The sequence below is a fragment of the Myotis daubentonii genome, chromosome 18 (genome assembly GCF_963259705.1).
Source record: "Myotis daubentonii chromosome 18, mMyoDau2.1, whole genome shotgun sequence".
NCBI classification, from domain to species: domain Eukaryota; kingdom Metazoa; phylum Chordata; class Mammalia; order Chiroptera; family Vespertilionidae; genus Myotis; species Myotis daubentonii.
The window spans coordinates 9,855,793-9,916,740 of record NC_081857.1 but is presented as its reverse complement, the minus strand read 5'-3'; the positions used below and the strand labels follow the sequence as shown (position 1 = coordinate 9,916,740).

The following is a 60,948-nucleotide window of genomic DNA, read 5'->3' as shown; positions in this document are numbered from 1 at the left end:
CAACAATTCAGGTCCTCCCCGTATGTTTCTGGTGCCGTTTAAGCTGCTGCCCGGCACTGGAGCTGAGGGAGTGAGTCCCAGTAAGTCCGTGTGTGGGCCCTTTAAGAGGCACTGACTGGGACTCTAGCAGCTTCAGTCTCCCTCAGCCTCAATCTCTGCTGCTTTTTACAGCCAGAAGTTAATGGAGACTTCTCTTCCTGGCACAGGAGCCCTGAGCTGGGGGCCTGGTGTGGGACTGCGACCCCTCACTCCTCAGGGGTGACTTCCACAGCTGAGATATCCCTGCTAATTTTTATTTGCCACATGGGTGTGGGACCAGCTTCCTCCTTGTCTCTGCCCCTCCTACCAATCTTGATGAGGCTCCTTTGATTTCATAGTTGTAGGACTTCCACTCAGCTCGATTTCAGGCAGCTCTGAAAGATGGCTGTTCTGAGCTTTAGCTGTGATGTTGATGTGTTTGTGGGAGGAGGTGAGTACCACATTCACCTGAACCATCATCTTGACCAGAGGTCAGTTGTTTGATCTCGATGGTCACGGTCGCCTGGCTATAGGTAGAGCCTCATCTGCCTTCTAAGAAGTGCCTGCCTAACGTTTAGAGCAGCGGTTCTCAACCTGTGGGTCGCGACCCCTTTGGCGGTCGAAAGACCCTTTCACAGGGGTCGCCTAAGACCATCCTGCATATCAGGTATTTACATGACAATTCATAACAGTAGCAACATGACAGTGATGAAGTAGCCACGAAAATAATGTTATGGTTGGGTCACAACATGGGGAACTGTATTTAAAGGGCCAGAAGGTGGAGAACCACTGGCTTAGAGCATGTCAGGCTACCCACGCCACTGGACAATCCTGGACACATATGGACAAATTCTCGCCTTCTGGCTCTGCTTCGTTTAAAGACCCCATCATACAATCACTCACCCATTCCACAAACCTATACTGAGCTCCTACTCAGCGCTAGGCACCGGGCTAAGTGGTAGGGATGCAACGTGAATGAAACATACATTGTCCCGCCCTCCTCGTGGAGTTCACAGTCTTTGGAGAAAGACTGGCAATTGAATGTATAATAACCATCCCTTGTGCACAGTGTATGGTTACCATGGTGAAGCATGGAGGGAGTGTCCATGCACACCTCCTTTCTTCAGCAGGTGGCCGGGCATGCTCGGGTGGCTTGCACCCCTGCTTTCTTCAGTCATGTTCGGCCCCTCGCTACACCCTGACAACTCTGAGTGACCTCGGGTGTTTCCCTCGTCCACACAGCAATGCGTCTATACACTCTCCCTGGGGCTGGGCCTGCAGACAATTCATTCTTTTATTCATTCAACAAATATTGATTGAGTCCCTATTATGTGCCAAAACTAGCTCATTTCACCTTCCCCGGGGGGGACTTTTTTCTTCCCAGGTGGGGCAGTGCCTTACTAAAGCCCCGTACTGACTTCAGCCCACCTTGGAGCCTCTGCTTTCTTCTGGGAATATGGGGGCACCATTCAGGACTCGGGCAGGAGTGCCCCAGATGCTGCAAAGGAAGGGGCTCCTGGCATCAGGGTGGGGCTCGCCCTCCCAGGAGATATGTCAGGAAGTATCCACTCACCTTGCTGAGGTTCTCCCACAAGGCTCAGGGGGTTAGGGATGTGCAGGCGGCTCTAACCCAGACCGCAGGCAGCAGCCTGAGCAGAGCTGTGACCCAGGAAGACATCAATTCCTGGAAGTGACAGAGGCCTGGGAATTAGAGGTTTGCTAGCCTCAAGGTCAACTTCCATATCTATCGTTGTTGTACGTTCCGTTTCTTGAGTTCCTTCACCCTATCCCAAACCCCCCTGTTCCATGTGCACCCTACCTGGGCGGGTCGGAGGGCCAGGAGTCCTTTCCTCAGAGCACTGGTGCATAGACCAAGGCACAGAGCTTACACGCAACTTAAAGTTGGGGACAGACTGGAAGCCAGGTCTCCACTGCAACCTCCAACCACCCATGGGCTCTGAGGGCCTCCCGGACAGGGCTTGTCCCCTTCCTCAGGGGTGTTCAGAGGTCCACTGTCCCCCCCACAACACCCCCCTCCAGATCTCCAACCTTCAAAGCAAGCAGCCCCCGGACCCCTGCCCTCTGGTGGCCTCAATGGGTCCCATTGTCCAAGAGGCTATTTGGCTTGACCCCAGCCCCAAGCGGCAGGACAGCGAGCTTGGAGAGGGGTCTGCCCTGTCCCCTCCTGGGCCTGGGCCGGCCGCCTGTGGGGCAGGGGCCCCGCTGAATGTGACCTATTGTCTTCGGGGTGGATTTAGGAAGTGCCAAGCTCCCATCAAACAGCCCTGCTCCTCGGGTAAAACAAAAAAAGGGCTGTTCATTTGGGACCTTTTTTCCTTATCTCCTTTTCCTATCTCCTCAGGCTTAGCTACGGTGTAGTGTTCAAAACCACTTCCCCTCGGAGCCAATCAGAAGCTGGGGCTCACCCCGCGGCCCTGAGGTAAAGCTATTTATAAACGCCTCCCTGGATTATTTGAGCAGAGCCCTTTCGCACACCTCTGGACACCTTTCAGCCGCCCGCTCCCAGGCACACCTGCAGCCCTGCCCTGCGGCTCTGCTCACCCACCGGTAAGCCCCACCCAGCCACCCCCCTGGGCACGGGACTGCTTGAGGAGGGATGACAGGACCGTACTGGTCAGGGGGTGGGCTGGGTGCCAACCTGAGCACAAGTGGGAGGCACGCTCGGCCCCTGGGTCTGAGAGCAGCCCCTGGCCCGGGACCTCAGAGGGGCCCAGTGGTCCTCACTTCCACGGGGGGACCTAGCTCCAAGGCAGGAGGCCACGGGGAGCTTGTGGGATGGAGGCTCAGTTGGAGGAGGTCTGCCAGCCCCAAGCAAAGTGAAGAGAAACAGCAGCTCCTTCGCAAGCGCTTCTCTCCTTGCAAAGAAAAGGACAAAAATGCTGGACCTTCTGGGGCGCCTGCCTTTGAAGCTGCTGGCTGCACCTCTCCCTTTCTTCTCAGTCTTGGAAGCAAAAAGCTCTTAATACTTGGCTCCCGGGCCTGCCTCCCCTCCCTCTGCCCCCCAGATGTCCTCTGTCGCTCCTTCACTTCTCCACCAGCTCGGGGCACCAGCCTGGGCGGCGTGGGTCCGTTTTTTGTCGCCGTTAATCCCGAGGGCTACTGGGGATCCAGCGCTTTCAGACACGTGGGGTCCAGGGGACCCGACACCCAGGTGAATCCTTCAACAAGAGGGTCTGGGCCAGCTCCACGGGCTCCCAGCCTCCTCACCGCAGCTCTGGGGGGATCCCTCGGGCGTTGCCCCTGTTCCTCAAAATGAGCCCCCAGCCGAGGGCAAGTGAATCTTTCCTCCTTCCAGCGTAAACACTCCATTTACACTCGGCCTCGCTGGTCTGAGTGCAGGGAGGGAAACTGGCCCTCCCAGCACGGCCAGAGCCTGGTGGCCGTTCTGATGCCCCTCTGTATGAAACCCTGGGACAAGGGCGGACTCTTAGCTCCTTATGTGGAGGGGCCTTCGGGGATTGGCATAGTTCGGTGGGTGTTGCTGCACTGCCCCAACCAGCCAGAGTCTGCTCCGTGAGCTCCCTGCGGGCGGGGGGCCAGCTCAGCACTGACCAGCTCGGACTGCTCCGCCGGCCCTTCACGGGCCTCTTTGTCCGCTCCCCCGCCTCCGAGTGAGCCTAGCCCTGACCTCGCAGACCTCTGGGCGGCTCGCCTTAAAGGCCCATTTCAGGGATCCCGTGACTCTGGGCAGGTGTCACTGCTGGAAAGTGCTTCTCAAAGTCCAGCCTCCATCTCTTTGCTGGAGCTTTGCTTCAGCCCCGCACCCGTCCCTGTCCTCCCCCTCCTCCCACCCCACCACCCCCCTTCTGCCAGGAACGCAGAGAGGGAGGGAAGAGAAGGCTTAGAGATGGGTGTGGGGACTTGAGGGGGGGCGGGGCAGTGACTCTAGGATGCCACTCCTTAGAAGAGGGGGAGTGTGGGAGGCCGATTCAGGGGCATCTCAGGCGCCCCCTCACAATACTAGTGAGGAAGTTAGGCTGGGGTGAGGGGGCGATAGGAAATCTGCCCAAGAAACATGGGGACAATAGAAATAAAAGGAGTCTTGATATATGACTTGGAGACCCACAGGCCTGCGCTCTACACCCTTACTCCTTCTGACGTGAACACGGTCCCCAGCCGACAGCCCAGCCCTCCCAGCCCCTCCCCAGCTCCCACCCCACCCACCCAGCCACTCAGAGGTGGCCCTCTCCCGCCCTGGGGCTCCCACCCTGGATGAGGCAGGGAGGACCCCGCCGCTGGAGCAAAGGGGAAACCTCAAAGTGACCTTTCCTCTCCCCAGAACACAGCGACAGCCCAGGCAGGAACCAGCGATAAGAGCACCAGGGGGTTGGCCCAGCCAAGACTGCTCCTGTGCCTGGCACATGTGCACGTCAAAGAAACCCCCACGTGTACAGCGGGCAGGACTAAGGAGTCAGCCCGGGTCGCAATGACAGAATCACCTCCAGACCTGCCGAACCCACACACGCAGGAAACTCGCCTCCCTGCTCCCCAGATGCCCTGCCCTCCTCTAAAAAGAGTTCCTGCTTTGCTTCTCACCAGTCCTGGGACATTTGGGAGGGACAGCGCATGGGAAGGGCAGGGGGATGGGGGAGACGTAAAGGCAGATGTGAAAAGGAAGGTCAAGAAAGGCAGGGACCTGCCTGAGGTTGCAGGGCAAGAAAGAGCATCCAACAATACTCACAGTAGCAACCATAACACAGCCCGAGTCGCCTGCGCGCTTACCAAGGCCGGGCACCGCTCCAGGCCGCTCTGTGCGTTAACAGGCACTGTGCCAAGCCCATCTCTGCCCACAGTGCTCTGCGGATGTAGCCAGGCCTAGTCACTGGGTGAAGATACCCCTGGGCTTTCTTTTGTATGAGTTCACTGCGGGGGGCGGGGCGGGGAGGGAACTAGGGTTCTAACGAGGGTCCTGGAGAAGCTCAGGAGGGAGTCTGTTCTGGCCCACGCCCTCCCCACAAAGTCCATTCCCCCTTTGCACCCCCCATCTAGCTCCTTAGCTCTGCAAACCCAGTGGCTCCCCTGGCCCCCAGGTGTGACTCCACGGCCCTGCCAAGCCTTGGGATTGTCCATATGCTCACCTCACCTGCCCTCTGCACTTCCCTCCTGCCCTCTGGGAAACAAAAGGGGTGTCCCTGCCCTCCACTTCCCTGAAGTCCCCCAGCCCCCCTCTAGGTCTCTCCCGTAATTCAGGACGGGCCCCTCCTTTCCTCAGAAGTGGGGAGGGGGCAGGGATACCCTTTTGTTCCCCGGTATTGTCACACGGCACCTGCTATTCATCCCTGACCCGTGGGGGGATGGAGGTGCTGTTTGAAGGGAGGCAGGGCTCGGCGAGACACACCTGCCAATTGAGCACTTAACTTTCCTCAGCGATGCTCACATCATTCGGCAGGGCTCTGTGTTTGTTTAACTAGGGATCAAGTCATCACATCTTCTATGCCTCTCTCCCGTCCCTGCTCCCTCCTTCGCCTTCCCACCCCTGACCGAGCATTGAAAGAGCCCCCTGGGGCTTCCCGAGAAGTCCTCACCTCTCTGAGAACCATCCAGGAGAGAGGGTGCCTCCGCCTGCTGGCTCACCCTGTCTGCTTCTCCCATCCCCCTTTCCTCCCAGGCCTGAAGGACTGGCTCCGTGAAGTAACCTCCCATCCTAAGCCCCACCCCACCCCAACCCCGACTCTTGGAATTAGGAAGTGTGACCAGGGCGCCTCCTCACCGGGAGCTGGGAGCTGGAGCGGAGCCACTCTGCCTGTCTGGTCCTGGGAACCCAGGGGCCAGGAGAGGACTCCGACCCCCCGGCAGAGCCCTCGAGAAGAGCAAGACCCTCTCCTGTCAGCTGAGGTGGAAGGTCACCAGGGTGGTCCAAAAAGGGCACTCTGGCTGCCACTCGGGGCCCAGCCCCAGGGAGCAGGAGCAGGGTCACCTCCGGGAGGGCTGGGCCTTTCGGCAGGGACTTGAGCTGGAGCCTGAGGCCTGGTCCAAAGCCTCATACCGCCCCCTCTTTCTAAGACTCAGTTTCTCCAGCCGCAGAATGAGAGGATGGGGCTAGTCTAGCCCTCAAGTTCTCCTCTAGACAGAACTTTCTAGGCCAGCCGGCTGCTGGGTCTCCTTTTGTGTGTGGTACAAACTGGGGATGGAGAAAGTACCGGAGCCTCTTTCTTCAACACCCTATTCCTGGAATGAGATGGGCAGAGAAACAGGGGAAGGAGACAGGCTTGCGTTCCAGTAAAGCAGGGGGCTTTTCCTCCTCTGCTGGCCTGCGCCAGTGGCGACTGCCCATCTGTAGGAAGGGTGCCCACAGGGGCAGAAAAAGCTCCGAGCCCCCCAACTGAGCTCCCAGAAGGACTTCCTCCCGCCCTTCCTGGAAGGGGCAGCCTGGAGCGGCCCGAGCCAACACGGCACAGGCTGGCGAGGCCCACACCAAGGAGATCCGGCACAGGCTGGCGAGGCCCACACCAAGGAGATCCGGGGAGAAAGGACCCAGGGCAGGGGCTCAGAAAGCTTCGTAGAAGAGGAAGCAGGAGGAGGGAGGAGGAGAGGCATGGGAGGGTAGGGAAGGAACCTAAGCAGGTCTTAAGGATGGGCAGGTCCGGAAAGGAAGGAGGAGTCAGGGTCCCTGCCCCAGGTAAAAATGAGCCATGCTTGCTGGGGGGACTGGACAGAGCTGCGGGACACGGCCAGCGAAAGTAGCCAGGTCACCAAAACACAGCCGCATAGTTAAAGGACAAACATGCTAACAATAGGAGTTTGGGCTTGATCCTCCTGGAAAGGAAGAAAGAAGCCGGGGGTTTCTGAGCTGGGGGCGTAGTCTGGAGACCAGCGATCAGTTATCAGGCGATTGCAATCACCAGGTGTGAGATAAGACCTGCGGGGGTGAGGCCTGGGAGAAACAGTAATGGGACTGATGAACAACTGTGTGGAGGCTGAGGCCAGGGTAAGGGAAGGGCAGGGACAAGTGTAGGGGAGAGGCCTGGGTGACAGGGAGAAAGGAACCACTGAGGAAATGGGGGAACAGGGCCAGTCAGGCGGAAGCGGGGGCTGGGTTCGTAGGGGTTCAGTAGGATCAGATGGTAACAATCCCCTCCCCACAATGCACTACTAGAACTTAGAGCCTTGGAAGCTGGCGGGAAAGGGGCTTCCAGATCACTGACTGCCCCTTGGCATGGAATCGAGATCTCCCATCACCCCCTCTTCCAAGGAGGTCCCCTCTTCCGGGTCAGCCCCCTTTGAAAATATTAGCTATTCTTTGGCAAGTGGTCTTCCGTGGCCTGGAATAGACCTCCCTCAACTAGGCTGGAGCCAGGCTGGAGCTGTGGACTCCTCCTGAGGGTCGTGTTCCCCACTCATTGCACCCAAAGGGCCCTCCAGGGAAACCACCTGGAAAGCTAGACCCTTCCCGCCTCCGGAGAGGGTAGGGAGCAAGGCCACCCTGCCTTCCTGGAGGGGCGGGTCTGGAAGTCTCTGAACTGTCTGTCCTAAGAGGAAGGAAGCCCCCTCCATCGTAATCCTGGTAACCATCCCTGTTACCTTTACGGGGTGCCCTGGCAGGCCAGCCACGTCGCACACGCGCTCTCCACCGCAACCACCTGGGACTGTTGGTATCCCCACTTAGGGATGCAGAAACCGAATCTTTGAACCCAGGTCATCGGGCTCTAAAACTTGTGCTGTTTTCCTTATGCCACTGGGGCTCTCATTTCTCCCACCGGGATGTCTCACGTGCCGTGGCTCTTGCTCAGTCCTGCCCATGTCTTCTCCAAAACACCATTTCTTGATTCACTCAACAAGCATCTGTTGCATACATACTAAGCACCAGGCAAGGGGCTGGGCACAGGCGCTGTGGGCAGGTTCAACCCACTTCCCTCCCAGCCAGGCACCATCCGTGGGGCGCTGCCGGATTTCCAGCCCAGGCCGATGGCTGCTGATGGGCCTCGGGTCCCACAACCAAATGGATGGAATGCACCAGCTCAACCTTTGTTGATTTGGGCACAATCTTATTATAATAACAACTCACATGTGCGGGCTTCTTTGCATATTACACACCCTTTCTTGTCCGTTACCTCATTTGCGCCTCACAACAATCCCGTGAGAGGCCCGTTACCCCCATTTCCCTGACAAGGAACCTGAGGTTCAGAGGTAATGCTGCTCCTTCCACCCACCAGTAAAGCCAGACTAGAACCCAGGCTTCTAGACCAGGGGTGGGCAAACTTTTTGACTCGAGGGCCACAATGGGTTCTTAAACTGGACTGGAGGGCCGGAACAAAAGCATGGATGGAGTGTTTGTGTGAACTAATATAAATTCAAAGTAAACATCATTACATAAAAGGGTACGGTCTTTTTTTTTTTTTTAGTTTTATTCATTTCAAACGGGCCAGATCCGGCCCGTGGGCCATAGTTTGCCCACGGCTGTTCTAGACCCTAGTTCATGCACTTCCCCTCTCTCCCCCCACCCCTTCTCTTCCACAAAAGATATCAACTGCTCCCCTCTGATAACCTCCCATACACCCAGGTTCTCCCCTAGGTTCTCCCCTAGGAAGTCTCCCCAACTCCTTCAACTCCATCTCAAATCTTTTGCCAAACTGGCCACAGCCGCCCCTCGCACCCCACCTCCCAGAATTCAACCTTCCCTCTAAGCCTACCCCTGGCTTTCCTCTCCCTCCTGCCTCCTCCAGGCGGCTTCTCCCAGCTCCGGAGGACAGGGGACAGGAGGGGAGACTAGTGGTTGGAGGAGGGAGGGGGAGGCTCCCACAGGAAGCTCCTCTGGACCTGCAGGGCCCGGCACTCAGCTCTGCAACACCAGCCAGGTTGCGCAAAACTCGAGGAGGAGAGAAGCAGCAGTACACAAGGGTGGGGGAAAGGTTAGGGACAGGAAGCATGTGTGGGAGAGCCAGCAGCACAGTCCATCCCAATTTCCCCAAACACGACATTGTCCTTCATCCCCAGGGAAACCTGTTGGTGAAGTCCTAGGTGTCTCCTTCCAGAACGGGCCTCCTTGAGGTCATTGTGCCCATCCCCCTGCCTCCAGGCAGGCTGTTCTGTCTATTCCTTCCAAGCTGTCTGGCTGAATGGTAGTAGCCGTTCTGCCCGGGGAAACTGAGGCTTGGGGCGGGGCTTGTGGAGGCCCCAGGGGCCTTGGGGGGGGAGGCAAGGGGTCGAATGAATATGCTGGATCACAGCTGGGACTCCTGCCCTCCCACTCCCACCTTTTTTCTGCGTGGTGTTCAGCGGGGGTGACGGTGATGTCACAGGTGCAGTGTGCCAGCCATGTGCTGGGCGCCAAGCAAAACAGCCAGGGCGAGTGTGTGCATCATCAGTGCCCGGGAAGGAAGGCCACCAGAAGAAGTGAGTCCCGTGGAAGGACTTGAAAGAAGGAAGGGAGGCACCTTCTGGAGGGGGCGGGGAAGCCCAGCATAAAACTGCTGCAGCAAGGACTAGAGAGAGAGGGCCCCAGCTGGCGCTGAGGAGGGATGTCCCTCATCCTCCCCTTGTCTGCCTCTCCCAAAGCCTGTAAATGCCCCAGACATGAGCCAGCCCAGGCCCCGCTACGTGGTGGACAGAGCTGCATACTCTCTCACCCTCTTCGATCGTGAGTTCGAGAAGAAGGACCGGAAGTACCCACTGGGAGAGAAACTTCGCTATGCTTTCAGGTAATGTGACCCAGAGCCCAGACTCCTCTCCTCTGCTCCCCGCCAAAGTCTCTCCCGCACCAGGCGAGGCTCTCGCACCAGCATCCCTCACACGGAGCTCGGGAAAGCCCTGGGAGGGCTGGTGTGGAACCCTGAATGGAAGATCCTATCATTTCAACTGTCCTGAGACTCCCAGGGAGGATGGGGAGTAGGAGCAAAGACCCCGCCCCCCGCACAGCTTCAGCAGGACTAACCCCAACCCCCTGCATGAGGTCTTGCCATCTTCTCAGCCCACTCAAGTGTTTCTTGAGTTCTTAAGGGAGCTAGAGATGGGCATGCTGCCGCATGGGGTGGGGGCATCAGAACCCTTGCCGCAATGTCCCATCCCCTCCTTGTTAATAAAAATCTGAAGCCACCATCACCCCATGCTCTTGTCCCCTTTCCCTCCTAGATGGTCCTTCCTTCTCCTGGCCCAGAGAATGCCCCAAGGTGGCCCCTAAAGGGTACCTACCAGGTTGTGGTACCTCCAGCCTCTGGGCCATTTCCGGTCTCAGGTCCCTGGAACTGGGGCGGTGGGTAGTGAAGCCTGGCCTCTAAGGGGGTGATCTACACCCACACTCCAGAAGCCTGAGGCCACAGCTTCGCCCTCCACTTCCCAGACTTCTGGCAGGCCGCGCTCAGGCCCCTCTCAGGCCTCGCTGTAGGCTGGCTTACTCTTCCCCACTCCCTAGGGGAAACAGCTGATTCAGTTACCTGGATTGAGGTCACTGGCAATGGCTGAAGTGGAGATGCAGGTGGAACTGGTTCAGACCAGGGGAATCACCCACTTCAGTTTTCACCAAAAGCCCAGGCCCAACCCTACCTCTCCTAAGAGGCTCCATCTCTGCCCAGTTACAGCCACGGCCTTGGGTGCCTCGGGTTCAGGCTCTGAACCCACAGCTGTGCTCCTCGGGCAGGTGGGCTCTGCCCTCCTTGGTGCCCAAAGAATTTAAGTTTGGATTGTTTCTGCACTGGAGGGATGAGGGTATCTGCTGTTGTCCTAAAAGTTTCGGATGATGGAAACTATGAAGGGATGTAGGGAACTAAGAATTCCCATGAGGCTGGCATGAGAGCCTTGAACAGTGCCTGGCACACAGAAGGTGCTCCGATAAATATTTGTTGAATGAATGAATGAATGAATGAATGAATGAATGAATGAATGTCAAGAAAGCTAATCCCTCTGCCCACTTCCTTCTTGCCTTCTGGAGCCTCTGTATAGGTGTTTGGCATCACTTTCTAGCTCTTCTCTCAAGTTTCAGATTGTTTTGCTCAACACATGGCAGGCTTGCAAGTAAGGCTGGGCAGGGAAGGCTGGGCAGGTAAGGCTGGGCAGGAATGAACCTTCAAGTGGGTTGTTTCTCTTTCGCTAGCCAGCTCTCTATTCACAAGTCCAGTTTTCCCAGCCACACACAAACCTGAGAGAGTTCCTGCAGGGCTGGTTCTCTCTTAGGACAAGGCTTTAGAGACGCATTAAGCTATTTACCACCAGTCTAGCTCCCATCCACCATCCCAGGGATGGGAGAAGCGCCCACCTGCCCCAGAGGGGACTAGGGAGTCAGATGTGGGTGGTGGTGCTTTTCCATCGAGTGTTGGTTCACATAGAAAATCTGCACGAACTATACAGGGTACAAAGCATTTTCTGTGTGTATTTCAGTCTTGGGTGAAATCCAGGGGACCCGGTGTCAGGGGAACTATTGTTAAACAGCCGCAAAGAGCTAGAAAGGAGGCCTAATCAGAGCGGGCCAGTGAGTCACCAGCTGGGCCCTGGATATCTGAGTTCCCTCAACTGGGAAAAGCAAAGCAAATGCCTCCCACCCTCTTCTAGTCATCAATCCCCCAGCTGTCACCCTCCAGTGTGCAGGCCCTTGTTCCTACCGCTCCTGAGCTTCTATGAAAGGGCCTGGAGGTGTTCAACAAACAGGGCAGGGATCAGCTCTCCCGCCCCGCGCTCACCAATCAATGAGCAGCTCCCATTCTTCCCTCCCAGAGGAGTTAACAGGGGGACAAACTTGGTGTTGGAGTCGTCGCACATGAAGGATGCTGGGTCCACGGGGCACACCCTGCAGGGACAATGGGGCCTTTCTCTTGGAGAAGTTCTAAGAAAGATGGCAGCAGCCCCTACTCAGACTGAGTTTCTCTCCCCCCGCCCCCGCCCCCTTTTCTGTGCTGTTTGAATTTTTACGGTAAGAACACAGTCACTTTTTATAGGAGAAAGGTTTAGCAACAAGCCTGTAACCTACCCCTTCTTTTTACCAAGAATCCTTGGGGGGAAGAAAAGGATCCTCACTCAGATCCCCTTGCAAACAATCTGGTAACTAGAGCTTTTGGCAAGCAAACGTATGGCATTCACTAGTAGAAAGATAATGGTGAGTCTAAATCTGTAAAATGTGTTTAACAATACAAGGTGGAGCAAAAGTAGGGTTACAGTTCTGAGTACACAAAACACGGAGTTTATCCTTGTATTATTACTTATTACTTATTGTATTATTTTTCCATGCAAACAACTGTAAATACTTAGTCTGCCTCGATAGTTTATTGTAAATACACTTGGGCATACTGAGTTTCTTTATTTTCTTGAATATATTTTTATTGATTTCAGAGAGGAAGGGAGAGAGAGAGTGATAGAAACATCAGTGAAAGAGACTCATTGATAGACTGCCTCCTGCATGCCCCCCACTGGGGATGGAGCCCACAACCCGGGCATGTGGTCTTGATTGGAATCAAACCTGGGACCCTCAGTCTGCAAGCCGACACTCTATCCCCTGAGCCAAACCAGCTAGGATATTTATTTATTTATTTATTTTTATTTCAGAGAGGAAGGGAGAGGGAGAGAGAGAAGCATCAATGATGAGAGAGAATCATTGATTGGCTGCCTCCTGAATGCCCCCTACTGGGGATCAAGCCCAAAACCTGGGCATGAACCCTGACCAGGAAGTGAACCCATGACCTCCTAGTTCATAGGTCGACACTCAACCACTGAGCCACGCCGGCTGAGCCAGACTGAGTTTCAATACCAGCTCACCCTTTCACTTATTCACTCACTCATTTATTCAACATATACTTACGAAGCGCCCCAAGGTAGTGCACAAGGTGTACAGAAATGACAAGAGAGCCAGACTTCTCACCATTGTGGGTTTGCTGTTTAGCGGGCGCAGGAGATGAAAAGCAAGTCATTAAACACGGGGCACTCATGGAGCTAAGAAGCCCAGATAAGGGGGCCCAGGCCTGTGTTCCATCGGCCAGGAGCTCAGAGAAGCCTTCCCTGGAGAAAGGCCAATTGAGATAGGCCTGGACTTGACACCTCAGAAGGTTAAGCCACCAAGAAATCCCTGCCTTCAAGCCAAGTCTTGTAGACTTCCAAGCAGGTGGCATTAGTCAGAAGACCTCCAGCCCATGCACAGGCCATGCTGATGGTTCTCAAGAGAAAGTCTCTGCTTTTCCTTCTCAGTGCCTGGCAGACTGTACAGTATGCGTGCTCATCGCATTTTGAATGAATGTTGAATGAATGATGAGCAGCAACAGGATATTGTAATCCCTCCCCAACTTGGAGCGCCCAAGCCGGAGCAGCGCTGACTGGAAATCTGCCCGTTTTCCCTCCAGATGTTCCCCGGCCAAGATCAAAACCGTGGTGTTTGGGCTGCTCCCTGTGCTCTCCTGGCTCCCCAAGTACAAAATCAAAGACTACATCATCCCTGACCTGCTTGGTGGCCTCAGCGGTGGATCCATCCAGGTGCCACAAGGTGAGGGGTCCTCTCAGCCAGGCCTGCCCTCCCCACCCCACCTCCTGTGGCCTCCATAACCCCCGTGCCCCTGAGCCTTCACCCTCTCATCCTCTGCAGGCATGGCGTTTGCTCTTCTAGCCAACCTTCCTGCCGTCAACGGCCTCTACTCCTCCTTCTTCCCCCTCCTGACCTACTTCTTCCTGGGGGGTATACACCAGATGGTGCCAGGTAAGACCTCTCCCCTCCCAGCAGGCAGGAGGACGGGCGGTGTGAAAAGGGGTAAGGGTGGTTTTCCACCTACATACTCCTCTAGCTGGTGCCGGTTGGTTCTCAAGGGACCATCACTGTGTCTGTCCCAGGTCCTCCGTGACCTTGGAGACACCACTTAGCTTCTGTGAGCTCAGTCAGCATTACCTGTTCCACCTTCCTCCCTGGAATGGGGGGAAGACTTGGTGCAACAAGATAAACCGTGTGCCATGAAGTGCTAAGCAGCTGTGAGAAATTACCTTCTAACCCCAGGCTGGCCCCAGCAGCCACTGAGGGGAACATTGGGAGTTCTCTGGTGCTAAGTGAGACAGAGAAAGGACAATCTCCAAGCTCAATTCCTCCGGTGGCCAGTAAAATAACATTAACAGCTGAGATGAAACAGTAGATCATGGTCAGATATGCGTGGTGCTATGCTGGAGAGCAGCCTGGGGGCCCTGGGGCTCCATCCCCTTGGGGGTCGGGGAGCAATCCTGGGCCCCTTGATGGTTTCCGTGGGTTTGATCCAAACCTCTGACTTTTGCTGGCTGGGTGGGGCACCACAGGTACCTTTGCTGTTATCAGTATCCTGGTGGGTAACATCTGTCTGCAGCTGGCCCCAGAGTCAAAATTCCGGGTCTTCAACAATGCTACCAACCAGACCTACGTGGACACGGCGGCCATGGAGGCCGAGAGGCTGCATGTGTCAGCAACGCTGGCCTGCCTGACTGCCATCATCCAGGTGAGGGGACAGCCAAATCCCTGCAGGGCCCTCGCCAGGAGGCCATCAGACCACCCTGCCCCTGACTCAGACCCAGCTTTGACGTTAAAGCTGGTTTAGGGCTCTACCTCCTCCGTCTTCCCCATTCTCAGGGCCCCCAAAGACCTTGAAAAGCCAGATATCGCCCCCCCCTCCCTCCAGCAGGTCCTTACGGCCAGCTTCCACACCTGATAAAACTCTCCTGCGTTTGGACTCTCTCACACTCGCAGCTTCTCTCCACTCCCTGTGCAGAGCCTGGCTCTCTGCCAGCTCCGTCCTCCTGTCTCCTGTCTTCTCTTATCCCCCACCAGCCTCCACTGCTCCAAGCCACAGCATCGCCTGCATACATTTCTTTTTCGACACACGCTAACGACTCTGCTGGGTTTTGTGAAGGAAAACACAGCCTGACAGAATGCAAGCGCAGGAAGCAGACTCAGAGGGCACCTCTCGTTCGTTCATTCATTTAGTTAATGTTTCTTAGTTATTTCACTGTGCCAGGAACTGGGCTCGGCCCTGGGGATAAAAGATAAGTAAGAAAGGGGCACGTTTTCCAGAAGCTCCCAGCCCAGCAGAGGAAATAGCCATGTCAACAGATAAGTTTGTAGGCAGTGAGATAAGCAGCATAATAGAGCTATGTACAGACAGCTGCGGGAACACCAAAAAGAGTCAGGAAAGGCCTCTCCTCAAAGAGAAGAGGTGACCTGGGTCTTAAAGGATGACTAGAAGTGACCAGTAAGCAAATGAATAAGGCCCGGAAGGATGGTCCAGGAGAGAAAAAGTGCCCCCCCCCCCCAAGCACTGAGGCCTCAGAGAGGGTGAACTCACCAGGAATGGCAAGGGAAGGAGTGTGGTGGGTCTGGAAGGCAGGGGGCCTTTGGGGACGGGCCAGAGAAGAGGCCAGAAAGGTAGGCATGGACCAGACAATGATGTTTGAGGTCTGTCCCCTAGGCTGTGGCTTTAGATCTGATTGGCAGTTGAAGGATCATTTGGGCTACGGGAAAGATGAGGGGTGGGAGGTGGATTAGAATCAATCCTGTTGGGGACCATACAGAGAGCCAGGCAAGAGTGCCGAGGGCCGAGGCCAGTGGTGGCCATGGAGAAAGCCGTGGAGACAGGAGTGGACTTGAGGCACATTTTGCCAGGAGCAAAATTAACTGGGCTCTGGTTACAGATGGGACGTGGGAAGTGAGGGAGGGATGACTCCCAAGGTATTGTTTGGCCAACTGGGTGGATGGCAGTGTCATCCACTCACAGAGGAAACACCAAGGGAGGGCCAGTTTCATTCACAGATGAGGAAACTGAAGACAGACAGGCGGAGTGACAAAGAGGCCAGTGTCCTTAAGGGACCAAAATTCTGCTGGCACATTACAAAGGAAGACAAAGTCACGACGGACTCATTTCCCTAGAGCTGCTGCTGCTGCCCAGAACTCCAGCCCTGGGTCTGGATCGGGCAAGTGTGGGAGCTGCTGACCCGCTTGGCCATTCTCCCCTCAGATGGGCCTGGGCTTCGTGCAGTTCGGCTTTGTGGCCATCTACCTCTCCGAGTCCTTCATCCGGGGCTTCATGACGGCTGCCGGCCTGCAGATCCTGATCTCGGTGCTCAAGTACATCTTTGGGCTGACCATCCCGTCCTACACAGGCCCGGGCTCCATCGTCTTTGTGAGTCTAGGATAGGGCCCTGCAAATGGGGAGGGGCTCATTACAACAGCCAAGTTCACGGTTGTTACCACCTTCTCGTTATGAGACGCTCTTGAGCAAGAGCCGGCTGACCCTGACCCGGTGTTAGGAGCGGATGCTGAGGGGGTTCTCACATTGGGAGGGAGGGTCAAACACATGACCTTGAGGGCTCCAGGAGGTTCCCTGTGGTTAATCCCTGCAGAAAAGGAGAGGTACACTCTTAATAAGTTCCCTGTTGCACTGGCTGGGAAGTCCTTCCTGATGTCTAGTTTTTACCCTCCTCCTTTAACTTGAACTCTTTCTAGAGGATGAGAAAGGGAATCAACATTCCTGTCCCAGCATGAGCTCCTGATGGGCCCTTTGGGAGAGGGTGGTGGGAAGTGGCGTCGTGTTCCTGATCAGGGCCTGGATTCGGCATTGGTGCCTCCATGAGCACTGACGATACCCCTTCACGGGGTCAGCCATCCGGTGGGGGGCAGGGGGGGGAGTGGGGGAAGAAGCAGTGGGAGCCCATAGGCATGATGCTCTCTCCACCAGACCTTCATTGACATTTGCAAAAACCTCCCCCACACCAACATCGCCTCGCTCATCTTCGCCCTCATTAGTGGTGCCTTCCTGGTGCTGGTGAAGGAGCTCAACGCTCGCTACATGCACAAGATCCGCTTCCCCATCCCTACAGAGATGATTGTGGTAAGACCGCACCCGGGGCTGGGTGTGGAGGGCCTGGTCAGAGAGGCTATATCCAGTTCCAGCCAGGGCCAGGGCGCCCCTACCCCGCCTCACCCCCTCCACTGTCAGCCAGTAGAGCAAGAAGTCAGAGGTGAATCCCTTCCATCCCCCCCCCCCGAAGATGGCCCCACTCTTCACGTTCCTTGGGGTCCTCCCCCTCAGAGGCAGGCAAGTGAGATTCGGGAAAAGGGAGGCTTGAGAGAAACGCTTGCACTGACCCCAACTTCAAACCAACCCCCATTCTCCACTTTGGGGTTTGCAGGTGGTGGTGGCCACAGCTATCTCCGGGGGCTGTAAGATGCCCCAAAAGTATCACATGCAGATCGTGGGGGAGATCCAACATGGGTGAGTCCAGGGGGCTGGAAAGCCTGACGCCAACCCCACGGCACTCCCCACCAAGGCCTGGGCTCAGAGGCTGAGCTGAGACGAACTCTATGAAATGCGTTCTAAACCCTATGACACTGCCCCGCAATGGATCGCGACTGTTACTTACTGTGGAGAAGAGCCACACAGGGGCCAATGCTGGCTGTTTTATGAACGGCGAGTCTTCACTGGCACACTCACCCCGGAAGTCTCATTCAGTGGGGCTATTAAAGCAATGCCTCTCTGATCAGCCCTTATCTGGCCCTTCACCCTGTTCTAATGCATTGGCCCCTTTTATCCATGTGGACAGGAAGCTATTGGGACGAACCAAATTCATTAAGCATCCACTCTGTGCCGGGCAGCCAGCTGGGCCCTGGGAGGGGCCGTTCAGTGCTGGGCGGCCGAGCTGCCGCAGGTGGGGTGGGGGACGCTCACGACATGGGGGGCTGGTGAGAGTAGAGAGTCCAGAATCTGGGTGTGAACAAACGAGGCCCTGCCAAGTACTGGCTCTGAGACCTTGGACAAGCCAGGTCCTCTAAGCCCCGGATTCCTACGTTGTCAACGGGAGTGAGGGCCCTACAGCGTTGTACTGAGGACTCAGACTGAAAGGGTGACCGCGTGAGACCCTGGCACACAGCGGGGCCCTGCTGCTCCCCAGGAGTTGCTGAAGGGCTCGGTGCCCTCCCTCTCCTCACCCCCTTGGGCCCTGCCTCCCCTCTGGCTCCTTCGCAGGTTCCCTACTCCTGTGTTGCCTGTGGTTTCACAGTGGAAGGACATGGTTGGCACAGCCTTCTCCCTGGCCGTCGTGGGCTACGTCATCAACCTGGCTATGGGTCGGACCCTGGCTAGCAAGCACGGCTATGACGTGGATTCTAACCAGGTGGGTCCTGCTACCCCCAGTCGGACTGAACAGGACGGGCCGGGGCCCCCAGAGCCCTGGCAGAAGATACCTTGGGGCTCTGGACCGAGGTGAGGGAAGCTGCCTGCCAGTGGGGAGAGGGTATGACCCCAAGAGCTGACCTCTGCTTAATTGGGTGTGTATGGCTTTATAGTAGTAGGCCATGTCTGAGGCCCAAGATCCAGCTTGCGTGGCCAACTCGGTGTGGTCCGCACCCTGCCACCCCATGCCCGCACCTCCAGCGCCTAATCCTGCCCTTGTCCCACAGGAGATGATTGCCCTGGGCTGCAGCAACTTCTTTGGCTCCTTCTTTAAAATCCATGTCATTTGCTGTGCTCTCTCCGTCACTCTGGCTGTGGATGGAGCTGGAGGAAAATCCCAGGTGAGCGCTGTGCCAGGGGAGGAGGATGGGGAACTGAACAGTTGCCCCAGAGAACCCCAGAAACCTGCAAGCCGGGCCAGCTGCTTCTCCCGCCTTCCTCTCCCTTCCCTAGTCCCCACTCCACCAAAAGGCACCTGTTGGAAACAAATCGGAAGCAATACTCTATTCCCAACTCTTTCTCTGAATAGGTGGCAAGCCTGTGTGTGTCTCTGGTGGTGATGATCACCATGCTCGTCCTGGGGTCCTATCTGTACCCTCTCCCCAAGGTAAGAGCCCAGCAGGAGAGCAGAGGCCAGTAAGACTCCAGTCAGAGCAGCCCCTTAGGGCCATGCGGCAAATTATAAAGTGCTGTCATTGTCGCACTTGGCCTAATCGCAACCTGTGCCATAGACAACACAGGTTTACTCTCCCCAGTTTACAGGTGAGGGAAACTGAGGCTGAGAGAGTCTACGTGATGTGGTACAGCTCACAAGTTCAGGGCTGGTCCCAGACTCCAGCCTCCAGACCTCAGGATTGAGTCCCTAGTCTGTTGACAAGTACCCATGAGCCCCAGCGTAGGAAGGCTCTAGGCATGGGCCAGTGATGGCGAGCCTTTTGAGCTCGGCGTGTCAGCATTTCGAAAAACCCTAACTTAACTCTGGCGCCGTGTCACATATAGAAATTTTTTGATATTTGCAACCATAGTAAAACAAAGACTTATATTTTTGATATTTATTTTATATATTTCAATGCCATTTAACAAAGAAAACTCAACCAAAAAAATGAGTTCACGTGTCACCTCTGACATGCGTGTCATAGGTTTGCCATCACTGGCCTGGGCCAGGGGTGTGAGAGAAGAGGGGAAGGGGGAAGGGGGGCCGGGATGGGCCCCATGCCTCTAGCTCCTGTGCTCTCCAATCCTAACCCTGAGTGCTGAGATTTGGGGGCTCTGTGGGGGAAGTGTTCTGGACTCCAGCTCTGCCCTGCCAGGCTCCAGGGTCAGGTGTGTTTGAGGAAGGGCAGGAAGAAGGGGACACCCCAGTGACAGGAACCATGTTCTGCTTCCCTAGGCTGTGCTGGGAGCCCTGATAGCTGTCAACCTCAAGAACTCCCTCAAGCAACTCACCGACCCCTACTACCTGTGGAGGAAAAGCAAGCTAGACTGTGTAGGTACTGGGTGGCCTCTGTGTCCTGTCTGAGTCCTGTCCCCTTCTCCCGCCTCACAGCCCTGTCCCTTCTCCTGTGAATGATCCCTCTGGTGAGCTGCTCTGTAACTGGCATCGCCAGGTGCTACGAACTCAGGTTTTAGAGGGACAGCCTGTGCTGAATTCCTAACTCAGACGTTCACAGGCTCTGTAGTCAATAGCAGGTCTCTTAACCTCTCTGGTCTCAGCTTCCTCGTCTGTGAAATGGGTATTTTATACTCTCCCCTCCCAGGGTTGCTTGGGAGGAAGAAATTAGACAATACAAGAAGGGGGCACATTGTCCAAAGCCGTGGTCAGCAAATTGCGGCTCACGAGCCAGATGCGGCTCTTTGGCCCCTTGAGTGTGGCTCTTCCTAAGCCTTAGGAGTACCCTAATTAAGTTAATAACAATGTACCTACCTATATAGTTTAAGTTTAAAAAATTTGGCTTTCAGAAAAAATTTCAATCATTGTACTGTTGATATTTGGTTCTGTTGACTAATGAGTTTGCCGACCACTGGTCCAAACTGTATCTATACTCAATAAAACTTAGCTATTATTATTTTTTTGATTCGTAGTTCCAAAAAAAGCAAAAGAAATCTTTTTAAAAAAAAAAACCAAAAAAAAAAAAACCCTAGAACATAAAGCCAGCAGAGCAGGGCCTTAAGCAAGTTACCAGACTTCTCTGGAGCTCTGTTTCCTCATCCGTGTCGGGGTGACAGTCAAGCCCGCGTCACACACTGGTTCTGAAGATTAAATGAGATTACGGTGGGAAAGCACCGTGTAACCATAGAACTCTACAAACCTGACTGACGTTATCGTTAGTCACATTCTCCACTGGACAGTAGGAAGGAGGCTACCACGTATTGGCGACCGACACTGTGTTATCCCCACTTAAGCCCCACCGTAACCTACGAGAGAGGACTTACTAATCTCCTTCTGAGGTGACGAAACCAAGGCTCAGAGAGGTTAAGTAACTCGTCAAAGGCCACAGAGGTAGTAAGTGGTGGCGTCAGGATTGGAACTCCAAGTGCTGGACTCCAAACCTCTGGGCTGGGCTGTCTCCTATGGGAGCCAGAGAAGTGAGTGATCCACCTGGCTCCCATAGTAGACAGGTGAGTGAGTGAGTGGTGAGGAAAGGAGAGAATTGATGTCCCAATTCCCAGCCCATGAATTTGCTTTTACTCCATCCCAGCAATCCCTGGCTATGGCAATTAATCCTGAATATTCATAGTGCTTTGGATTCCCATCTGTTCCTCACAATTCTCTATGAAATTGGGTAGATTATTTTCTTTTGAGCTATTTGGGGGACTCTAAAGGAGCATAGGGGCTAACAATCAAAACTGAATCCAATTCTGCCCGTCACCCACCAGGCCCCCAGGCCATATGGCCAGGAAGCCTCTCTAAGCCCGTGTTGGGCATTCACAGGTACTGGGAGGTGGAGAAAGGGTACTCATGCCTATCGATCACCCAGTGGGTGCCCATCACCAGGCTGGGACCTCTATGTTTCTTAACTCGTTAATCCTTTCATGAAGCAGGTACTATTGTTCCCCCTTTGTGGATTAGGCATCTCAGGCTCACATAGCTAGAAGTAGGAGAACGAAATTTGGAACTCAGGACTGACCCAGGACTCTTGCTCTTATCATTATGCCCTCAAAGACCTGGGTGTGCTGGGCTTGTCTATTAAAAACAAGACAAGACCAGGGGGCCACACTCAATCTGAAGGAAAGGGACAAATGTAACCAAAACATAAAACAGTGCAAAACTGGCATGAAAGTGGAAGGGTGGCTCTGGGTTGTGCTGGCAGAGAATGACCTCGGCAAATCCAGGAAGACTTCCTGAAAGAGGCAGTTTTCTTCCCAGGTCTGCTTTCATATCTCTTTCCTCACAGTGCGTCTGGGTGGTGAGCTTCCTCTCCTCCTTCTTCTTGAGCCTGCCTTACGGCGTGGCAGTGGGTGTCGCCTTCTCCGTCCTGGTTGTGGTCTTCCAGACCCAGTTGTAAGTAACAGCCCCTCCCCAAGACACAACAGGGGTTGAAGGGAGGACCCTGAGCCAGCCTGCCAAGGGCTCCCATGCTGAGGCCTGGCCCAGTCCACCAAACCCTGCTGCCTTCTGGGCCTGGCACAGGAGCTGCTGCTGGGCCTGAGGAGAGCCCAACCCAGGCAGGACTGTGGGCACAGGTTGGGCTGCCTGACTTCCCATATCCTGAAAGCCCCAGAGGAAGCCATCGCGGTCTTGGAGGGCTGGGGGCTGGAGAAAGTAGGGGAAGAGCAGGTGGGTAAGACTCAGTGTCCTTCCAAAGGCACTGCCAAACACCAGACCACATGGGACCCTACCCAGGGGAATATGAGGCCAGAGGACAGATGCCGTGTCTTTCCTATAAAAAGATTAAATAGAACATTCCAGGGTGTCCAGGCCAGGGTAAGAAGGATGCTAAATGTTAGGGAAACCCTGCCTTCTCCTTTTGAGAACTCAAGACCAGGAAGAGCCGTTAGGGCCACTTAAGCTTGTCACCATGTGTACCGCCACCCCTTCTCTCCCACTAAGCCCTAGTCTAGGAGCTATGTCAAGGGCCTGTCATCCCTCTGGTTCTAGTTCAGCCACCAGACATGTGTCCCCAGTGTCCAAGGACAAACACAGCAAGCCCAGGGGTGCAGAAGGGACCCTGCCCTGCCCCTGCCCCAGCCCCCAGCCCGTATCCCTCCAGGCCCATTCGCGGTTAGCATTCACTTACGTTTTTTTCTTCTTCATGCAGTCGAAATGGCTATGCTTTGGCCCAGGTCATGGACATGGACATTTATGTGAATCCCAAGACCTACAATAGGGTGTGTAATCCAAGCCTATGAACTTCCTCTTTTGCCCTTCCCCGCCCTCCCCCCACCCCCAAATAAAAGAGGGATTTTTAAATAAAAAGTCAATAAAGACATTTCTGCTACTTGAACTCAGTCTCCCTGTCACAGGTCCAGGAAATCCAGGGGATTAAGATCGTCACTTACTGCTCTCCTCTCTACTTTGCCAACTCAGAGATCTTCAGGCAAAAAGTCATTGCCAAGGTAAGTCTCAGTCCTTTGGTGACCAGAAAGGCTGGGCAGAGAGGGACCCGAAGGTGGAAGAAAAGGGGCTGGGAGCCAAGGACAGGCCTCCTTCAAAGAGGCGAGAGGTCAAGCCTGCTGTTGACTCTTTCCCTACAGACGGGTGTGGACCCCCAGAAAGTATTGCTGGCCAAGCAAAAACACCTCAAGAAGCAGCAGAGGGGGAGAGCGATGCCCACACAGCAGAGGAAGTCTCTATTTATGAAAACCAAGGTGAGCTGAGGCCAGGAACAGCCATGCTCTCTCCTGCCTTCTCAGATCTTGCACCCTGGTGCCCCTCCTCCCAGCCCCCTTCCAGGCAAAGACAAAAGTCTCTGTGGACATTGCTTGGTGGCCGTTGACCATTCTTATCCGTGGGTGAGGGGAGACCAGCTCCCATGTCCCCCATTCTCTGTCTAAGATAGGATATGACCCATGGACTTATGAACAACCCTGGGGCCGGGGGAGCAGCAGTGAATTTCCTGGGGTTCCCAGCCAACCCAGAGCAGCACGGTGGAGATGGGTGTGGGAGTTACAGGCAGAAACAGGCCGGCACGGGAAAATGCAAAAAAGAGCTCAGTTATTCCCAAAGGGCTCCCTCCCAGAATAAAGTAGGCAGTGACTTCGGTGCCTCCCTTGGAAGGATCCTCCAACTTTGTCTGGGTTGTGAGAGACCAAGCTGCAGGCCCTGCCCAAGGAAGGGGTTTTGGGGGGATGCCTTTCCCATGAGGATTTCGGGGTTTGTGTTCACCAGGATCAAGCTCAGTGACTCTCCTTCACCCTCAGGCTCCCTGGCCCTGCTTGAGCCGCAGCAAAGTCTGGTTCAGTTTGCTGATCTCCCACCCCACCCCCCTCCAGACTGTCTCCCTGCAGGAACTCCAGCAGGACTTTGAGAACCCTGCCCCGACCGACCCCAACAACAACCAGACGTCTGCGAATGGCAGCGGCAGCTGCGGCGGTGTGTCCTACATCACTTTCAGCCCTGACAGCCCCCCAGCTTCCCACTGCGAGCCGCCGGCCCCTGCCGAGACCCCCAGGGAGCCCATTGACATGCTAGCCAGCGTCCCGCCCTTCGTCACCTTCCACACCCTCATCCTCGACATGAGTGGGGTCAGCTTTGTGGACTTAATGGGCATCAAAGCCTTGGCCAAGGTGAGGCCCTTGTGCAGAGGGAGCACCGGGCACCCCCGTGCACACCCTCACTCCTGCTCTCCCACTCTCCCTTTGCTTGGAGCGTTCCTTCTGACAAGCTGAGGGAGGATACATACCAATAGGACTGAAGGTCCCGAAGGACCCCTTTCTCCCAGACGTGACCAGGCCAAGGGGCTCTGTGCAGAGCAGGCCCAGACAGCCCAAGACAATGAATGAGTGGCTGGAGAGGGAGACCAGAGGTCCAGGCCCCCCTGTCGCACCCTCCCACAGCACCCCTCTCTAGCAGAGGCCATCGCAAGCTCCCTCTCAGGCCACAAGAACCCACCCCAGGGTCCTCTGAGTGGAGTCCAGCTAGGCCCTGGTTCATGGTCTGCTCCTCCTTCCCACACTCACCCACACACTCCAGCAGCAGCCAGTCCCGGCCAGCTGAGGAGGGAAGAAACAATATCAGTGCCCCACATCCTTGGGCCAAACAGGCAGCCCACAGGGCACCTTGAAGAAATGTATTCACCTGACAGCTTTTCAGCGACCACCTCCAAGGGCTGAGTCAGCCAACCTCAGAGCTGGCTCAGGTCCAGGAGAGCAGAGTATAAGGGCTGACATCACCACTGGCCAGGTGCCCCGAAAGCTCGTCCCTAGCTGTGGGCTCGGCCTGCTTCCCTGGCCTGAAGTCCAGGTGGGCCTTGGCTGCAACCCTCGCCTCCCCAGGCCTTGCGTCTCCCTTGCAGCTTCTGCCTGAAGCCATAACGTGGGGAAAGAGGTGGAGTCTGGGAATCTAAGCTACTGAAAGGGAAGCTCTGGCCCCATCAGAAGGGGCCGTGGTGACTTTAAGTGCCCGCCTCCTTGGCAAAGCCCCACTTCCTCCCTGCTTTTCAGAGAAGCCTCGAGGAGCCAACACTCCAGCGAGAAGTGGTGTGCTTTGCTGCTATTTTTATCTGTGGCTGTGGGGCTCTCAGGATTGCTTATTTGTTTGGCTTCCCCTCTGAGATGGGTTCTGTGAATCACCTTGGAGACCCACTCAGAACATTCCTTTCCTTTTGCCCCTTTACCCCGACGCTTCTAGCTGAGCTCCACCTACGGGAAGATCGGTGTGAAGGTCTTCTTGGTGAACATTCATGGTAAGAAAAGACATTTAGGAGGTTGAAAGACTGGCGAGGGGGTGAGGTGGGAACAGGTTGGAGGGATGCTGAACAAGGAAGGGGGTGGAAATGAGAGCACCCATGTAGTCCCCCAATCTACTGCCTGCTCATGAGAGCTTCAGACACAAGTCAGAGGAGACTGTGGCCAGATTGTGTAAACATCCCAGGGATCTCAACAGCAGAGTGGGAGATCGTGGACTTAAGAAAAGATAACTAGGATTCTAATTTCCCCACCACTAATTTGCCATGTATCCTTGGCCAAGTCACTTTATCTGTCTAGGGATCGATTGTCACCTGTCTATATATATAAAAGCCTAAGCAGCCAAACTATGACGCGCACTGACCACCAGGGGGCAGATGCTCAACACAGGAGCTGCTCCTAGTGGTCAGTGTGCTCCCACAGCCAACCTCCTGTGGCCCCTCCCCCTGGCCGGCCAACCTCCCACAGCCCTGATTGGCAATCACCGGCCAGGCCAAGGGACCCCACCCGTGCACAAATTCATACACTGAACCTCTAGTGTAAAATAAGGAGGTTGACTAGATGAATTTCGGGTTCTTCTCTAAACCTGAAAGTCCATGAATAATAAATCAAACATATATCATTACTACTCAGGGGATGCAGATATGCAGTTTTCTATGCATGCAACCTCCAAAGGGCACATATACACAGCCAGAGGGCATGTCCACACAGCAGTGGACTTTCACATCGTTAGCACACCCTCAGAGTGCAGGGACATGAACACACAGCGCGCACACACACACAGACAGACACGCAAGAGCATGTGAAGGGACACCTACTCGCACACTCCGCTTCCCACCGAGGGTCAGAGCCCTTCCACCTTCAGAACTGGCCTGAGCATGTCCCAGCTCTGGGAGAGGCAGTCTGCGATGGCAATGATGTGCTGGGCACGTGCTCCAGAGTTAGAGACAGAGGTTCCTGACGCCTCACTGACACTCCTCAGGAAATCAGCTCTAAGACCCGGTAGGAGTAGGAGCTGGAGCTCCGCCACACACGGAATTTGTGGGAAAGTCCTGGGGCAGCAGGAGGAAGGAAGGGCCCTCAGAAGACAGAACCGGCAGCAGCCTCCTCATGAACTATTTTTGCCTCTCCCTCTCCAATGGCCACAAAGTACCGACTCCCTGAATCAAACTGCTTCCTTCTGCCCTGGGTTGAAGGTTCAGCATCCTCAAGCTCACGTTGCCCTCTGCTGTCCTGAACTGATATTGCAAGGTCATTGCCACAGCCCTCGGAGGCCCAGAGAGCGACCTTCAGGCCTCTCTCTCCTATCCTCTCACCAATCTCCCCACCCCCAGCTCCAATCCACAATGACAGTTACCATTCTGAAGGTGGTCTTTTCCTCCTTCCAGCTCAGGTGTACAATGACATTAGCCATGGAGGCGTCTTTGAAGATGGGTGTCTAGACCGCAACCACGTCTTTCCCAGCATACACGACGCAGTCCTCTTTGCCCAGGCAAATGCCAGAGAAGTGGGCCCAGGACATGACTTCCAAGGGGTAAGGTCCAGGCATCTGAGGGATCCTAGGCCCCAGGACACTGAAATGGCAGGACCAGGGGGCGTTAGAAAGAGCACAGGAGACGTTGGGTGCTCCAAAACCAATTCCGAATCTCAGTTTCCTTACCTGTAGAATGGACACCCAAAACTAACATTACCTACCTCAGAGGGCTTTTCTTTTGTTTTTGCTTTAGGAATAACTGAAAATAATATCTTTTACATCACTTGAAAGTGCTTTGTATATTGTAAAATCTTTTATTAATATTAATGTTCAGCCCCGGCCAGGTGGCTTAGTTGATTGAGTGTTGTCCCATGAACCGAGAGGTCACCGGTTGGATTCCTGGTTAGGGCATGTGCCCAGGTTGTGGGCTTGATCCCAGTAGGAGGCGAGCAGGAGACAGCTGATTGGTGTTTCTGATCATTGTTTCTCTCTCTCTCTCCCCCTCTCCCTACCTCACTCTCTAAAAAAAAACAACAAAAACATATTTAAAATATTAATATCCAGATAAGAAAAAACCATAAAAAAAAGAAAGATGAAAAAAAACTTAGTGTCCAGTCACACAAACACCAAATTCGGCTATGTCCCATGTTCTGGATTGCTCTCCCCCTCCTCCTCCTCCTCCTGCTAGAAGAGGTTTGGGGGAGGGAAGGGAGTAAGCCTGCCTGTTTTAATTTAACAGAGCTTGCAGATTTCAGGCTGGTGAGGAAGGAAGAAACTGGATTTGAGTTTTATCTCAGTTTCTTGACATTTAATTTACTAGCTCAGTAAGTGGTATGTAAATGAGCTACAAATAACACTGTAGAATTCCAAAAAAGATGGGGAGGCAGAAAAAGCCCACCCCACTGGGGTCCCTGCCCAGGCCTTCTCTGCAACCCCCACCTCCCAGAGTCCCCTCCCAGCCCAGCCCCTGTCCTTGGCCACCCAAGACTCTGCGTCCCAGCCCTCGATAAAACTCGACCCTACCATCTGGGGATCATAGGAAAGCCTTTTCTGGCCCCAGAGCAACAATGTGCTCTTTGCTTTAAGAAACTAGTGAAGGTGAAGCCATCTGTCCTAGGGACTGAAAGGCTGACCAGCAATACGAGAGACCTTGGCTCCCGCCCTCGACCCGCAGACAGAAACTATGCAGCACAGTTAATGAACCTTGTCCACGCAGAAAAAAGAGGAAGATCTTTATCATTTGTTATTGTGCAAATAATGTCCAGTTATTACCGTTTATATATTTAAAATAATTTATATATGTAATATATTTACATATTCCAGAACATATTCATGTATATAAATCACACCACTCCCTTTTCAACAGCATGGTGAGTAGAAAGCCAGCAAAGTGAGTTTGATGAGGAAACAGAGGGAAATAGATTCCCTGAAGTCAGGCAGCTGGCCATTTGTCAGCGTAAGCGAAGTACACTTTCCCTGCCTTTAAAATGCCCGCAGAGGGCAGGCCCTGGTGTAGGCAGAACGGGGCTATGTTTTGTGAACAGGTGAGGGAGGGAAGGAAAGGGGAGGAGAGCAACTGTGCATCTGAGCACATGGTGCCACCGAAAGCCTGCCTTTTGCACCAGGCTGTGCGGTTGTCATGGAGCTCACTGCACCAGGCTGTGTGGCTGTCATGGAGCTCACTGCACCAGGCTGTGTGGCTGTCATGGAGCTCACTCTGCACCAGACTGTGTGGCTGTCATGGAGCTCACTCTGCACCAGACTGTGTGGCTGTCATGGAGCTCACTGCACCAGGCTGTGTGGCTGTCATGGAGCTCACTGCACCAGGCTGTGTGGCTGTCATGGAGCTCACACTGCACCAGGCTGTGTGGCTGTCATGGAGCTCACACTGCACCAGGCTGTGTGGCTGTCATGGAGCTCACACTGCACCAGGCTGTGTGGCTGTCATGGAGCTCACACTGTACCAGGCTGTGTGGCTGTCATGGAGCTCACACTGCACCAGGCTGTGTGGCTGTCATGGAGCTCACACTGCACCAGGCTGTGTGGCTGTCATGGAGCTCACTGCACCAGGCTGTGTGGCTGTAATGGAGCTCACACTGTACCAGGCTGTGTGGCTGTCATGGAGCTCACTCTGCAGGCTGTGTGGTTGTCATGGAGCTCACACTGTACCAGGCTGTGTGGCTGTCATGGAGCTCACTCTGCAGGCTGTGTGGTTGTCATGGAGCTCACTGCACCAGGCTGTGTGGCTGTCATGGAGCTCACTGCACCAGGCTGTGTGGCTGTCATGGAGCTCACTGCACCAGGCTGTGTGGCTGTCATGGAGCTCACTCTGCACCAGGCTGTGTGGCTGTCATGGAGCTCACACTGTACCAGGCTGTGTGGCTGTCATGGAGCTCACTCTGCAGGCTGTGTGGTTGTCATGGAGCTCACTGCACCAGGCTGTGTGGCTGTCATGGAGCTCACTGCACCAGGCTGTGTAGTTCAGTCACAGAACTCATTCTGTACTCCTTTTTCCCTCTAGGCTCCAGTGGACCCTGAGATCTCCTTATATGATTCAGAGGAGGAGAGCCCCAGCTACTGGGACTTAGAGCAGGTGAGCTAAGGGGCAGGGGGTATGGGGGCAGGGGAGAAGGGGAAGGAAGGAGACACTCTCAAATCCAAGGTGTTCAATGGGCTCTCTCACCTCCAGGCCAGAACAACAGTCATCTTGAAGTCAACAAAGTTTCTTTCTCATCTTTCTTTTAATAGCAGGTCTTAATTCTTCTCACTCCCTGAAAGGCATACGGTGGGGGGGGGGGGGCGGGGGAGGGGGACTGGACCTAGTCCTAGAGAACTAATAGCTATTCTTAACTCTCCAACACATCACACACGTGGTCCTGGGCAAGCCACATAACAACACCAGGCCCCGGATTTTATCGTTGCAAAAGAAGAAAAATGTGGGTAATACCTGCCCCCTCTACCTCACAAAATTAGCAGGGGCTTCATTTGTTCGTTCATTCATTCAACAGGTATTTATGGAGTGCTTGCTGCTTGCCTATACAGTTTCAGAGTGGGCATAAACAAAACAAAGACCCCTGTCCTTAGGAAATGCATGTTCTGGGAGGGTCATGTGAATTCTAAGGGTGCAGATGCTAGGGGGACCAATATCATTGCGTGTGGACAGGCCTTAAAAGCTAAGAGCTATGCAGATGGGAGGGGTTATCCCCATAGGGCCTTCTGGTCCTGATGCCCTGAATTAAAAGAAACCAGATAGAAATAGCACCTGACTTCATGCTTCTTCCCAGTCTTTGAGGGCTTGGATTCCGTTGCCCTCTGAGCACACCTCTGGGAGTGCCGATGGCATGCAGGAGACATTGAGACATGCAGCCAGAGCCAGGAAGGCTTGGCAGGCTGCTTTCCAGGTCCCTTGGAATCTCCAGCCTGTTCCAAACTGTTGGGCAGGACCAAAATAGTTTGTCAGCCAGAAAGTACTATAGAGCTTGTCTGATCGCAACCCTCAGCCACGCTGAACCCAAGGGGTCTAACGCAGCTCCTCCACTCCCCTCTCCTCCCCGGCAGGAGATGTTCGGGAGCATGTTTCACGCAGAGACTCTGACCGCCCTGTGAGGCTCAGCAGTTCCCAGGCTGCCTCCAGAGCGCATGGCACCTGGGACTTCGTGAAGGATGAGCCTGGGATCACAGCAGATGGCAGGGAGAGGACAGCACCTCCACCGGGACGTCGGCTCCTCTCTATTCTCCTCCTCCTCCTCTCTCGTCACCCTGCCTCCCTCCTGGCATCTCTAGGGTGAGCCAGTCTCAAAAGCAGGGAAAGCTTCTGCTAACCCTCGTGATGCTGGCCAGCAAGCTTCCTGTTTGCTCTCCATGGCGGCTGACCAGAGGCTCTGACTGCTGGATGTGAAGCATGAACCAAGAACAGAAGGCAAAGTGTGGATGCTGACCTGGGGTGAAAGCTTCAAAGGTGTCCTTGGGCATGCATGGCTTGGTGTCACATGGTGTCACCAAGCTGTCACAAGACACAGGAACAAAGTTGCTTAGGACTCTGTCACTTGCCCCTTCCGGCTCCCCCAACTCTGTTCCTGGTAGCTCTGCTCCTCTGGGACCTTGTACTCCCCACAACCCAGGAATCTCTGTCTTGGTGATTGTACAGCCTCCTCCTCACCTCCAGGCTGCTGGGACCTCCATGCTATTCAACACATCAGACTCGAGCCTGGGGAGTAGCCAGGGCCCTCAAGGCCAGCAGAACTACCTCCCCAGGAGCAGTTCACCAAGGTAGCTGCCCCAGCTTCCTGAAACATGACCATTCCCCCTGCCCTCAGGGCTGCTCCCTTCCACTTGATAGTAGGAACCCAAAAGGAAGAGGAGGATAGCTGGCAGAATCCTCTGGCAACCTACCAATAGGTACCAGTTATTCTGCACAAAAGCTTTTGGTGTTCCCTCTTTGTACCAGAGATGGGGGTGGAGTGTTAGTGCCAACTTAGGGCAAGCTAGTGGGACCTGAGTGAGCCTTGACCGTCCCCCATGACCTGACAGCCCATCAGGGAAATGCCTCCTCCACTTGGGAATTCTGACTTCTCCTTCTTCACTTGGCAAGAGCCAATGACTTTAACTCTTCCTTATCAGCTTGGGGCCTGAATCCTTCAGCCAAGCAAGGGAGAATGCCCCCCAAAGACCAGCTACACCCCCCACCTAGGCACAGAACATGGAGAAGGGCTGACCCAGGTTGGGTCTTCCTCCACAGGGATTCCCTAACAAACTCAGGACCTGAAGCCACCTCCTTCTAGGAAAGGAGAAGAGAGGTTAAGTTCTCTAGGACCATAAGGAGGTAACTGGAGGAACCCACTGTGACTTGAAAATAAATAGGTTTCATGAGCAAGTGTTTGGGGAAATTTCCATGGATGTGCACACCAAAAAACCCTTTTGGCCTCTCCCCACTGCTTCTCCCAAGCTCCTTCAACTTAATGACCCCTGCCCAACAGGTTGGGCTGGCCCAGCCTAGAAAAATGTACCAATTCCTAACTTCAGCCTGACCTGCATTGTGTGTGTGTGTGTGTGTGTGTGTGTGTGTGTGTGTGTGTGTATGTTGAGTGAGCCAGTCAGCTAGCAAGTCTTCTTAGAGTTAAAGGAGTGGGCACTGACAAAGAGCCAACAGATTCTTGGCCTACAAGCTTTGCTTCTGTGTGAATTATTATGCCATCTGGCTGCCAATGGAACTCAAAACTTGGAAGGCAGAAGACAATGTTATCTGGGATTCACCATGCCCAGCACTCAAAGTGCCAAATTCCAGGAAGACAAGACCTCAGCCAATGACAACTCACGCTCCCCTACTCCACCTCCTTCAGAGTCTAGCTTAGGCCTAGGAGGTGGAAAAAGATCACAGAGTCTCAGGACATTCAAGCCAAGAGATCCCCTTTGAACCAAATGTTTCTATCCTTGGGGACTTGATTAAGTCGCTATTAACCACCAAGCCAGCCCCAGACTTAATGGGGATTACTGACTCATGATGGCCTGGAGTTGGAGCTCATGGAGGGATTCCACAACATGTTCCATTGGAATTGGAAACACAGGGGGGTGGAGAAAGATATTATAGAAAACTTCATTTTTAGAATACTTTGGAAAGAACACAAATTCACATAGACCACTCCCTGGAAATGATCGAAGCAGGAAAGGAGGGGAAGGTGATGAAATGATCCAGAATTTCAATACTTTCAAATATTCTTAGTGATACAGACCTGTGATGTTGTGGTTCCTGGGAAAGCCAGGATTCTTGAGACATTTGTGTAATTTATTTAATTTAAATGCCTTTCTCCTTTTGTTCATTTTGGTAATAAAGTGCTTTTGAAATGTGAATAAATGCGTGTATTTGAGTGGTTTTCCAGAGAAGATAAACAAGTCACCTCCCAGAAAAGCTGGCCTTGCTTTGCACTGTCCTGGGGGAAAGGAAGCAACAGGAGCTAAGAATTCAACATGAGTCTCTCAGCGCCTCTCCAGGTTCTGGTTTTCCACTCCCAGTAATGAATCAACTCCATGATCCAGCCGAAGAGCAGAGAGTAGGGTAAGAAACTGGGCTAAGGAACCCACATACTCAGGACCAGTTCCCAGAGCCCACTCTGTGATTTCTGTGGCTGTCAGGGAAGTGAAAGCCCCATCATCTCTCTGTGCACCTTTCACATGCTAATTCTTCAACATTCACGAGATGTCTGTTCAAGGCCAACCCCATCATACTCAGCAAAGTTGTCAGGATCCTTGGTTTGGGGGAACACACATCTAGTCACAGCTTTTCCTCCCCAGTTTGTGATGAAATGCAAGGAGCATAACGCCATAGGACTCAACTGTGCAAAGAGTGGCTCCCAAGGTTGTCTGTTAACAATAGGAAATAAGAGGAGTCAGAAAAACAACAAAGGTGTGAAGGAGACAGAAATGAAGTGGAAAGAGATAGACTAGAGACAAGACAAAGCCCAGAGTAAGTACAAGAGGGGAATAAATACATATCAGAGTAGAAATAAATGACTAAAAATATAATACAAAAGATCAATGAAACCAGGAGCTGGTTCTTTGAAAAAAAATAAACAAGATTGACAAATCTTTAACCAGACTCAACAAGAAAAAGAGAGAGATGATACAAATAATGAAATCAGAAATGAAATTGAGGAAGTAACAACTGACATCACAGAAAACAAAAGACTGAAAGAGAATATTATGAGCAACTAAATGCCAACAAATTGGACCACCTGGGCAAAATGGACAAATTGCTAGGAGTATTCAATCTTCCGAAACTGATTCAGGAAAAATCAGAAAACCTGAATAGATCTACTACAACTAATAAAATTGAATCAGTAATCAAAAAAATCTCCCAGCAAACAAAAGTCTTGGACCAGATGGCTTCACAGGTGAATTTTACAAATATTCAAACTATTCCAAAAAATTCAAGAGGAGGGAAGACTCCCAAGATCATTTTAGGAGTCCATATCCTAATTCCAAAACTAGATAAAGACACTAAAAAGAAAGAATATTATAGGCCAATGTCTCTGATGAAGATAGATGCAAAAATCCTCAACAAAATATTAGCAAACTGGATCCAGCAATACACTGAAAAAATCATACACCATGATCAAGTGGGATTTATTCTGGGGATGCAAGTTTGGTACAATATTCGCAAATCAATAAATGTGATAAGCAAAATGAAGGATAAAATCACATGATCATACCAGTGGATGCAGAAAAAGAATTTCATAAAATCCAACATCCATTTATGATTTTTTTAAAAAAAACTCTCCTCAAAGTGGGAATAGAATGGTCATACTTCAACACAATAATGGCCATATATGACAAACCTACAGTCAATATCATACTCAATGGGCAAAAATTAAAAGCATTTCCCTTAAAATCAGAAACAAGACAAGGATGTCTGTTTTACCACTCTTATTCAATATAGTACTGGAAGTCCCAAACACAGCAATTAGACAAGAAGAAAAAAATAAAAGGCATCCAAATTGGAAAAGAGGAAGTAAAACTGTTATTATTCACAGATGTCATGATATTGTACATAGAAAACGCTAAAGACTCTACCAAAAAACTACTTGATCTAATAAATGAATTCAGTAAAGTAGCAGGATATTCAGAAATCGGTGGTATTGTTGTACACCAATAATGAACTATGACAGAGAAATTTAAAACACAATCCCATTTACTATTGCAACAAAAAATATAAGGTGCCTAGGAATAAATTAAAACAAGAAGGTGAAAGACTTGAACTCAGAAAATTATAGGACACTGAAGAATAAATTGAGGAAGATATAAACAAATGTAAGTATATACCATGTTCATAGATTGGAATAATTAACATCATTAAAATGACCATACTACCCAAAGCAATCTATAGAGTCAACACAATTCCTATTAAAATACCAATGGCATATTTCACAGATCTAGAACAAATATTCCAAAAATTCATATGGAACCAAAAAAAAAATCCTAAATAACCTCAGCAATCTTGAGAAAGAAAAACAAAGTTGGAGGAATCATGATATCTGATATCAAACTATACTACAAGGCCATTGTAATCAAAACAGCTGGTACTGGCATAAGAACAGGCATATGGATCAATGGGATAGAACAGAGAACCCAGAAATAAACCCACGCCTTTATGATTAAGTAATATTTGACCAAGGAGGCAAGAGCATACAATGGCCTACAGACAGTCTCCTCGGAAGAAGATGAAGCAGAAAGAGCGGGAGCTGCGACTGCTCATGCTCGGCCTGGACAACGCTGGCAAAACAACTATCCTCAAGAGTTCAATGGAGAAGACATCGATACCATCTCCCTGACCCTGGGCTTTAACACCAAGACCCTGGAGCACCGGGGATTCAGCTGAACAGCTGGGATGTTGGCGGCCAGACGTCCCTGCGGTCCTACAGGCAGAACTGCTTTGAGAGCACTGACAGCCTCTTCTGGGTGGTGGACAGCACCGACCGCCGGCGCATGCATCTGCCCCGGGAGCTCCAAGGCCTTTTGGTGGAGGAGTCCTGGCTGGAGCCACCCTCCTCATCTTTGCTAACAAGCAGGACCTGCCTGGAGCACTATCTTCTAACACCATTCGCGAGGCCCTGGAGCTGGACTCCATCCGAAGCCACCACTGGTGCATCCAGGGCTGCAGCGCTGTCACAGGCGATAACCTGCTGCCCGGCATCGTCTCGCTCCTAGAGGACATTTCCAGCCGCCTCTTCACAGCCGACTGAGCCACTCCAGGTGCCCCCACCTCGCAGTCTGGGCCCCCCACCCCCACCTCAGACCCTCACCAAGCACCACCCATGGGTGGATGGGTGTCAGTCAGCCCAACTAACACTCCACGCCCCCTCGGTAATCTGCTGCTGCTGCCCACTGCTGCCCCATGGCCAGCCCAGATCCCATGGCGGGTGGGCTACTGCCCTGGCTGTCACCCTGGCTCATGACCCGGCCCACCTGCAGCTGCCAGACCAAGAGGCAAGGGCTGAGCAGGCTGCCTCTGCTGCTATTGAGACTGTGGCCTCGTCCTTGCTCAGCTGGGAGAATAAACTGTTCCTTGTCCTGAAAAAACCAACCAACAAACAAAAAGACAGTCTCCTCAATAAATGGTGTTGGAAATATGGACAGGTATAACCAAAAAAATGAAATGGTTACTATAAGCTATGTACTCTTCTAAGTGCTTTACATATATTAACTCGTTTAATCTTCCCAACAGCCTTAAGAGGTACATACTCTTATTATCCAAAGGACCTGTCAAGGTTGTGTATGCTAGATCCTGAATTCTTCTAGTTTCCTCCAATATTTAGGTAGAATTCTCCAGACTAATATCCAATTTTCTCCCTCTCTTTTGACCTGGAATCACTAAGAAACTAAAACTGCCCTTTTTCTAAAGCCATGCAAGCTAAAACTGGACAACTGAGTATTCACTTTAGAGAGATCACTAGAACAGCTGATATGTGGACAATCTTTGTGCCTATTGCTATGGGGGCCACTCAGATCACCAGAAACATTCAAACTGCAGACCAAGAAAGTCTATCAGATTGCACTGCTTGCCCTCACTCCATCTAAAGAAGTTTCAAACCCGGCGTCTAGAACTCATCTCATCTGGCTGTTCTCCAAACTCAGAAACTGAATTTATAATTTGCTTAAACTATTAACATTTGTTTTACTTTTGTTTCCACAGGAATTTTTTCCCATTAGATTACCTGATTGCTCACAACCTATAGAGGCCTAACTTAGATGGAAGCTCACCTGCAACCCATTTCCTGATAAAATATACTTATGTTCATCCTGTCATAAGTTATCACAAAGATATATGTTTGCTAATACAGCATGTTGTGCCGATGTAAACAACTTTTAAAAAATTGAAACCCACTTGATTTATTTGGCTGGTTAAATCCTTGGCTATTATTCTCCCCATATTCATCATGTTCACTTTTCTAATATGTTATATACTCTCAAGGATTTTAAATGCCTGTCAGCAGCCACTCACATGCCCAATGCCCAATCAGGATCAAACAACTGAATGAAATCAACAATAACCACATAAATGATGAAGGTGATGACTTCATGGCTCTCTGGCCTGACAACTCAACCAATGGAAACATCAGATATTTCAACCTGTTTAGGTCAGCGGTGGTCACCAAGAGTAATGCTGCTGGTCATACTCTTGGCCTGCTGAGAGAATGCCCAAAACGGGTGAATTGTTAAAATCAAAACCAAACAGAAACCAGCCTTGATTTTCCCTGAGCAAGTAAAACTAGTTTAGTCATTCAAACAAGCTCAATTTAGCTTATGTTGCAAGACTAACTTGACATGGGTCATTTCTTGCTTATGCCTCTGAAAATCATAAGCAAAACCTGAACTGTTTGCCACGGTTGATATGAAGTAACCACTGAAAATTCTAATATTGCAACCAATTACTGTGAAGAATAGTCATTGCTTTTCTCACTATATAAGCTGCTTTATAACAATATAACCCTGATCCTCATTTCATGTTTTGGTTTAAATGCTTCCTGTCTTTGCAAACTGTCTTTTGGGTGTGTGCACAATAATTGTTTTACTCTTTACTACTTCAGTGATTGATTGGTTTTACTTCGGCCGTTTATGAACTTTGACAAGCTTTTATTTTGCTTTCTCCCCAGCACTTCTTTAAGTTAGTATCCTATTGCAAAGGATTTATCAGTATCTCAAAGCAGATCAAGCACAAACGCCTGGAGTCCTGCCTGACCTCCACTCTGCATCTGCCTGCAAGAGGGCTGGAAACCACAACTCCCAAAAGGCTTTGCGTGCCGGAGGCGGGGCCGTCCCATCGATTGGTTGGCCCAACGCCCTATGCCAACGATGATTGGCCAGGTCTGAGAATGAGGTGGGGCTAAGGCCATGCGGGAATTGGAGCAATGACGGGCGAAGACCGCGGGCTGAACGTTTGGGTCCAAACTCCAGCCGCCGCAGACTAGCAGCTGGAACCTGAGAGAAGTATGGCTCGGCCGTACGTTTGCGTGCTGACCCTGGCGGCTATGCTGCTGCTAGGCATCGCCACCGTCACCAGATCCAAGGGCCTGAGGGACACTGAGCATCAGAGGGCATCGCCAATTCCTTCTCAGTTCAGCCAAGAGGAACGCGTCACAATGAAGGAATCGCTGAAAGGTGAGCCCGGTCCCCGTCGCCCACCAATGCTCAGCTATGGGTCCCTCTCTCCCAGGCCCAACCCGGTACCCCACTCTCCTGTCACAGAGTGTCCTACACATCACAGCCCAGCCTCGCCTCCATCCCGACACGTCGTGCCCGGGCTTAGGGAGGGCACCTCTCCCACAGGCCTAACTTCTGGGGTCTCCCGTGTTTCCTGGCTCGCCTGAAAGCTCCAACTTTGCTTCTCTTGGCCGGGCAGTCACTCACCCTAGCCCCTGCTTGCCTTTTTATTTGTACTTTTAACCTTTGAAAGTTTTGATTTTTTTTTAAAGAAACTTTTCATTGTTCATAGGATTACAGCTATCTCCCCTTCTCCCCCCTTTTACCTCCATGCCTCCCAGCCCCTATACACACACACACACACACACACACACACACACACACACACACACACACCATGTCTTCTCTGCCTATTGCCCAGGTCCATGAGCTATGCCTATAAGTATATAAGTTCTTTGGTTTATCTCTTCTCATCCCCCCAGCCCCACATCGAGGTGTCTCCATCTGTTCCATATCTCCGTGCTTCAGGTCTTATGTTGTTGGTCAATTCATTCTGCTCATTAGATTCCACAAATAAGTGAGATGGTGTGATATTTGTCTTTATCAGATGGGCTTATTTCACTTAGCATAATATTTTCCGGGTCCATCCATGCTGTCCCAGAGGGTAAGTGATCCCTCTTTTTTTCAGCTGCATAGTATTCCATTAAATCTCTGCGCAATTTTAAGGTGAAATGATCTTAATCTTATCATCTACAGAGTCAAGAAATTGAGGGTTAGGTCAGTTAAAGGATCTTCCCCAGCACCCCACAGCAAGGAGTGGGCCCTGGGTGACAACTTCTAGCACCTATGGGACCCACTGGACACCAGATGGCTCCGAGAAGGGGTGTGGGGGGTGTTACTGGAGTGTGGCATGTTCCTGATTTCTTCTGCTAATTAAAGGGCATCTTTCCCCTAGACCTAGGTTCATTTACCTTTTGAATCTGCATTTTTCCAGGAGAAAAACAAAAATTTCTGTTGAGTGCTAGATCCTGTGGGATAATGAGGTCCCTCTTCCCCATTGGGCTTGAGGAATTAATAAATTAAAAGGAATTACCTTTTAATTAACGGATTAAAATGAATTACCTACGCCCGTGGTCGCAAAGTGCGGCTCTCGAGCCACATGCGGCTCTTTGGCCCCTTGAGTGTGGCTCTTCCTAAGCCTTAGGAGTGCCCTAATTAAGTTAATAACAATGTACCTACCTATATAGTTTAAGTTTAAAAAATTTGGCTCTCAAAAGAAATTTCAATCGTTGTACTGTTGATATTTGGCTCTGTTGACTAATGAGTTTGCCGACCCCTGACTACGCAAACATATGCAGTGGGCAAAAGCCAAGCCCTGTGATTGAAGATAAACTGTGCGAGCGCTGAAGTGATAGGCCTGGGGGCAAAGCCGTGCTCTTTCAAAGCAAAGGATGAATAGTCTTCGGAAAGGCATCGGGCCACTGCTCACCAGAATCTCTGCACAGAAGAAAGCAAAAGTAATGATAAGAACCTAAAGTAGGACCCTTATGGCAACACGGCTTAGAGCTGAACAGGGGACACAGCGCCTGAGTTCACATCTTGGTCTGCCTCTCACGTAGGCAGTTTATTTAATCTTTTAGAACCGTGGCTTCCCCACCCATGTAGTGGGCTATGATGTAGGGCTGATCCTTAGGAAAAAAACTGAGTACACACCTAAGTTTGTCTTTCAGAGGCCCGCCCTGGACTGCAAGCTTCTCCAGGTGCATTTTTCCCCAGTGTGTCTGGGGTAGCTATCTAATCAAATATTCTCATAAGTCCTGTTTCTCCTCCCAGTGGTGTTTGAATTTGATAATGGAACTTTTTAAAAAAAAATTTATTTAAATTCTTTATTGTTTAAAGTATTGCGTAAGTCTCCTTTTTCCCCCATTGACCTCTCCCCAGCTGCTCCCACCCCCCAGCACATGCCCTCGCCCCCCCCTACTGTCTGTGTCGATTGGTTATGCTCATATGCATGCATACACGTCCTTTGGTTGATCTCTTACCACCCCCCGCCTCCCCTGCCTCCCCTGCCTTCTCTCTTAGGTTGGATGGACGATCTGTTCGATGCTTCCATGACTCTGGCTCTATTTTTGTTCATCAGTTTATGTTGTTCATTATATTCCACAAATGAGTAAGATCATGTGATACTTATCTTTCTCCGACTGGCTTATTTCGCTTAGCGTAATGCTGTCCAGGTGCATCCATGCTGTTGCAACTTTTTTTTTAATTTTAATAAAGGGACTTCCTAAGGGTGCAAACACTTCCTGGTTCAAAGGGATGAGCCTATTGGCAAGTCAGGAACTGAGACATCTGGGGAGGGCAGATGAGATCCTTTAGGACTGAAGAGCTCCTTTGGGAGCCTCTAAATCAGTGGTTCCCAACCTTGGCTGCACATTAGAATCCCCTGGGAATCTTTTTAAAATCCTGATTTCCGGGCCTCATCCTCCGGAAATTCTGTTTCTTTGTTACTAATGTTGTGGCCCCAGCCCATCACAAAGACACAGAATTTCTGGAGGATGAGGCCCAGAAATCAGAATTTTAAAAAGATTCCTAGGTGATTCTAATGTGCAGCCAAGGTTGAGAACCACTGCTCTAAATCTACCCCTTCCCAGATATCGTGAGTCACAAAAAAAAAAAAAAAAAAAAAAAAATGGCCTCAGCTGAGAGACCAGAGTGACCCTGGATAAGCCAGTCCATGAGTAATAAGCCTGCTCTGCACACAAGGCCTCATTCATGGAGGGACCCAGGCCTGTGGGCTCCTGATTCATCCCAGGGATGGTGGTTTCAGAGGCAGAGTGAGGCCTTGGGGAGCAATTTATAGCAGCAGGTTCCCCATCAGGACCAGAGTCCAAAATCTACTCTCCTGCGCCTCCCCCAATCTTGGGTTTTATTTTCCTCTGAGAACCATAGGAACCTAAACAAACCTGTGTTTAAATCCCAGTCCTACTGCTCCTTTCGGGACAATCTTGAGCAGCTCTAACCTCTAAGCTGGTTTCCTTACCTTCAAGTTGGGAAAAACAGCAGCGCCTACTTTAAAGGATTGTTCTCCCCTTCCCCCCTCCCTCCTCCCCCTCCCCCCAATCCCCGCCCCGCAACGATAAGAGAATGAATGTAAAAGCTATTTTTGCACAGAGGGCTGTGGAAAAGCCAATGGCTATTGTCATCTGCAATCTCCCATATCTGACTCTCCGACTCCGGCAGGTGCCGTCCAGATCCCAACGGTGTCTTTCAACCCCGGGGAGTTCAACACCACAGCCCTGGCTGAGTTTGGAGAATACATTCATAAAGGTCAGCCACACACTGTGGGAAAAGGGTGGGAGAGTTCCAACTGGGGACACCGTTCTTTCTATAACAGGGCGACCAGTGTTAGTCAATAAATCAGAAGGTGGGACTAGGAATTCCTTCTTTCGGTGCAAGTTTCCAGAACTATGCCCCATGCTTCACACACACACACACACACACACACACACACACACACACACTCACTCACTCCACCTACACAGGCCCTACTCCAGATTCATTTTAACACATTTCTGAGTTTCTAGGCAGTAAGCAGCCTTGAGCTATCATATCGGTCCTCTCTCCTCACCCCCACCACCCATGAGCTGGAGGATGGGTCAAGGGGGAAAAGGAGATTTGGAACTCCCTGCTCCCCATATGAAAAGTGCATGGAGAGTAGTAAGGCCACCTTCCTAAATCAAATAAAAAGCCACTCCTCCAAAGTTGTCAGGGGTGGGAGAAGCTGGCCTGGGGGCAGCAAGGAGACCCCTCTCTACCTGGGACAGGTGGCTCTGGCATCAATGCCCAGCAGCCAGGCTGAGGCCAGGCTGGAAGTCTTCAGTAAATAGGAGACAAAAGTACAGAACTAAATGTACAGTGACAGTCAAGAAAACGAGCTGGCTGACAAAAGCATATTCTACTTCCGGTTTTTGTTCCCAGGTATCCATGTTGGTATTTGTGGGCTCTCCCAACAAAGCCCAGTGGGAGAGCAAAGTGTTTCCTCCCGTGTGTCTAAGGCCACCTGTACTAAGACTTATCTGCAACCTGAAGAATGACCCTGGGAACATTCACACGTGGACGCAGAAGTGTGGCCTTGTGCTGGACAGAGTAATCTTTTATATCCATGTAACACAAACAGTAGGAGTACTGTTTTTTAAAAGAAAATATCTCCGATTTATAGATAAGGGTCATGTTTGGTTCCAAGTAATTTGGAGACTGGGGCCTACTATATTCAAAATTTAACACATCCCTAGTTTACAGAGCCCTATAACATGTACTTATGACAACATGTTACATAGGTCAGACCAGGCCACATCTTGAGCTATTGACTGTCATAATGGTGGAGTCTTTTTTTTTTTATCTATTTTTTTTATTGATTTTTTACAGAGAGGAAGGGAGAGGGATAGAGAGTTAGAAACATCGATGAGAGAGAAACACCAATCAGCTGCCTCCTACACACTCCCCACTGGGGATGTGCCCGCAACCAAGGTACATGCCCTTGACCGGAATCAAACCTGGGACCCTTGAGTCCGCAGGCCGACGCTCTATCCACTGAGCCAAACCGGTTAGGGCTGTGGTGGAGTTTTGACATGCATGTCACTACATAGAAATTGCCAATTGAAATATGGGAAAAACAAATTTCAGAGATTGTGTGGGCAAATCAGAAATCAGACTGGCTTTGTCCCAGAAGGCTTCCAAAAGAAGTCTAACTTTTTTCTTTTTTTTTTTTTAAGGGCAGGGGCAACACATGGTGGGAGACCAGAGGAAACTTAAATCTGGCTTTCTCTCCCTGCTTTCCATCCCTTTGCTTCTAGTCTTTCCTACTGTGTTCAGAACCAGCTTTATCCAGCATGAAGTCGTGGGAGAATACAGCCACCTGTTCACTGTCCAAGGCTCGGACCCAAGCTTGCAGCCCTACATGCTGCTGGCTCACATTGATGTGGTGCCTGCCCCGGACCAGGGCTGGGAAGTGCCCCCGTTCTCTGGGTTGGAACGTGATGGCTTCATCTATGGTCGAGGCACACTAGACAACAAGAACTCTGTGATGGTCTGAAATGCTATATTCCCTCTGCCTTGGGGCACTAAAGATCAACCCAGGAGTTGGGGGCGAGGGGGGTGGGGAAGTGCAATTTGAATTTGCTGTCTTTAAAGAGAACCTAGCCAATCCGAGTCACAGCAGCCCTGGTGCAGGTAGCTGAATGTCTCATGCCCTGGTACTCCTACTAGATAATAACCCTTTTCCTCCTCTGATATGCTTCTGTCCCCCAGGCAATCCTGCAGGCCTTGGAGCTCCTGCTGATCAGAAATTACATCCCCCGAAGAACTTTCTTCATTGCTCTGGGCCATGATGAGGAGGTAGAGCCTCTTCATCCTATCCCCATCTCTGGGACCCCTATGGGCCGGGGGTGGGGGTGTCTTCACCCAGACCAGTTTGCTCCCCAGCTGTAGGGTCTTCAGGATTTGGTGTGGTGGTTTGCCAACTTCTTTGGGTATCTGTGTGCCAGACCTATCTAAGGCCCTTGACCAAAAGGCAGATTCCCGGGCCCTGTGTCATAGATCTCAATTTGCTTTTAAAAGACTATTTTTTTTTTTTTAGAATAGTTTTAGGTTCATAGCAAAATTGAGAATATGGATTTCTTATATTCTACCCCCACACATTCATAGCCTCCCCCACTTATCACATCGCCATCCCCCACCAGGGTGGTACCTTTGTTACAATTGAACCTACATTGACACATAACAATCACCCAAAGCTCGTAGTTTACGTTACGGTTCACTCTTGGTGTTGTACATTCCATGGGTTTGGACAACTGTACAATGACTTTGTGTCCATCATTATTGCATCCTACAGAGTATTTTCACTGCCCTTAAAACCCTCTGTGCCTGCCTGTTCATCCCTCTCTCCCTCCTTGAACCCCTCGCAACCACTGATCTTTTTTTTAAATTTCTATTGTTGAGAGTATTACAGATGTCCTCTTTTTCCCCCATTGCCCCCCTCCACCCAGTTCCAGCCCTACTACAGGCTTTCACCACCCTGTCCATGGGCTATGCATACATGCATACAAGTTCTTTGGTTAATCTCTTCCAGTCCCCACTCCCTCATTCCCTCTGAGATTCATCAGTCTGTTCCATGTTTCCATGCCACTGCTTTTATTTTATTCGTCAGTTTAGTTTGTTCATTATATAGTGGGGCCTTGACTTACGAGTTTAATTCGTTCCGAGACCTAGCTCATTAACTCAAATTACTCTGTCAACTCAATGCAAAAAAAATCGGCGGAGAGACAGCTGGTATCTCAAAAAACTCTTTAGTCGGGACACTCGTAAGTCAAGGCCCCACTGTATTCGATATATGAGTGAGATCATGTGATATTTGTCTTTCTCTGATTGGCTTCTGTCAATTGCATAATAATCTCCAGGTCTCTCCTTGCTGTCTCAAAGGGTAATAATATATCCCTTTACAGCTGCATAGTATTCCATTGTTTAAATGTACCACAGTCTTTTTATCCACTCATGAGCACTTGGGCTGTTTCCAGATCTTGTCTATTGTAAATAACGCAGCTATGAACATAGGGATCCATGTATTTTTTCTGGTTCGTGTTTCAGGAGTCTTAGGATATATTCCTAGAAGTGAGATCACTGTGTCAAATGGCAATTCCATTTTTAATTTTTTGAGGAAACTTTATACTGTTTTCCATCGTGGTTGTACCAGTCTGCATACCACTGATGTTTTTACTCTCTCCATCGTTTTGCCTTTTCCAGAATGTCAGATAGTTGGAATCATACAGTAGTTAGCCTGTTCAGATTGGCTTCTTTCACTTAATGCTATGCATATATCTGAATTTTTAGCTCACTCCATGGTAATATCTGAGGCAGGCAGGTGGTCTGTCAACTAAACCTTGAGAAACATTGGTGTGACGCAAAGAGAAGTAACAGGGAGATCAGTGAGTATGTTCGATTCCCAGTGATGCTGCTTACTTTGACCCTCGGCAAATTACTTTCTCTCTGGGTCCCAGTCTCTTTATTTGTGAAATGAGGGGTGTTTGGTCCTTCCAGCTCTGACATTCCAGGAATCTGTGAGGCTGTATTGTCTATACCCCTTTCCTCCAAGGAAGAGATGGGACAGGGAGGTGTTAGAGCCCCTGGCTAAGCTGATGGGTCTCCATTAGCTGTCCCTGGAGGTCTGGCTGAGAAAGATTGTGGCTCCGGGTTCAATATCTGCAGGTGTCAGGGGCACATGGGGCTCAGAAGATCTCAGCCCTCCTCCAGGCAAGGGGCGTCCAGCTCGCCTTCATTGTGGATGAGGGTAGCTTCATCTTGGATGGTTTCATTCCCAGCCTCAAGACGCCCTTTGCCATGTGAGTAAAGCACCCCTCCCCTCCCCCCGCAACTTTGGAAGGCATTCTCGCCCATCTGAGATGACCCCCGCCTAGTAACTGTAAGCCATGCTGCAACAACTATAGTTTACTCCTCTTGCGTTCATTCCCCTGAGCTTTGACCAGTTCTGGGCTCCCCTTCCCCTCCTCTTCTTAAAGCGTAGATTTCTTTAAGTAGCATGAAGCTGACCCCACCCGACCACTGCGCAGATCGGCCTGCGGGCCTATGGGATAATTTCAGGTGAGAAAAAGATAGGAGGGCCCTCTCTGATCCTTTCCCTCCAGGGTTTCGGTCTCAGAGAAGGGTTCACTTGACCTCATGCTGGAAGTAAACATGACTCCGGGCCACTCTTCAGCTCCTCCAAAGGAGACTAGCATTGGCATCCTCGCAGCTGCTGTCAGCCGGTGAGCAACCCCTGGCCCTGCTCCCGTGACAGGCCCGCAATGGAAGGCCTGGCGCTTTCCCACTCTGAGTTTAAGTGCCCTTCCCTGAAGTGGGGCTGAGAAGCCAGGGTGAGGGCTGCCGGGAGGACAGAGCCACCAGTACCCAGACAAGAGTGAGAGGTCAGAAGGAGACCTACCCATATGGCAAGCAAAGGCCAGCAAACAAAAGCGAAGTCAAGTTGCTGGGCTAGTTCAAGGCCCAGACCAGGAGTTAGAAATACAAGCCGGCAATGACGTACGCTGTCTAAATTCCCCACGTGCCCTGAGAAGAGGACAGAGATAAATAAAGGCTGCTGGGTGTGGGCGAGGACAGGAGGCTCTGGACCAATGTTTACCACTATCTGGGTGGGTGTGCTTTTAGCAAAGTGGAAAGAAGAACTATATTTATTTGTTTGTTTGTTTGTTTGTTTTTAAATATATTTTATTGATTTTTTACAGAGAGGAAGGGAGAGGGATAGAGAGTTAGAAACATCGATGAGAGAGAAACACTGATCAGCTGCTTCCTGCACACTCCCCACTGGGGATGTACCCGCAACCAAGGTACATGCCCTTGACCGTAATTGAACCTGGGACCCTTGAGTCCACAGGCCGACACTCTATCCACTGAGCCAAACCGGTTAGGGCGAACTATATTTATTGAATTAAACATTCAACTGACTATCTTCCCTGTTCAGGCTTTGTGCCTGGTCGCGGGCATAACAGTCGTGGAAAAAACAGACAGTTTTTCCTCAAGTAACTCACACTTAGTGGAGGAGGCTAACACTTGGGCTACTGTGTGGTAAGTGATATGGGGGTGGGGAGAGCGCCCTAACTCAGACTGGGTAGAAAAGACAGCTCCTGCTGGTGGAGAAGAGGTGGTCTTGCTTGTGTTTGGAGATCTTTGTATGGTTCATTGGTGGAGGCGAATAGGAGACCTCTTGGCCAGGCCCATTGAAACCTCCTGTCTCGTTCCTCCTCCTCTTCAGACTGTGGGTCTCTCCCTGGGGTTGGGCAAGAACTCCTTTTCTCTTCCAGACTGGAGCAGACTCCAATGCCAAACATGTTTGGAAGTGGGCCCTTGAAGATGACGTTGCAGCAACTGGCTAATGAGGTGTGGGAAGAAGTCTCACGTACTCCCTGGCAGCTGTGGGAGAGGAGGAAAGGGTGGCAGAGAAATCGCCTTGAGAGTAATAAAAGGGCCCTACTGCGTACCAGTGCTCTGCCCATTCTCACTCACTCTCAGCCAGTGGCTGAGCCAAGACACAAGGATCTGGCTTGTTCCTTGAGGTTCTTGGTGCTTATCTGAGACCCTAAGACCTAACACACCCAGGCACCCGTTGGGAGCCGGTTCCCAGTCATCCTTGAGGCTATGGCTGAGGGCCCTCAGCCAGATCTAAAGCAGGAAGAGACCCAGGCCTCAGGTACAGCGACCCTGTTATGCTGACCCCTCTGAAATCCTGCTGACCTGGTTCTTTCTTTCAGTTTTCCTTCCCTGCCAATGTCATCTTCAACAACCTGTGGCTATTTTGGCCCCTCGTAAGCAGGTAAAGTTTTATCTTTCCTTCCCTCACACACCCCCACCCCATACCTACCCACCACCCAGTCCCCTCTCCTTGGCTCTATGGGACCTGACTAATAATTGTTCCTCAGCCACCAAACACTACATGTAATTCATAGATAGGACATCCCCCCTAGCCTTAAAGATCTCTTAAAGGTTCCGGAAAGTGGGTGGTCCTCCAACTCATTTTCCCCCCATTGGACAACATCTGACCTTAGTCCTTTTGCTTAGGTTGATGGAGAGAGAGGATATAACCAATGCGCTGGTCAGGACCACTACGGCAGTCACCATGTTCAATGCAGGGATCAAGGTAACATCATCTGGTCCCTCCCATACACCTTTTGCTCACTGCCCGCCCACCCCTCCATTCCTTGGCTTTATCCCCTGGCTCCTCCTTCCTCATCTGGTTACAGTTGGAATAATAGGAAGGCCCAGTGCTGAACTGCCTGTGTCCTCAGCTGGGTGCGCCTCAAGAGCAAGAGTTCTAGCCGAGGTTTACAAAGGCTCTGAAATCGCTGGCCAGATTTTGGATATTAGTAGTTTAGGGGGTGTCCATGTTCTTTGGGTTGTAAACAAAACAACAACCATTACCCTAGTGTGAAGAGGTTTTATTTGGGAGTGAATCCTTGTGACCTATACTCATTCAACCTGTTACACTAGTATATTAACCTAGCAGTTTTGGTCATGTAGACTAAAGGTTTCTAACCTACCTATTATCAAAGATCTTTCTTATTACTCTTCTTTATATTTTGAAAGATATACCCACCTAACAAATTTAATGAGTGATTAATGTATTTTTTCCCTAGTGTTACCCTGAGTTTAAAAGAGAAACTCATCTGCCACTTATAAAATCTATAACATTTGTGATATATATACCGCACTTAAAATGTGCACATTGTCATTCTCAAAATACACTAAATATTGGGTGGCCTTGGCAAACCAATTTTCTATGAGGTTTAGTTTTATAGAAATAATTTTCAAGTGAGTAATACATTGGTACATTCTTATTCTAAGAGCTACTTTTCAGCAAATTGGTTTACTTCCAATTGGACTGGCATCTCTGTTTAAAGCAGGGGTTCTCAACCTGTGGGTCGAGACCCCTTTGGCGGTCGAACGACCCTTTCACAGGGGTCGCCTAAGACCATCCTGCATATCAGATATTTACATTGCGATTCATCACAGTTGCAACATTACAGTTATGAAGTAGCAACGAAAATAATTTTATGGTTGGGTCACAACATGAAGAACTGTATTTAAAGGGCCAGAAGGTGGAGAACCACTGGTTTAAAGGAAGCCCAGCCATGCTATTTAGCACGGGTATAGGCCTTTCTGAAATCATGAAGTAATAGACCTTTCTGAAATAATAGACCACTCCTATTAGTATAACACCACCAACACAACTTCCACTAGCACCATTCACTTAGAATACGTACAATGTAGCCTTGTGGAGCCCAGGTTGAGGAGAAGTGAATGGGACCTCAGAAATAATTCCTGGCACATGTCAGCCAGACCAGAGCTATCTTCACCAGCAGCCTAGGGTGTCTACGAAATAATAGTACTGTGTCCTTGAATCTCAATGCTATCTTTATCTGTCCAGAATACGTTAACATTTGTTACTCCATTTGATCTTCCTAACAGCTGTGTGAGTACTATCGCCCCAATTGCCAGTTAAGAAACAGAGGTATAGGGGGTTGAGTGCAGGGGGGCTAAAAAGGGAGAAAATGGGAGACATCTGTAATACTGTCAAAAGGAAGGAAAGGGAAGGGAAGGGAAGGGAAGGGAAGGGAAGGGAAGGGAAGGGAAGGGAAGGAAAGGAAAGGAAAGGAAAGGAAAGGAAAGGAAAGGAAAGGAAAGGAAAGGAAAGGAAAGGAAAGGAAAGGAAAGGAAAGGAAAGGAAAGGAAAGGAAAGGAAAGGAAAGGAAAGGAAAGGAAAGGAAAGAAGGAAAGGAAAGGAAAGGAAAGGAAAGGAAAGGAAAGGAAAGGAAAGGGAGGTTGCACTTATTCAAATTCAGACGTCTAATTTGTAACAGCCCAGTTCCCCTGTCCCTAGTCTGGTGCTCTTTTGCACATACCGATTAAAAGAAAGATATGCGATTGGGGAATCTGTTTTCTCATGGCCTCTGAGGGGGAAAAATGCCTCCATAGCTTAACTCTGTTCTCCAGTTAGTCCTGGTTCTTCCTGGAGGCAGAGAACAGAGTTCAATTTCGCAATTGATGTGGGAAACCACCAGTAGCAGCACCATCCTGCTCCCCTCGAGATCAGACCTGCCGTGATGGGCCTGCGAGGCTCCGGGTGCCCTGCCCGGGGGATGCACTAACACTCACCCTTGCAGAAAGGTCCTAGACACCCTGGGAAGGAGAGCAATCACAGAAGACTGCCAAAGGTGCCATCCAGGGCCAAAACAGAGGTGCCCGGGCATCACAGAGGAAATGTGTATTCTGAGCAGTTCTCTGTGGTGCCCAAGAAACACAAAGATCTGCCCTAAAGCAGACACACCTCTAGCTCTGAACACAGCCCCATGTCAAGGGCCCAGGGAAGACAAGGGGCTGACTAAAGAGATTAAGCCCCATGGACACAGACAGTGCGGTCAAGGCCTAGGGCGGAAGGGGAGCAGGGTGGAGGGGTCAATGGGGGGTGGGGTGGGCAGGGGTACCTGTAATGCTTTCAACAATAAAGATAAATTATGAAAAAAAGTAAGCCCCAGGCCTTTAAGTCAAATCAGCTCCCTCTGCCTCCTCCCGGTGGTAGTTGGCATTTCCTGGGCAGGGATCGGGTGTGGGGATTTGAGATTGGCTCAGACCAGGCTGTGTATTTCTCCCTCTAGGTGAACGTCATCCCCCCAGTGGCCCAGGCTACAGTCAACTTCAGGATTCACCCTGCACAGACGGTCCAGGAGGTACGTACCCTATCTTCCTGACGACTGGTTTAGCTGCAACCCCAGGGCTGGCCCAGTCTCTCATTTGTTCAACCAACATTTTCAAAGGCTCCCTTTGGACCAGGTACTTGGCTAAGATAGGAGGTCTGTGGTTTGGGGAAAACTTGGAGTCTGGGGGTGGGCAATGAATACTAGTAAATACTAGTAGCAAACATAGTGGGCTTGCTCTGCAGGTGGTCCTGTCCTAAGTTATACACACACTCATTTAATCCCCACAACCACCCTCTGAGGTAGGAATTGTATTGTCCTCATTTCATGGGGAAACTGAGATGGGCAAGTAACATGCCCAAGAATCCCCGTCCAGCAGCCTAGTTCCAGACTCTGTGGTCTGTGCTTTAAGCTACCACACTACACTATGATTATAACAATTCGGGACAAACAAATGAAAATAGGACCAACTCCGAGAAGGGAACTGGTGCTACCCTGTGAGGGTCAGGAACGTCTTTTCCAACCACTGGAAATCGGAGCTGGGACTTAAAGGACAAATAGGACTCTGCTAGAAGTACGGCATTTAGAGTAAGGCTCAAGTCAAGGAAAGATGAAGAGTAGGATAAACTGGGGGGAAATGAGAGATGGAAATGGAGGCGCAGTTGGAGATCAAGGCCTTGTATGTCGTGCTGATGAGTGTGGGCTCTAGTTGTGGACAGAAGGTAACTGTCAGAGTGCTTCCAACAGGGCAGCGATCTGCTCAGACTTGCTTAGGGAGTGATGATGGCAGCAATGCAGAGGAAGTGCTGGAGCAGGAAGAGACAGGCAGCTGTGGTGACTTCTCAGGCAGAGGGCATGAAGGTCTGAACCAAGGCCATGGTCAGGCGGTGGAGAAGAGGGTGCCTGCAAGAGGTGTGAGAGAGGTGTGCGGGGAAAGAAAGCTGGGATGGCTCTAGCAGCGGTTCTCAACCTGTGGGTCGCGACCCCTGAAAATACATCCTGCATATCAGATATTTACCTTACGATTCATAACAGTAGCAAAATTATAGTTATGAAGTAGCAATGACAATAATTTTATGGTTGGGGGTCACCACAACATGAGGAACTGTATTAAAGGGTCGAGGCTTTAGGAAGGTTGAGAACCACTTAGTAAGGTTTTTTTCATCTGGGTAGTTGGCCAGGTGCTGATCCCTCCAACCAAAATTGGGAATTTGAGAAGAGCACGTTCACAGAGAAATGTAATGGTTCAGAAGGTTGAGAAGCTCCTAATATATTAATAGATGATTATGAATACCTCAGGCCTGAAGAGAGGATGAACTAGAGATACAGGCTGGAGTGCTGTTAGCATAAGTGAAATCTCTGGCATCAATACGATCTCACAGGAAGGATATGTACAGTGAGGAGAGAAGAGGGTTGATGACAGAGCCTTGCAATGGTCCGCTGCAAACATCAACTTCAAAACTATAACAATGAATGAGTAATGGCAGATGGTGATGAGTGCTGTGACGAAAAGGACCAGGTGCTATTAGAGAATATAACGAGGAGCCAGCCCTTGTATGGGCACAGGCAAGGCTTCCCTGAGGAAGTGACATCTGAGCTGGAAGCTGATGGGTGAGTAGAAATGACACCGAATATTTGACATCTAAGGGAAAAATCTAGCTTATTTAAACATCAGGTGGAGCTCAAAAGAATTCAAAAAGTAAATCTGATCCTTCAAAAAATGATCAAAAGGGGCAACTGAACCACTATCGGGTGAATAACCCATCCCGAGTTAAGCAGAGTTAGGGGTGGGGAGAGTTTCCTGGGTGCCTGATGCAGTTCATCAAGGCGCAGCCACACTTAGACGTCTGTGGCCCTTTCTCCCTGAGTCCTTCCCCACGGAAAGTTTTGCTGTCACACAGGGTGGGAGGCACACCCCTCTTTGCGGAAGGGGTGTGGATGGAGACAGGTTAACAGCCTGCCCCTCCAGGGGAGTTGGGACTCATGTGAGCCCCGGGCGCTATTTCTTTTCATCAGGTGCCAACCTTTGTCCTCTCCCTGGGGGCTCATGGGGCCAGGAAATCACTGAATTCCCCTCATTGAGCTTCTTTCCACCAGTTTTTTTCCAGCCTCATTCCCACTCCATGCCCTTTTCAAGGGCTGTTTCCACCAGCTGGGGCTTTCATCTCCCCAGGCTCTGCCGCCCTTCCCTCCTCTCTCGTCCCCTGCCACAGCGGCTTTCCTTCCCGGTCGATCTGATGAAAGCCCTGGAAGCCCTAGGCCCATCCTGCCCACCTGCCCAGGGAGGAATGGAAAGCCTCCATCATCCCCAAAACACACAGCACCCTTTGTCCTGGTCACTCCACTCCCTCGTGCCGCGGTTCCATGCATCAGGGACTCGCTCCCTGCTGGTCTGGGGGCCATGGGTACAGAGCCCCGGGCTGGTCCTGCCGAAGCACAAACAGCGCCCAGAGTCCTCTTCCTCCACCTTTACTGGTCTTTCCCACGTTGTGGCTGTAGATAGGTCTCCACGGTCTTCAGAAATACAATAGGCCACCAGGTGGAAAGGAAGATTTGTTCTGAATGGGCCTCAAGGGGTAGAAATAAGACCATTGGAAGATGCTTCAGGGAGCCCCCCTTGAAGGAGAGTTTGGGAATATGGGGCCTGGGATGGTAATGAGCTCCTGAGAGGCCGGATGTCCACTCATCTAGAGGGCAATGCAGAAGATTCCTTCCTTCTTTTTTTCCCTTCCTTCCTTCCCTCCTCCCTCCCCCGGGTGTTTTTGAGTGGCTACTATGAGTTAGACATTCATGTGAGCACTTGGGAAAGTGGTGACAAGATTCCCACTCCAGTGGTGCATAGGGTCCAGGGGGGAAGATAGCAACCAGCAAGGAATCAGTGAATACAGTGATTTTTTAAAGAGGTAAGCCTCACCAATGATGTGTCACAAAGTGATTTGGGGGTGGGAGAGGAGCCCTGAGCAGCTTTACCTACAGTGGTCGGCCCCCTCTGAGGGGGCATTTACGCTGAGCCTGAGATCCTTACGCACAGGCCTGGGGAACAGATTCAGGCAGCAAGAGCACTGCCTCTAATCTCCACAGAGGTGACATTCTGCTGGTGTTCATGATGTGTCTAGTCCTGTATGCTATCCTGTGAAGTACATGCAATACTGTGCCGCGCCAGCATGGCCAAGGGTGAACCTGAGTGGAGGGCGGTGAAGGATTAGAAAAGACAGACAAGAGAATAAAGCTGAGGCTGGGTGGGATGCTATCCTGTCTGATGGAGAGACAGCACCACGGACTATAAGCCGTGTCTTTATTTTATAGCCAGATTCCACCAGGCAAAGTAAGGGTGTGGTCAAGATGTTTACAACGTTCTCCTACTCAATTACATGCACCTGAGCTCTATCAAGCCCACATCACTCAGGCACGTGGGGCCACGTGTTCGGACCATAGGTTCAAGCTTACAACTACAGCTGTGGGCTATAATTGTGCTGGGATGGCTCTGCCCTCCAAGCTGGGACTTGCACGTGGCCATGAGAGGACTGTGCCTTCTCATTAGTCCGAGGCTTGAACCTGTCCAAACCCTGTAGCTGCTCTCCACACAATACCAAAAAAAAAAAAAATGGATTTGGCTTACAGGAAATCATATCTCAGTTCATTATAAGAAAGACATTCATAGCTGAGTTGCTCAAAGGTAGAATGAAATAGAACACGTGATGGTGAGCTCTCTGCCACTGGAAGTGTTCAAGCCCAGGCTGGATGACAACCCGTCAGGGATGTTATAATGAGCAGCCTTACCACAGGACGGAAGCTGGACTCACCGGTTTTTGAGTCTTCGTTGTCCTTGCTTTCAACTAATTTACCGTCCCCTTGAGAGGAAAATGTATGTACACATAAAACAGAGAACAACATACTATTGTAGTAATGTGCTGTAAGGGCTAGAGGAGTTTAGAGAAATGAGAGACTAATGTGCTCTACAGTAACTTGGGGGTCCCTTTGACCACTGACGAGCCCCTCCTCCCAGTCCCATCCTTGTGCCTCTGATTATTGCCCAGGACAGTCCCTCTAGTCCAGTGGTTCTCAACCTTGGCTGCACATTAGAATCACCTGGGAATCTTTTTAAAATCCTGATTTCTGGGCCTCATCCTCCGGAAATTCTGTTTCTTTGTGATGAGGTGGGGCCACAACATTAGTAACAAAGAAACAGAATTTCCAGAGGATGGGGCCCAGAAATCAGGATTTTAAAAAGATTCCCAGGTGATTCTCATGTGCAGCCAGGGTTGAGAACCACTGCTCTAGTCTAAACAGGCAACTAGCAGCTAATCCTTACTGAGCCATTACTATGTGCCAGGCACTGGCCTAAGCACATTACATATATTAACTTCAGTAATGGACACAACCACTTACCAGGTAGGTGCTACTATTACCCACATGTTAACAGATGAGCAAGCTGAAGCACAGAGAGGTGAGGGGGCTTTCCCAAGGTAATACAGCAATAAGTGACCGTCTGAGGCACAAAGTTTGGTGTCATCTTTGGTTTTTGTACATACCCCTTTCCACGTGCAGACTGCTTCTTGCCTTTTCTCCATCAGTTTCATATCCTTCCTTCAAATTCTGGCTCAGAATTCATACCTTTAGGGAATTCATTTTAAACTAGAGGCCTGGTGCACAAATTTGTGCACAGGTGGGGTCCGGCTGGGCTCCAATTGGGGCCCATCAGGCTGGCCAGGGGGAAGGGATTCAGGCAGTTGGCTGGCTGGCCCCACCCGACCCCCTGGTCGAACTCCTCCCAGTTGAGGGGATAATTTGCATATTAGCCTTTTATTATATAGGATGAGCCTTGCCCTTCTTGCTAGCTCTACTCCTCCCCACTGCAATCTGGTGTACTGTGGAAGCAATTAAATGTTGTCTTTTTGAACAGGTTTAGACACCCAGCCCAGTGGTACTGACTGCCTAATCCTGGATAAGCTACTTAATGAGACAACTCCCAGTATTATTTTTATTGGTCCACATCTTTAAAATTCCAGGTGTCCAACACTTCTTGCATGCCTTTAATGTGCTTAGTACTGGAAGTATAGAAATGAGGTAGGCACAGGACTTGCCTTGAGTCAGGAGTGAGATGAGCCCCAGCCTAGCAGCTAGTGAGAAGACTGACCTCCAGTGGCCTCTCACTGGGGGGTACAATCTGGGTGCCCTCTTCAATTTCTGGGAGAAGGGATCTAAGTAATTTGGGTCAGGGGAGACAGCAGGCACAGTCCCAACCCATCTCAAAGGGAATGATGTCAGGAAACTCCCAGTGTGTCAAGAATATGCCAAAACTATATATTTTTGTATTATTGTATTTGGGATATAAGCGTAGAGTGAAAATAATCCCTGAGTCAACCCTTCCTCCCACCCCCAATCCATAAGTGGAGATAGTGGTTTGGTTCAAATGGTGGCTTTTAAGCCAGAAGTAGGAACCCTCATTTCCTTTCCAGACTCAGGTCCTAGCATGCTTCTAAGAAACACTGACCTGAAAGGGGTACTCTCTTGAGATAATGCCCCCATTTAGGTGATCCCCTGACTATGGGACACTCCTCTGTCTAGGACAGAGGCAGCTCTAAAGCACCTGCTGGTCCAATGGGTTGATACTAGTGGTGGAGCTTTCCCTGCGTGGCTGGGTGGGTTTGGGAGCCATCCTAAGCCAACCTCCTGGTCCAGTCCCACATGGCTCCATGTGACCTAATCCTCAGGGTCTGGTCTATATCCTGCCAGAACCTTTCCTGGATTCATCTCTAGTCATTTCAGACTGAATTTTTCTAGGAGCTTCCTTGAGTTCCTTCCTGAGGAAAGGAGGCAAAGAGAAAACTTTACCACCAGTCCCCCAACTCCTGATTTTTGTCTGTGTTGAACTCATCTTCCTGGTCCCAGTGCTGTTGGCTACAAACAGGAAGCAGGGATGCCCAGAGAGGGGAAAGCAAAGTGTGATCTGTTCATCACCACTATCCCAGGTTGAAGTGAGGTCATCACATCTATTCCCCCCGAGATGGTTGAGATTCGCATTCTGCTGACTCCTACCATCTTACTCAGCCCATGACTCACCACCCAAGGAAAAGACCCATCATTTCCTGATTTTCCAATTCCCTTCCTGCCTCCTGGCTATGAGGCAAGTCTCTCGAACATGTAGCATAAATTAACTTATGCTGTAGATGGCTTTCCAGGAAGACCCAGCTCTTCTATTTCCTGTAGCCAATTGACTGAACTTAGGTCCCAGTGCTGAAAGGAGCCTCCTCTGTAACTCCAGAGCTCTGCCTTGCTCAAGAAAAATCAGGGCTGTTTAAGTTCCTATAGTAGTTGGTTAGCAGATTAGTAAGAAATCAAACTCCCTTTGTGTCTTCCCTGAAGGTCCTTAAACTGGCCAAGGATATTGTGGTGGATGACCGGGTCCAGTTCCATGTATTGGAGAGCTTTGAGCCCCTGCCTGTCAGTCCCTTTGATGACCAGGCCTGGGGCTACCAGCTGATCCGCCAGACCATACAGTCCGTCTTCCCGGAAATCAACATTGTTGTTCCAGGTAATGACTTCATTAGCTGTGGCTGGAGGGAGGTGGGGGCTGGAACTGTTTTCTATCCAATGTCCACTTCCCCACCCCCACCCCAGCTGTTGAGCCTAAAAACAGCTGGCTACTTCCCCTCCTGTTGGGTCTCCACCCCCTTCCCTGGAGTGGAAGTGAGAAAGCAAACAGGAAAGGAGCTGAAACAATAAATTAGGTCAGGTCAAGCCTGGGTTCTTGGCTAACCTAGACCAGAGTGAATGGAGGAGAGGATCGGCCCAGAGTCCTCATGCCCTGGAAGAGACATGGAGGCAGCCAAGTTTCCCCTAGTCTGGTTCTGACCCATTCCAGGATACAGCTCAGCAGCAAAGCTCAGAATCAGAAGCCCAGCGACACCTCCCAGCCTACACCACTGGCAATTACACCCTTCTCTCCCAGCAGCAGTACCTCTGTGTACCTTCACTGTGTAGACAGTGGCTCTTGAATTTAAGAGTGGAAGGGGATCCCCCAGGGAACTTACTAAAATGCAGATTACCTGCACCTATACCCAAGGATTTGGGTTAACCAACTCTGGAGAGGAACCTGGAATCTGCCTTTTAAGCAGATACCCCAGGGAATTCTAACAGCAGCTAATGGCTGACCACAGTTTGAGAATCTCTGGTCTGTGGTGTGAAGAGGAAATGTTCTAATGTTAAGAACTGGGTCTGGTTTCTTTATCTAGGCTTAATCATGGATCCCCTCAAACATTGTCTAAGCTCGTACTTAGGACCTACCCCTCTGCTAGGCATGAGCCCTTAAAGAGCTTACTGTGAAATTCTACATCCACAAACTCTGGCATGGAAAGAAAAAAAAGCAACCTTGTTTTTTTAATCAACTTAAATCTGACTGTAAGCCCAAATCCTCAAGATATTCAACCTCAGACGTTAATGAGGCCTCCCAGGACCCCACCTTGAATCAGGCCCTCAAGGTTTTGTGTAGCAACACAGCATTGGAGTCCCTTGGCCAATGGTCATTGGTCCTTGTGGTTACCTCTGAGACATCCATTGTCCTGGCCACAAGGTCACTTCAGGTTGGAGATTTCCTCTGGTTCATTCCCTGGCCTGTGTGGAGAGTAGGATCTTTGACTCTAGATCTGAAGATACCAAGCAGCCATCCCCTCTGAGGTCTGCCACCTCCTCGGACTCCTGCCCAGAGCAGGGCCTGGATCCCCCTATCCAGGGACCGTTGTCCTCACCATTGCATCGTCTCCTCCCTTGGCCATCAAAGGCTCTCTACTGGGGCATCTGCCATAATCCCAGTGACAAAGTTAGGTTTTTGCAGAAAAAAAAAAAGAGAGGCAGCAATCAACTGGCAGAAATCCCCAAAGCAAGGAATTGTGAAGGGCCTAGTTACCCATCTGCAACCAAGAGTGACAAGTAGAACAAAAGACAAGTTACCATTTCATTTCACTCCATCACACTTCAACTAATGCTCCAGGGGCTCTTTTCCCAAGAACACTCCTATCAGGACAAGTCCCAGCCCCAACTGGGGAAGTGGGTGAGCGGCTTCAGGAACGTGGGCGCTGGAGAATTCCTGGGACTTTCCAAACCTCTCAGAAGACAGAGGATGAGAATAACAGGCAGTGATGTTCCACTTTAAGAATATCGCATTTGATAGCAGTGAAGCTCTCCAGAGGGTGTTTCTCTTTGATCTCGGATAATACAGATGAAAGTAGAGGCGATAAAGAAGTGCTAGTTTGATTTCTGGATGCCTACAGGGGTGGGCAAAAGTAGGTTTACAAGTGTGAGTACACGAAACACAGAGTTTATTCTTTCATTATAAAGATAATAAATATATTCTTGTATTGTATATTTTTCCACACAAACAACTAAAAACTTACTTTTTCTCACCCCTGTAGATGCCTAAACATACCTAGCTATGGGTATGAAATAAAGGTCTTGGCCTCCGTGGTCATCGTGGAGAGAGGACACAGCTTTGGATCACTGAAGGGATATCTCACTAATGCCCGAGGGAGGATCTTCCATGTTTCTGGCTGGAATGGTGTTTCAGTGAGATATTCATAGCTGCAGGCTCCCAGGAGGGCCCAGGTTTTGCTCTGCATTGAGCTAGGGGGTCCTAATTTTTTCAGCCAGCCCACCACCAACCTCTTCCTTGGCTTGGTTACTCACATAAAACCCACTTCCTCTTGATCTTCCCTTTCTAGGTACTTGTATTGCTCAAACAGACAGCCGACACTATACAAACCTCACCACTGGCATCTATAGGTTCAACCCCGTCTACCTGCAGCCTCAGGACTTCCGTAGGTGAGTGAGTAGACCGAGTTTGATACAACCGACCTGTCCCTTCCCCCACTGCTTTCTCCTGAAAGTCCACAGAATGGGAGAAGGCCAGGGTCTGCACAAACTAAAATGGAGACACTGTAGAACCCAACTGGCCAGCTTTCCTCACTGCCCGTCCTGCCACTCCCCAGGATGTGTGGGACTTGGTCACTATTTTTCAGGGACGGAGATATGGAAAAGATGATTGGAGATGATTAGCTAATCCCAGCTAATCCTCCCTTTCCGAGAGTGCTTTCCCTCTGAACCTCATTTTCTCCTCCAAAAGGGGGAGACTGCAGAGTTCTTGATTACCACTCAGTGAAATGCAGACACACGTGAGGTCAAAGATGGGCACCATAAGAACCTAAGACAGGATCACCCATTTTAACTGCTGTGTGTCAATTACTGTTCTGTGGGTTCTTCAGCGAATTCTACCCCTGGGGTGTGGGGGGATGATCCCCATGTATTTCTCTGCTCCTGGTCATATCCGGACCCGATTTCCACACAGTCAGTCAGTTGCCAACAGAATGAAAATATTTGAATATGAGCTTAAGAACAGCTCTCATGGATTTGTGTGGGGGGTTTTGGGGGGGGGGTTGGTTTGTTTTTAATGAAGGGGCAAGTCGTTATTCTTTATTTCCCTTCATCTTTGAAGTTACATGTGAGGTTTGTTTGTGCGTTGTGTTGTTTTGTGTTGTGGAGAGGCAGGTTGCAGGCCTGAGGTCTGAGAGTGACATTCCTAGGTAAAGAACCCCATAAGTACTCTAGACAGTTGCCCTCCTGAACCTCTTGTGCCCCAAGTAATGTGGGGGTAGGGATGGGAGTAGTGCTGGCTTCGAGAAAAATCTAGCTGGGGGCCCTGGCCTGAGAGAAAGAGAATGAGAAAGATCATTTCTCTTCAGAGGAGAAATTATCGAGTGAGTCCAGAACCGGAGATGATTTTGAACTCCCCAGGGTTTATTAGTTACCCCCACTGTGGTTTGCCATGGGCTCCTAGGAAACCTCACTTCCTACAAGTGGCCTCTCCCACTTGCCCACTTCCTACCCCAGAGGGTCAAACGCCACTGGTTTCAAGAGTATGGGGTGGGGAGTGCTCCCCAATAATACTTGTGCTTCAGCTATGGGCTCTCTCCCCCCCCCCCAGCATACATGGAATCAACGAGAGAATCTCAGTCCAAGCCTACGAGAGCCAGGTGAAATTCATCTTTGAGTTTATCCAGAACGCTGACACAGAACAGAGGCCAATGTCTCACCTGCACGAATTGTGAGGTCCCGGAGCAGCTGGATCGGGGGTGCCTGACCCTAGGCCAGGACTAACCCAAGGGAGAAAGCCAATGTTGATGAAACTTTGGGTCAAAACCACATTGTAGCCCTGGCCGGGTCGCCCATTGGTTAGAGCATCACCCCCGATATTCAAGACTGCGGGTTCAATCCCTGGTCAGGACTCATACGGGAAACAACCAAGGAATGCATAAATAAGTCGAACAACAAATCAATGTTTCTCTCTCTCCCCACCCCCACCCCCGCCACTTCCTCCATTTCTCTAAAATTAATCAATAAAAAATAACTAAAATAAGCACACGCACACACACACGCACACACACACACACACACACACACACACACTGTAATACATCCCCACCTGCCTTGCTCCCAAGAACAAGGTCAGGGGACAGTCAGCAGGGATGTAGCTTCTCCCTTCCTCTTGCTTCTCCATCCCTCAACTGACCAGCACTTCCTGCCTCTTTGTCCCTGTCTGAGAAGGGATCTGGCCTGTCTGTCATATGCTGGTTACTTAACAGCTCCACACTCCAGGCCTGACTTACCAAATGCAGATGGGAAAAGGCTTACCCAGGTTTTACCTGCTGAGAGTGCTTAATTTAGGGCATTCTTGCCAGGCTGCCTTCTCCGTGGCTTATCTGTTTCTTCACGCTGTAACTTCCTTTTCCTTTCCTTACCACACCCCCGGGCCCTTCTTGGATTATTTCACTGGCTCTTTGTCCTCTCCGGCCCCTGCATCTCTCCCTTTACCCTCCAATTTATTCTATATCTGGAGCAGAACTTAGTCAAATTGTGATACCACCATAATCACCACAACCGCTGGTCAAATCAAGTGTTCTAGGCAGCATCAACGGAGGCAGGGGGCTTCGGAGGAACCCCAACCCTCCTGCTCTGGAGCCTGGGGAAGAAAGTCTCTGTTCTTGGGTTTCTGCCAAGG

The 60,948-nt window shown here is 50.9% G+C and overlaps 2 protein-coding genes and 1 pseudogene across 2 annotated transcripts; all 3 read left to right on the top strand.

The window, feature by feature from the left end:
- Window positions 1-2,463: 2,463 nt before the first annotated feature.
- Window positions 2,464-32,275, top strand: SLC26A9 (solute carrier family 26 member 9). Its single transcript, XM_059673498.1, has 21 exons — window positions 2,464-2,586; window positions 9,535-9,677; window positions 13,296-13,435; window positions 13,535-13,645; window positions 14,227-14,402; window positions 15,915-16,079; window positions 16,635-16,787; window positions 17,089-17,171; window positions 17,922-18,069; window positions 18,356-18,469; window positions 18,658-18,735; window positions 19,519-19,614; window positions 21,524-21,630; window positions 22,388-22,457; window positions 22,593-22,685; window positions 22,824-22,937; window positions 23,562-23,855; window positions 24,919-24,973; window positions 26,363-26,508; window positions 28,970-29,041; window positions 30,007-32,275. The coding sequence occupies exons 2-21, from the start codon at window positions 9,553-9,555 to the stop codon at window positions 30,052-30,054; spliced, it is 2,388 nt and encodes a 795-aa protein (XP_059529481.1). The 5' UTR covers window positions 2,464-2,586; window positions 9,535-9,552; the 3' UTR covers window positions 30,055-32,275.
- Window positions 32,276-34,660: 2,385 nt separating this feature from the next.
- On the top strand, window positions 34,661-35,520 carry LOC132220433 (ADP-ribosylation factor-like protein 2; annotated as a pseudogene).
- A 1,820-nt stretch (window positions 35,521-37,340) lies between these two features.
- On the top strand, window positions 37,341-60,222 carry PM20D1 (peptidase M20 domain containing 1). Its single transcript, XM_059674982.1, has 13 exons — window positions 37,341-37,599; window positions 40,882-40,968; window positions 42,495-42,727; window positions 42,949-43,035; window positions 44,902-45,035; window positions 45,339-45,458; window positions 46,512-46,587; window positions 46,959-47,020; window positions 47,266-47,344; window positions 49,860-49,931; window positions 56,265-56,433; window positions 58,616-58,715; window positions 59,875-60,222. Exons 1-13 carry the CDS (start codon window positions 37,431-37,433, stop codon window positions 59,996-59,998), a joined length of 1,512 nt encoding a protein of 503 aa, XP_059530965.1. The 5' UTR covers window positions 37,341-37,430; the 3' UTR covers window positions 59,999-60,222.
- The last annotated feature ends 726 nt before the right edge of the window (window positions 60,223-60,948 follow it).

Excerpts from the sequence above, each read along its gene's own strand:
- SLC26A9 (XM_059673498.1), top strand. The coding sequence starts at position 9,553 with ATGAGCCAGCCCAGGCCCCGCTACGTGGTGGACAGAGCTGCATACTCT. Across the intron at positions 18,070-18,355 it reads ATGACGTGGATTCTAACCAG|GAGATGATTGCCCTGGGCTG; the intron begins GTGGGTCCTGCT and ends CTTGTCCCACAG. Across the intron at positions 26,509-28,969 it reads CAGGACATGACTTCCAAGGG|GCTCCAGTGGACCCTGAGAT; the intron begins GTAAGGTCCAGG and ends TTTTCCCTCTAG.
- PM20D1 (XM_059674982.1), top strand. The coding sequence starts at position 37,431 with ATGGCTCGGCCGTACGTTTGCGTGCTGACCCTGGCGGCTATGCTGCTG. Across the intron at positions 37,600-40,881 it reads AATGAAGGAATCGCTGAAAG|GTGCCGTCCAGATCCCAACG; the intron begins GTGAGCCCGGTC and ends CGACTCCGGCAG. Across the intron at positions 42,728-42,948 it reads ACAACAAGAACTCTGTGATG|GCAATCCTGCAGGCCTTGGA; the intron begins GTCTGAAATGCT and ends TCTGTCCCCCAG.